Here is a 72089-nt window from a genome sequence, read left to right as displayed (position 1 = left end):
GCAATGCAGTTGTTTGAAATGATTTTTCTAAAATCATAGATGGAGGTCTGCAGCAGGTGTGAGAACTTAATGACATCAAACCCAGCGTCACAAAACCCCTCTGCCACCACAGACACAGCGAAGCGCTGCTTCTGAGTGCTGGCTAAGCAGGAGTCAGCCAAGTAGCAGGCTTGGAGTGCTGGGCCATGAGATAAAAATAGTAGCTCTGTAGTAATCAGAGGACAAGGGTCCTAAAAAAGTAAAGCAAGAATGTGAGTGGGATTTCCAGTCAGTGTCCCTTTCAAATGTTTTGACTGTCATCATCGCAGCAATTTGACCTCTCAAGATCTTGAGCAGCAGAAGCAAAACCAACACACTCTGCTCCCTTTTGAACCTTCAGTTGCCACAAGTTATAGTCCATCCTGAAAATGAAGGCCACAAAGCCACATTGGAGACCTTAGAAACAGACAGCATGCTTTATGATAACTGAAAAGTGGGAATGTCAGGTGTTGTTCCTTCCCTACTACCTACTGTAAACCTACAGCTCCCCCTGTTCCCTGCAATCCTTCAGTGGGCTGGACAGGACACCCAGTGACCCTTGAGGACCTTCAGCAATAAACAGTCTGTCCAAACACCCTTATGAGTCAGTGGCAAACCCTGCAGATGTTTATGTTAGGATCCTTTGTTCTTCAGCCTCTAACCATGTTGCCTCAGTGGATGGCATGGATCCTCACCGCTTTTACTGTTTTGGGGAGTGCCAAATCCCCGCTTAATCAGAGGTTTGGAAAATTCCCCCCACCCCCTTCCTTGTTTCCCCCCTCCCTCCCCCTGGCACTGTTCTTTATGAAAAACACTGTGTCCTGAGCAAATGCCAGGAGAGCCTACCTACCTTTAGGTACCACAGCCATGCCAGTTCCCTTTCCAACCTTCCTCTTCTGCACAGTGAATCACAAAGCTTGCTGTCAGATTCTGTCTTGCATACGGCCCCGACAGCAATGGGGAGATGGGGGCTTTCAGCACACTTCAGATGTTTTCCATGCATGAGCTTTCAGGTGATGCTTTGACTTCCTGCTCGGGCTGTGCAATGAGATGTGGCTCTCAGGCTGAGCTACCGCCACTAGAGGGCATTTGAAGGACATCAGATCTGGGGGTAGCAGGTGGGTCACGACTGCGGAGGCCCAGCCTTCAGGATCTGCTGTGCCAAGCTGTAGTGTATGGAACCTGGTCTTGTCCCAGAACTGCTTTCTGCTTTCTGTTGCTCCTGGGTACCCCCGGTCAGTGGCAGGCAGTAGACAAGGTATGGGCTGTGCTCATGGCCTACTGGATCTGCAAAAAGGCAGTAGCTGAAGTAAAGCAGTGCTGCCAAATAAAACAAGTAAATAACAGTTTTGATTGTGCATTTTAAATAGGCATAGATATAAATATCAGAGGTGGCTTTGCTCTTCTTCTGTAATCACTTTCCTGCTACCTGCTCATTCAGTCTTATTTGATTTTGAGGCAGAAGTCCATTCGTTTCTTACCATCCCCACATCTAGTGTTTCTCAGTGGAGAAGTCCATCCTCAAAGAGCAGTGTTTAGCTAGACCACACACCTGTGTTCACCACATTGACTTCTTTTAAGTCTGTTCCAGCAAACAGAAGAATTGAATGTGGTCTCCTGTATTCTGGATGCAGGCCATAGCCTTCAAAATACAGAATATCTGCAGGGACTTCACCACCATGTAATTATCTGCCATTCAAAGGGAACATCTGACACAAACCATATGAATCCTTTCAGTCAAGCCTGAACAGCTCCCCTGGTGGTCCTCTGTTATTTATTTACTTATTTATTTATTTATTGTTAAAGAGAGCAACATCACAAGGCGGTAAATGGGAGTATGTTTTCACATGCACTTGCACAGTGGGTTTCCCTGCAGATGAATCCTCATGAAAGAAGACTGCATTAAAGAGTTCCAGGTTTGTGTAGCATGTAGCTACTCTCTGTGTTTTGGAGAAAAGGAAAAAGCAGGTAAGGAAGCTATTTGGCATGCTGAAGGCCAAGAAATACCAGAAATAAGGGCATAGGTTGTCACTTGCCTGGTGCCAGGCTGAGAATGGCTGAGTATCACTGCAGTTATTTCCAAGTCCAGTGACCTGTCAGTATTACAGATTCTCAGGAGTGTCCCTCTAAAGGGACTCATGAGGGATTGCTGCTGGAAAACCAAGATCTTTCCAAAAATGTAAGAACTCCTTTTATGGGAAGAATGGATATCGTGTGGAATATGAGCAAAACAGGTAATACTTTACAAAAGCAGAGAAGGGAACAGATCTGACCCTCAGATGTCATCCAGTTTGGTCAGTTGCTGGGGACAGACACAGCTCAGGACATGTAGCATGCCTGGTAGTGTGAGCACCACTCCTCTCTTGGGACCAGTCCTGCTGGTCATGTGAAGTGTTAACAGTGTGTTTGTGCTTCCAGCTGTGGATGCTGTACCACCATAGCTTTTGAGAGTTTGAGCACATCAAATTTAAAAGTCAAGACAGGCACTGTTTGTAGAAATGTGCTTGTCAAGTCTTTGTAGCAGCTCAAGAGTCAGTACCAGGGTTAATCTCACACTAGAGGTAGAGATGAGAGACTCTCCTTGGGAGCATAGTCATAGAGCTGTAGAAAATCTCTGAAAACCTTGATGTGCTGTTCAGTGTCCAATGTCCAGATTTTCATGTAACAAATCTTTTACAGAGACTGAGTTACCTATCAACATCTGTAGACTAAGGCCTGGCAAACAACAAACTGGGCTAATTAGTATATTGTTCCCTTAATAGATAGATAGATAGATAGATAGATAGATAGATAGATAGATAGATAGATAGATAGATGGATAGATAGATAAAAATTAAGCCCACTTCTACTGGGAAGGGTGTGTGATATGTTCTATGTGGAAAAAAAACAAATTTTCTCTCTTGCAGGTACACTCAAGATTCCCTTTTGCTCCCAAAACAAGTCAGGATGACACTTTCTTGTTTAAAACAGTTGAGGATTTGAGGGTGCTGAATAGCTGAGGGGGGAGAAATGGGAAAATGTCTCTGTCTCTTTTCTTTCAGCTGTCAGACAACAGCTGCTGAGCAGGCTTCTTCAAAATCATTACAGCAAATGCAGATTACGCTTCATACACAACACGCAGTTACTGCTGCTTGTGACAAGTCTGCAACCTTGTGATTTCAGAAAAACCCGAGAAGCCGTTGCAGATCAGTAATACTTTTTTTTTCTTTTTTTCTTTATTTTCTTCTTTTTTTTTGGGGGGGGGAGGCGAGGGGGAAGGGGAGGTGGAGAAAGAGGGTAGCCTTTTTAGTTTTATTTATTTGCCACAGCGTAGAGCATTACTTGGAAGGAGAGATGAATTAAATTTTTTCTTTCCCAGAGTGAACACAGGGCCCTTGAGTTACACAGACTCCCTAATGTTACTTATTTCAGAGTAAATTTATTTGTTTAGGCTGATAAAGTGACACACAGTGGGAAAATAGTAGTACAACCATAATCTTGCAAGATCTCTGCTATTTCCCCTAGGTTACTATCCAAATTCAGATTAATATTTCACAATTCAAACTGGAAAGGACCTTTGGAAGTCATCTGGTCCAGTTTGTGCTCAAAGCAAGGCTGTTGTAAACTCTAACCTGTTGCAAACTAATCTGTTGGCTGAGGTGGCAGTTTATATGCAACAGGTCTCACCTACCAGGAGAGGATCAGAGCCTCACAAATCAGGTATCATCAGTTACTTTACTTTTTGGCAAGGTTTTTGCAGCTGCTGGATTTTAAGATGAACTGAAACAGTATGCTGCATCCCCTGGATAGTGCAACTGCAAATTATTCTTGACTTCTGGTAATATACAGAAGAACCCGCAAACAAAAACAGTGGATTGTACAGAAATTGACTTTCTGCATCAAATTTTGGTATATACTTTATTTTCTGAGCACTCAAGGGAATCTCATGTTTTATTAAATGAGTGCCCTGGGAAAGCAACCTCAGTCCTGAGGAACAGCTTCTTCGTTGGGTTTCCTTCTCACTCCTGTCCTAATTCCATCTCCTACTCAACTATTTGTGGCGGGTAAGCAACTGAATATAGAGATTTCTATGCTCCTCAGGCTGAGAATTATATAAAATACTGTTTTCAGCAGGCTAGTGGGATGGCTGTAGGGACGTCTCAATTGCGCTTTGGCCATTACCACATTTTGTTTCAACATTGGAACCAGAGAGATTTTCCTGGGAAGAGCAAATTGAATGCAGAGTAGCTTACTGAGAAGAACTCTGCTCTCCTTTCTGTCATTTGTAGAAACAACTAATAACTGATACATGGATTGAGCGGAATTCTGGAGTAGCTGGCTGAGGCAAGTATTTATCTTCTGTTGAACACCTTCTGTTGCACTCCACAAACACAAGCTGCTAGAATGACCTCAGCACTTCTTCAGCTTTTATTCAAAGTCACTGAGATGTTTATGATTCAGTTTCCTCCCCCATCTCAGCAGTAAATACCTACACAGAGAAGACCAGTAAATCTGCCATTCAAGTAGCAAAAACAACAACATGCCAATCTAATGAATGACTCCTTCACATTGTTTTTATTATGCAAAGAGGCCTTTTCCTGTACTTCATCCAAGAACACCATCCTGCAGGGGATACTTTATAATAAACCAGGGAGGTCCAGCAGCGATGGGCAACAGATCAGAGGAAAGATAGTGTCACATACAGTAATGTAGGGTGAAAAAAAATAGAAGGTATATTTATCCATGAGCATTTTCTTAAATCTTGACCCAGTGATTCTGCCATGTATTCCTTTAAATGTGTCTTGTATTTTTACGGAAGTGTCCTTTCAGTCATAGTTGTATTTATGAGTTCCTGGATATTTAAACACTGTTTTATATGGTTTAGTCTCCTGTCTTAATTTCTAAGTAAGAAACCAAAGCATTTGAATACACCTTTTGCAGATGACCCACTAGTAAGGGACGATCAGCCTGAAGATAAAGTAAACTCATTGCAAGCAAATTAAGAACATGTAAATGTCCATAAAGGGTATTTACAAACTCACACATAAGAAGCAGTATGTAAGAATGTAAGCCTGTGCATACACCATTTGCAAACTGCAAAGGCTGCTTTCATTGGATAACTTTCTTATTACAATTTGTTCAGCTCTGAAGCACATGAAAAAGTAGACAGGAAAGCAATCCCATAATGAACAAAGGTTCTACCTGCAGAAACAGTAATCTCGCTCTGTTCATTTTTTCATAAGCAGTGGAAAAACAGGGTTAAAATCTAATCTTGTTTCACTAGTTCTGCCTTGTTGTAGAGAGGTAAGGAAGATGTGGCCTATCAGCAATTTTCTTTGCCTATAAAGATAGATTTTTAACATTTCCTTGCCACTTAAGAACAAGGATAAAACACCTGCAGACAATTAAAAAGTAAAATAATAATAATTAAAAAAGCCCAGAATTCAAAAGCTACAATCAGATCATATCACGGTTTATGTCCTTAAGAATCTGATTCTTTTCTGTATCTCAGGGCTCAGTCTATGGCAGAGACATCTACACATTTCCTTCTTCAGAAAAAAAGCCAAATTCCATTGCAGCCCAAAGTTATCTACAGAGATTTTTACTTGCCCCAGTGAAAACTGGATGAGGAGAAAACAACTGGTATGTGTTGGTTTGGCTGGTAGATTTACCTTCATGGATGGTTAGACTTGACTTTAAAATAATAAAAAAATAAAAAAAATAGGCAGTTGCTTGAGTAGGCATATTTTTAAACCTGGTGCCAAGTTTAGGGTTAGAGCTTCTAAGAAGAGCTAAGAAGAGCAAAAAAGAAAGGCAGACACACCCCAAGAGTGGAAATAAGAGTAGTATAAGCAGTGCTTATATTTTTAGTGTCTTTTTTTCTTGCCTTCTACAAAAATATCAACTTTTTAGCAGGATATTGTCCTTCCGCCGCTTTTCCCTGGAGCTCATGCTTTGTCTGTATCTCCTGCCATAAAATATACCACATGATAACGAAGCTGCAGAGTGTTACATGTCAAAGAGATGGCAGCAAGAACTTCACTTTGATGACTCTGCTGCCACTGCAACAGTAGGAACAAAAGCTGTTCAAAAACAGATGGTCTGGCTGCTCCTAATTAAGGTGTTTAGCACATGGTGTCAAGAAACAGTACAAAATCCCAACATAACCCATTGAGCAAAGCACACGGCCTGAGGAACAATGAGAAGTCGGGGCAATTCCTCTTGCTGAGCTCAGAGTACCTTGTCAATCACAGCACTGCAATAACAGCACTTCGCAGACTCCTCCATAACACCATGCAGGAACTTTTGGGGCATTGCCTCCAGGAGGATGGCTGTGCTGCCTGAGGCAAGAACAAAGACCTCTCCATTTTCTTTGCAAGAAAGGTCAACTCTAAGAAAAGGGGAAATGTCAGCTTTTAAAAAGCCAGCATGCTGGCTACTTGAAAATACCCTGATAAAGAAAAGGTAACAGCTTGCTCCTGTCTCTTTTATCTCTACCTATTGTAATCTCAGTACCATGTTATGAAACAGAACTCAGCAAACTATTTCTACAGGCCTGATTCAAGACTCTGGAAAGACTGTCCAAGACATCCTTTTCAGATACTTAGAAATCCATAAGGTATCTTCATGGTAAAAAGCTGAGGTCATCCAGCAATCTGGGAATGCAGTTCAGTTACACATCTACTGCAGAAGTAGAGCCAAAATCACAACAGAGCAGTATAACTTTCTGTATTTTGAAAGCAGACTGGGATCTGCAGTAATCCACAAGGAGCTGTATTTAGCTTGCTACATGTCTGCCTCCTCAGCCTTGCACTATATGGGATGCAAGAGCAAAGGTTCCCTCAGGTACAGTGAAACCATTTGTTTAAATGCGAACTTTGAAAACATGGGTTGAAGACAGGGTAGAATAATTTGAGAGCATTGTTAGTTGCTAGAAATAATGCTTCTGACTACGAAATATGAAGGTCTGCATAGACTAGTGCAGGACAAGCATGAGCGTAATCTCTTGGAGAAGGGAGCAGCCCAGGATCTCCTGGCTGGCCCAGAGCTGCACCCACAGCTGTAAAGCACATCCACAGAACAAGTCCCTGAGCCTGGAAAGATCATGGAGCACATCCTTCTGGAAGAGCACATGTGAGATGTGCTGGCTACCTCTGCCAGGGCAGATCATGCCTTACAAATCCGATGGCAGCCTGTGAGTGAGTGGCAGCACTGGCGGACAAAGGAAGGGCAACTGATGTAATCTGCCTGAACTTGTGCAAGGACTTTGACATGGTCCCACACCACATCCTTATCTCTGAATTGGAGAGAGAAGGATTTGAAGGCTGGCCTACTAGGTGAATAAAGAATTGTTTGGATGGTCATAGCCAGAGGGCTGTTGTTAAGGGCTCTTTGTTCAAATGGAGGCCAGTAAGGAATGGTGTCCCCCAGGTCCATCTTTGGAACCTATGCTCTTCATCTTAATCAACAACTTAGACAGTGGGATTGAGTATATCCTCTTTAAGTTTGCTAATGACATCAGGCAGAGTGGAGGAATACCATCCCGAGGGACCTGGACATTCTCAGAAAGAGGGCACACGAGAACATATAGAGGATCAAGGCCAAGCGCAAGGTGCTGCACTTGGGTCAAGGCAATCCCAGATACAAATACAGACCAGGAGAACTCACTGAAAGCAGCCCTGCCAAGAAGGACTTGGTTGTCCTGGTAGATGAAAATCATGAGCCATCAGTGTGTTGGCCAACAGTATCCTGGGCTGCATCAGGAGAGGGATGTCCAGTAGGGAGAAGGGAGGTTATCAGCTGCCTCTAGTCTACTGCCATGAGGCCACATCTGTGCCCAGGCGTGGTACCCCCTGTACAGGAGGGATGTGGAGCTGCTGGACGGGGTCCAGAGAGAGGTCAAAGATGGTCAAAGGGCTTGAGCTTTTCTCCTATGAAGAAAGGTTGAGGGAGCTTATGTTGTTGGGCTCAGAGAAGAGAAGACTGTGAAGAAACCTCACTGTGGCCTTCCAGTACTTGAAAGGAGCTTACAGGCAGAAAGGAGACACACTTTTTATGTGGTCTGATAGTGATAGGACAAAAGGAAATGGCTTTAAACTAAAAGAGGAGAGATTTAGATTAGATGATAGGAAGAAATTTTTTACTCAGAAGGTGATGTGACACTGGCACAGGCTGCTAAGGGAAGCTGTGAATGCCCCATCCCTGGAGGTTGCCTGGCCCCTGGACAGCCTGAGCTGGTGGATGGCAACCCTGGCCATAAAGGAGGCTGGAATTAGATGATCTTTAAGTTCCCTTCCAACATTAGCCGTGCTATGATTCTATGATTCTGTAAGTTTCTTCTTCAGCTCCCGTTTCCAGGGCACTGTAGGCCTGCTGCCTGCCCAGTGAAGGTTGTTCAGCCTTCAGGACTCAGCTCTCAGTCCTTCTGCTGCAGCTTGCTGTGTTCACATCATAATTGGTCACCTCATCCTAACAGTTGTGTCATAGATTTTCCCCACATTTAACACACATATCTTCCTGCACTTAATTTCACATGATGATTTTTTTCCAGAGCATTTAGAAAGCCTGCCTTTAGTCAGCATTTATCCTCACTGCTGTGACAGTTTCAGAGACTTGCTGGTTTAAACTGTAACTTTGATCACCAGCAATACCCATAGTGCCTGAGATACAACGCAGCAGGAAAGCATAAGGCATAAACTCACCCACTGAGCTGCATCCACCTTCCTGAAGGGAGCAGGCCTATGGATCACATTCAGCTTGATTCCCCACACTGATGACTGTGAAGCCCTGTGATAAAGAGCTTCAGACCTCTTCTGTGGGGCTTTGTGTCCACAAACACACAAATGCCATCAGTCACACAGCCTGCTGCTTCCAGGCATGTCCTTTGCTGTACCTTGGCCTCACCTGGTATTTGCGGGCTCTCAAATGAGGCATCAGGAGAGGGAATCCCCACCAGGGCTGCCTGCCCCAGCACTGACCAGCACACTTTCTCAGCTGTCGTGCTTAGTGGAGTTGGCTGCAGCAGGTTCAGGGCAGCAGGGCTTTGCCTGGGTGGGCTTTAGGTCAGCATCAAGATTGTAGGCAGTCCTGCTCACTGCAGAATTATAGCACTCTCCTCAGACCGAGTCAGAAGCCTCCACCTCACCTCAGCTAACCTTGACAAGCAGTCACAGTCATGTGTTCATGCGTAAATTGCTGCTGTTGACTTTAGTTCTTGGAACTGAATGAATTAGATAGAGATATACTTGAAAGGAATTAAAAAACAAATTATCCTGTTTCTTCTGCAAACAGCTGAAACTTCTGCATCAGCAAACAGCACAGCAAGCAGAGAACAGATGTTAGAAATAAAACCTCTTAGATAGACTAAAAACAAAGCTGTAGCCCCATAGCTCCCCTAGAGCTTGTGTTTTCTCCCATATTATGAAACAACCCTGTTACAAATTTTACTCCTCATATATCAATAGTGAAAATGCTTCTAGGTCTTGAAGTACACATTCAAGACTTGATGGCTAAAGGTGGCCCAAATGTTTGAAGAGAAAACAAAAATTTCTTAGTCAGAAGGAGGCAGATGCTACAAAGGTCTGCTGTTTCCTTCAAGAAATAAAACATAGTCCTTCTCTCATTCTCCTTTTCCTTTTTCTCCCAGATTAAGGTCAGGACTCCAATTTTACCAGCCGCTAAGTTTTTTCTTCTGTGGAGAAGATCTCCAGAAAAAAATTCATACTGGGCAATTATCGTTTCATTCCTTGGGAACTGAAACAGCTGGAGAATGCTTTGAGAAAGGACATCCCAAGGTCAAAGTGACAGAAATGGTCCTTCCCAAGTCATGTAACCTGCTGCCAAGCCAAATATCTTTCCTGTGATTGAATGGGTACTATCAGCCAAAGCAAGTCTCCACTCCTCTCTGTGACTGCTTCCATCTGTGCTGTTGTGCTGGGTCACTTCTCTAAAATCTGCAGCTGTCCCCAAGCTTTGTCTCACATATTTGTTTGTCACACCAGTATTTTTCTACCTGATGGGCCAATTGGCAGAGGGAGTGTATTTGTGAGTGAGTCTTTGCACCTACCCTAAAGCAGGTATTCCTAAATCTGGTTGGCGAAAAGCCACTGGTGATAAAGCACAGATGGGGACTCCCTATACTCAATATGTATTTCTCAAAGCATTAGTTTGCATATAATATCACAAGCATCTTTATCAAACTCCTGGTCTGAGCAGCCCTTGAGATAAAGATCTGCCTTGGAATCCTGTTCTCCTGACTGCAGTGTAACCCAGTAACCATGACTATTAACCTCTACTACAACTTGCTCTGGGACATCTGGTCTGTCATCTCACCAGTCACAGTGGGCTGGCGAGGGAGCTGACAGCCTCTAGCACTGGGTTCTAGCAGTGAGGATCCCTTTGATTTGATGAGTGCTATTGTAAGTGTTGAGTCATTGTAGTTACAAAGGCAGATACAGAAAGGCTGCATTACTGAAAAGGATATACTCGTTGAAAAAAAAATAATAGTAAAATAATGGAAAATGGAAAAAGCCAAATCTGCTGTACTTACCCAAAAGAAATAGCCTATCTCCCAAGCAGGTTGCCTGGACAAGGGTCTGATTTTGGGACTGTGTAGTACTGTTAGAAGAACCTGTGCTTATATTATTTCCTCCAGTGAAAATCCCATCATGAATTCCTTCATATGCCTTTCTGCTAGGAAATGCTCACATTGCCTTTCTTTCTCATTTCTCTGCTTTCTATCAGCATCCCTTGTATTTGATCCCTTAACTGTGCTTCAGAGATCATTCCTCTAAGAAATACCATTCCAGCACCCAGACTCTATGTTGGCTGGGGATCTCGCTGGCAGCCTGCTGTGTCAGGTGGGAGAGAGAGTCTATAGCATCATTGCGCTGTGTCATAGAGTCAAGAGGAGGATTTGTGTCTTTCCAGCCCTGTATGAGTGTGCCCATTGCTATGATGTCCTGCAGCTGCTGTTGGTGGCCTGAGGCTGATTCTGGAACGATTCCACACACAAACAATTCATAACATTGAGCTGTGGCTTTCCACAAAACATAACCCAGATGGTAAAGCTTCTCTTTGTTGCCTGTCCTTTAACAAGCTGAGTAAGCAAGCACCAGGAAGCATCCCATCCTCTACTGATGATAACAGAACAGATAACAGAACATGAACAGAAAAAATAACTACAATTTACAAAGCAAGCTCAAATGGAAACAAGTGATTTCTCCTTCATCCTTAATACCTATTTGCTTGGGTTTTTGGCTTTGCTGCTACTGTAGACACAAAGTCTTTGTAGAACATGGGCTGTAAATTCGAGTAACGCTAGCTAAGAGAAGTATTAACTATTTTGTTTGTCACATTTGAATTAATGAATGAGTCATTTTTTTTCTCCAAGAAGTGTTCAATATGGAAATGTGACTTCTGGAAATGCAAAAAGCTGAAACAATGTATTAGGCAATCATATACAAATTAAGATTTGCTCAGGTACAATTAAGAACAGAAGAGACAAACCTGTGTGCAGAACTGATTTACAGTCAAATTCACCTGCCTGGAAAGCCCAGATTAGGTTGCATGCTGATTATTAAACCGGTGTTTCAGTGCTGATGGATTACCAGGTCAGCAGAGTGGTGCAAATAAGCTGATAATGTGGAAAGAACTTCTTAAAGTGGAATAGATTAACAGTGCCAATGTAGGGTCAGGGTGGGGTGAGATGAGTTGCAGCAGATGGCAAGAAATGAAGACATGTTTTGTATGTTCATACATGCAGAAAAGCAAGCCATATACACTACTGGAAGTAGAAGGTAGTGTCTAGCTTTTACAGTACTGCAAAAATAGATAAAGAATCACAGAATCACAGAATCACAGAATCACAGAATTACCCGGGTTGGAAGGGACCTCAAGGATCATGTAGTTCCAACCCCCCTGCCTAGCAGGGCCACCAAACATACGCCTTTACTAGATCAGGTGCCCAGGGGCCCCGTCCAACCTGGTCTTGAACACCTCCAAGGATGGGGCATCCACAACCTCACTGGGGCAGCCTGTCCAGGACCTAACCACTCTTCTAGTAAAGAACTTTCCCTTAACATCCAACCTAAATCTTCCCTTCCTTCAACTTAAAACCATTTCCCCTAGTCCTGCTATTATCAGCCCTTTCGAAGAGTTTACTCCCCTCCTGGGAGTAAGTTCCCTTCAGGTACTGAAAGGCTGCAATTAGGTCACCCCGCAACCTTCTCTTCTCCAGGCTGAACAAACCCAACTCCCTCAGCCTGGGAGCTGAATATTACTTGCAGTGAGGAAGTAAAACCAGAAGGCTATTTGGATGTACAAAAGATACTGGGAAGTTGCGTGTAGGATGTGGGAGTCAGCATAAACTTCTAAATGTACCTGACTCTAAATGAGAGTTACAGTTCAAACTAGATTTCCTGACACTCAAAAACTTTAATAAATACCACTACAGAAACAGACTAGTTCAAATCTTTACACCACCACTGCACCAACAAATCAAACTTTATTTCAACAAACTTCAAGAAATATAAAAAAGAGTAAGGAATCTAAATGTGATTTGAGGAATTTTCTGTCTTCCTTACAATTAATTAATACTCAAAGCATATAACAACCAGCAGATGTCTCTGCAGCCATCAGATCAGTGGTACACACAAGAGGAAAAGCAGGGAGGGAGAAATTGACAAGTGGGCATTTTTTCTTGGAGAAATCTTCCAGAAGTGTCAAACCTACAAAGAAGATTCTGAAGAACATTGGCAACAGTATGATAGCACTCCCTAGGATGAAAACAGCACCTTGCTTGGATTTACAATTTGGACAACAAATGCCTGAGTGTACTATCATATGGGTTATCTGAAATGGAATTTTTTATCTTTGTCATCTTTGCCCATATTTTTTAGGCTATTTTCATTATCAGATGTTCCGTGAAGGCAGGCTTGCCTTTGACATCCTGGGAACTGGCCTGTGACTGTGGAATAGACTTCTGCAGCAGAGGAAAGCTGTCACAAGCATCCCCTGCTGTGCTCCAATGCAAGGCATGCAGCTTCAGTCATTCTTTCACTGAAATAGACACCACAACACATCCAAAAATAGTATATACTGTAGCAAAACAAGACACTCTGCTGTACCTAGAATTCCCTCCACAGGGATGAGCGGAGCAGAAAAATGAGCAAGATGATCGCCATGAGTCATGCTATTTAATGCACTACGGTAAGACACTTAAATGTTATGACTATCAAAGTGGGAGAAGCAGCTACTATCTGATAATAAAGCATGTTTTCTACCACAGTGAACTGATTTGTAAAACTAGTGAGTTGCTGACTTGCAGTTGAGTGTCTACTGGTAGTATCATTTTTATTAACCCCCGCAGAACCCCTGCCAGTAGTACATGGGTGGTATTTGTTCCTTTGTACAGAAGCTGTACCCCTTGCCATAAGGCTATGCCTAGAAGCTTAGCTTATGAATTAGGACAGCCAAAAAGAACAGGGAGCACACTGGGAAGGCAGAAATGATTTGAAGCTATTCTTACTCCTCTTGATCCAAGAGCAATCAATTTCAACGCAGCCTATCAATAGCACCTCTTCCTTCCTCTCATCCAAGAGGCTGTCAGGTGTGAATACAGGAGCCACATCTCCTATTCTGGAGCAATGCTCTGGGCAGTGAGAAGCACAGGATGGGGTTTCATGCTGAGGAGGGACTCCTTGTTCCACCTCGTGTCAAGGAGGTGAATTCTGCTGAATCCCCTGACCATAAGACCACATGTGGAGTAAAGTTCCATATTTAGAAACTGTTTGTATCTGTTACTCCAATCATGCATACAGGCATTGCTTTATGAGAGGAAAATATTAACATTCAAATCACTACCCTTGCTTCTGCTTGCAAAATATAGTGTGTGCATATGATCACAGTTTATCTGACCTTCTAGTTCTTAAAATTACAGAGCCCCACTTCATTCAAGCAGTGAAAAGAGGAAATCCCAATGGCCTAACAGTTCTAGGCTGAAAGGCTTTAAAAATGTGACCTTTCTTTCCCTTTCTTTTCTGAAAATGGAGGCAGGTCATTCAGTTTGCAAAGGAAAAAAGCCAGATGGTGCTAGGTATCTTTCCTTTATGGCATGTGTTTGTACACAGTGTTTTCATTCTCCCCTTTCTTTAATTTCCATGAATTGCTTTTTATTCCTGCTCTTTATTCCCACCCCCCTCCACCCCCCAACAAATTTGCTTACATATTCTACAACTGTTTTATGAAAAGGCCGCACTTGATACCTGTGATGCATGATATATAACGCTGCACAGGACAAGTAACTGGTGTTGTTACGGATCTTCATCTTAATTATGAAAATTTTTTAATTTAAATGTAGGGCTGAGCATACAAAATACAGTACTGGGCCATCTGTTAGTTTTCCATCTGGGCTCATTTGCAGAATACATTCTGTTTCCCCCCTAAACACTATTTATAATCTTCCTTGGAAAACAAATATGACTAATCTGCGGCATGCTAAAGATAGCTATTTGCATGCAGCTTTTAATAGAAGTGGCTATATGGTTCAAAGTAGTAACAAAACACATTTATTTTGTTTTGCATGCAGGTGTAAAAGCTCACATGGCTTCTGCACACAAAGAAGCTCTCCGTAACACGCTGCTTTTAACTAGAGGAAAATGAAAATCCACAGGATATTTGATCACAAAGGAATATTTATAAATGATGGTGAGCACTGAGCATTTCCAAGGATTTTTGCAGTGATTCTGGAGTGTCTTGTGCATTTGGATTTCTCAGTCTGAAATGTCAGGCCTACAGGCCTGGTTTCTGACAAGGAGCACTCAGGTCATTCTGAAGTGTCTTGAGCTGGGTCTCTCCAGCAACCATCACAAGCCATCACAACCCTTATCCTCCACTTACCACTACAGAGAAATGAAGGCCTCATTCCCATATTACTTCACTATACCTTTGAGCCAGGTACCATGAGTCATTTTCTCAGGTCAGCCTTGCTTACACTAGCACGTTATCTCTGGCCAGACTCTGAGAGTTTCCAAAATGAAAAGCAAAGGTGGTCCTGTTTCAAAGGCTCCCTGATTTGAAGGGCAACCTTTTAGTAATACCTTATTCTACTCTTTCCCTGTTCTTGCTTTACCCCTGCTTTGTTTTAAATCTTCCTTAAAAGGCAAAAGCTGATTTCTTCTGGCGTAGAAACAGTTTTGAGTAAGCTGAGTTGTCCTGGAGTATTCTGGAGGGAAACAAAACTAGAAGAATAGTGTTCTAGAAAATGCACTAAAAGGTCTGGATTGCTTTTCTTTACTCCCTCTGGGTGTGTCATATATGATCTCATGCTCTTGCCCACCTGCCTTCCTTTGCCTGCTTTAACTTCTCTTCAAGAGATTTATATTCCTGCCTTGTTTTCTGTAATACCTGGCTAAACAGCACTGTTACGAGGTGTAACTTTCAGGTGCCAGTACAGTACAGCTCACCTCTATTCCCACAAAGATACAGTCCCTGGATATTAACTTTACAATGGGCTGCAGTTGGAAAGGTACAACATCCATGTGCAGAAGAATACTTACTGTAGCACCTGCAAGAGCTGAAAAGTCTGTGTAGCAAGACAACTTTTATTGTATGCTAACAGCAACAAAATTATAGTCCAAAATGCCTCCTGTCTTTTTAATTTCTCCCTGTCAAAGATGAACAAGAAGCCTTTTCTTAGAGTGCTGTATGCATTTACAATGAAACAGAAAATCAGAACAGATGCAGGAGATACAAAAGAGAGACAGCACACTGAGTTTAAATGCCTACAATGCAAATATTAGTAGCTATTTACTAACAATTTAATTAACTTCTTCCCCCCCCCCACCCATGCAACCTCAATTTCAGATCTTTTGAATGCCATATGGCAATTGAGAGTGCATTTTGAAAACTTTCCCCCTAGGTGATTTCATCTTTAGGGCTGATTGTGGCTTTAGGACACAAAGCATATTCTTGCTGCTTGTGGTAGGCAAGGGTGCCCAGCTGCTTAGGTAAAAATGAGCAGTGTGACACTGATATTAACTTTGGTCAAACTTTGCACTACATAGTATCTTCCTTCAAAGTGCTTTATATCTCTCTGTGTGCAGAAGCTTCAGTTCCTGCAACCAAGTGTGTTGTTGGCTTTTGCCCTACACTTATCTCAGGCATNTTCTGCTTGTGTCAGCTGTGTTTACACCCACTGAATTGTACCATGGCTGTTCTTTCCATGGGTTGAAGGAGAAAGTACATGTTTTCTGGTGTTTGTTTGTTTGTTTTTGTTTTGAAAAGGCAAAGCTGAAATCTTTACATGTGTTTGAAGCAGAGACACAGAATTAAAGCTGCACCATAGAATAATAGAATCACAGAATGGCTCAGGTTGGAAGAGACCTCAAAGATCATGAAACTCTAATCTCCCTGTCAAAGGCAAGGCTGCCAACCTCCACATTTAATACTAGACCAGGCTGCCCAGGGCCCCATCCAACCTGGCCTTGAACACTTCCAGGGACAGGACACCCACAACCTCTCTGGGCAGCCTGTTCCAGCTCCTCACCACTCTCTTAGGGAAGAACATCCCCCTGATAGCCAGCCCAAGTCTTCCCTCCTTCAACTTAAAACCATTTCCCCTTGTTCTGCTATTATCTACCCTTTCAAAGAGTTGGCTCCCCTCCTGTTTATATGCTCCCTTTAGGAACTGGGAGGCTGCGATGAGGTCACCCCACAGCCTTCTCTTCTCCAAGCTGAACAAGACCAGTTCCCTCAGCCTGCCTTTGTAGGGATGGTGCTCCAGCCTTCTGATCTCCTTTGTGGCCCTCCTCTGTGCCCTCTCCAACATCTCTCTGTCTTTCTTATACTGGGGCTGCAGACCTGGACTTGGGACTCCAGGTAGGGCTTCACAAGGGCAGAGTAGAGAGGGACAATCACCTCCCTCTCCCACCTGTTGGATCTCAGGATACCACTTGCTTTCCAAGCTGTAGGAGCGCACTGCTGGCTCATGTTCAGTTTTTTATCCACCAGGTCCACCAGGTCCTTCTCTGCAGGGCTACATTCACGGACTGCTCCCTCCAATCTGTATAAATGCCTGGCATTCCTCCAGCCTAAGTGCAAAACCTTGCACTTTGCTGTGCCGAATCTCGTAAGTTTCACCCAGGCCCACCTTTTGAGTCTATTGGGGATTTCTGAATGGCATCCCTTTCTTCCTTTGTGTCAACCGCACCACTCAGCTTGGTGTCTTGCTGAGTGTGCTCAATTCCATCATTAATTTCATCAGTAAAAATGTTAAAGAGCACTGGTCCCAAGACAGCCCCCTTGGGGACACTGCTCGTTACTGGCCTCCTCCTGAATATAGGACCATTGATCTACCATCCTTTGCCTTACAACCAGTTCCTTATTCACCAGGTTGTCCACCCATCAAATCCACATCTCCCCAATTTGGAGACAAGGATGTGGTCAGGGGCCATGTCAAAGACCATGAATAAGTCCAGGTAAATGACATTGGTTGCCTTCCCTTTGTCCACCAGTGCCGTCACCCCATCATAGAAGGTCACCAGATTGGTTAGGCATGACCTTCCCTTGGTGAAGCCATGCTGGCTGTCTTGGATCATGTGCTCATTTTCATGTGATCAAGCACGTCATCCAGAAGAATCTGCTTCATGATCTTCCCAGACATGGAGGTGAGACTCCCTGGCCTTTAGTTCCCTGGGTCCTCCTTGCTCTCTTTCTTATAAATGGAAGTGACCCTTCCTCCAGTCATCCAAGATCTCACCTGAAAGTATGACTTTTCAAATATGATGGAGAGCGGCTCAGCAGCCACATCAGCCAGCTCCTTCAGAACACTGGGATGCACACCATCTGGCCCCATAGACTTGTATACATTCAGTCTCATGAGGCAGTCTTGGGCTTGGCTCTGTCCTTATACAGTGGGAGAGGGGGGGGGGGGGGGTTAATCTCCCAGTCCCCACCTAGAGGTTGAGGGATGCAGGGCTCAGGGACGTGAAAAATATTAGAATCCTGGCTGCCAGTAAAGACCAAGAGAAAGAAATCATTTAGTACCTCAGTCTTCTCCTAATCTGTTGAAGCCAGCTCTCCTTTTACATTTACCAAAGGAGGTACACTTGCTTTGACCTGTCATTTCTGGCCAATGTACCCGTAGAATGTTTTCATATTGTTTTTAACATCCCTATCCAAGTTAAGTTCTGCCTGTGCCTTGGCTTTCCTGATCCCACATCTGAAAGTCTGGATGGCATCCCTGTATTCTTCCTAGGTGAACATACTGGGACCAGAGTGTTTTGTTTTTTTCCAGGTAGTGCTGATCTTTGAAGCAGGACAGAGAATGGCTTGAGAGCTTTTCTTGTAACAGCAACTGGGGTAACTTAACACATATTTTAGTGTTCCTTCTTCAAGACTGGGTGACAGAAGGAAGAATGACAGAGGAATTGCTCTTTATCTTCATCCACAAATAGTCTAGGAGAGAAATAACTTTGTGTTTCCTTTTTATGGTGCAAGAGAACACATGTTCTAGTAAGTTCAGTAGCCTCTGTGTTGTAGTTTGCAATACCCCAGGGTCATGCAATGAGAGCTGCTGTGACATTGCATTTCTGCAATCAGCTTTGGATGGTGCCCCACAAGAAGTCCCACATCACTTGGGGAGTACTTCTCCAGCACAGATAGTTCACCTTCTTGCCCTGAGTTTTCAGAGAAAACTTAGAAGAACATGAATAAATCTTTCTAGAAGTTCACTGGAGTAGCTGAGCCCTCTCTTGACCCTTCGACATTCTCTCTTCCTAAGCCAGCCCCAAGACCCGTCCTTCCCCATCAAGTCCAAGGAGCCAGTCAGTCTGAAAGCCAGTCACTCTTCCCTGTTGCATATGTGTTCATAGAATCATAGAATTGTTTGTGTAGGAAGGGCTTTAAAGGTCAGTGAGGCTGCTGTGAGCAGAGACACCTTCAGCTCGACCAGGTTGCTCAGGGCCCCATCCAGCCTGACCATGAATGTCTCTGGGTAAAGGACATTCACCACCTCTCTATTCAGTCTCTTCCAGGTTCCTGTTCTGCAGGTGAGAAGCAAGCGGGTAAAGGAATCTCTCTTACCTAACACTAGACTCAGTAGTGGTTTGCCTTTCCAAAACAAAACAAAACAAAGCAGGACAAAACAACCAATGTACCCACACAACCTAATAGAATACAACAGCAGTACCAAAGAAATTACAACTTTTGTGGTGTGGGGGAAGTGACGTGAGCCTTTCAGTGTCCAGGATAGTGTAAAATCACAGGCAAAAACAGTGTAAGATCTTCATCGGTGAGCCAAGAGTGGTGCACAATTTTTGCACTGGATTAAAGGAAGAGGTTTTGAACTATATGTTAAAGTTACAAGGTGTACCTCTGCTTCACAGGAATAAAATTTACGTACCATGAATATACTGGTCAGTCTATTGCATATTAGTGTTTCAGGTTCAGGTAGAACACCTCAGGATAGAGTGGTTGCACAGTGGTTGCAGTTAAGTAGAAATGAGCCAGTTTTCAGAAAGACTAAACACCTCCACTTGTCATTAGCTCTCATGCAGTCTGTGGATATTCCAGACTTTTGAAAACCATGTTACTCATATTAAGACAACTGTGGTAAAACATACCTTCAGATTAATTCTTTGGCAAATAGTATGCTGAGAGGTCTGTCTTCAAGGCCACTGTTAGCTTAACCTCTGTGCTGTCTACTGTCATACAAATAGTTATTCCTTCCAATGGTATTTTGCAGAATCTCTTCTGCAAATTTCTTCATGCTTTAAGTTAAATTCTTAAAGTTATTGAACATGCTTTTTAGAACTACACTTAATGGGAAAAAAAAAAAAAAAAAAGAATAAAAAAGATAGATCACGGATTCATGGAACTCCTTTTCCTTTTTTCCAGCAGTGTTAAAGGAAGAGCTTCCATGGTGACATAGAAGCAATCACCCATTCAGCAACAGAAAGGCCTGTAGTAAGTTTAATTTCATTTCATTTATCAATATCTCTATTTCACATAATTTACTACTTAACACTTTTTTGTTTGTTTGTTTGTTTGTTTGTTATTTTTTGTTATTTTTAATAATCTAGGATGCTTGTAAGTAAATGTTCATTAACGTCAAGTGAACCAGCAGCCCATTCTTATCTTTATACAGCCTAAAATGTAGTCTCTCACCTTCTGGGATGTGTGCATGCTCAGTAATCCCTGAATATCTCTGAATTCCTGACTAGTGAATTAAAAACTATCTGCTTTTATTTATTTTTTTTTTAACTTTTGCTAAGTAGAAGCACTTTGTAAATGAGGAGAGCCATTTCTGGAAGAGCATTATGCAGATGAGGATCATGCATTTTAATGCTTCTCCATTTGGAATTTAATCTTGAAATAATTTTAATGGTGTTTTAAATAACAATTCTCTGAACCTATTACAGGAGATCTGATGGCATCTAAGCTTAGCTGGTGGAGACCACATGCGCTTCACATGCTTTTCCTTGGAAATTAAAGAAAGCAGATATTTGACAGGGACTTTTTAATAGACAGGTCAAAGTTATGAGTCCCTGAAATTAAAAATGATGATCAGAGAGGGTCAGTCCTGTCCAAACAGGTAAGAGTCTTTCAGAAAAGGTTTGCACAAACAGGTAACAACTCCTCATGTGAAAACCAAGGTCTAGTTCTGAAGGGGGTTGCCTGCCTTATCCTTTAGGATTTATTTATTTCCACTTTAGCCATTTTCTAATATTTCAATATGTGAAACCACATAGGTTTCACATATTGGTTTGATTGCAGGTCAGCTGTCAGATGTTTCAGTTGTAGATCTTGCACTTAGAGAGATCCATTAGTGGACAGAAAAACAGAATGATTTCATTCATAATGCAAGGGACAACTTTGAGATCTGTCTATAGCCATTGCCAACACCCTTGATAATGAAAAAGTACCACACAGTAGTCATTACCACTGAACAGCACCTCTTCATCATCGAGAGGCAGTACCAAAGAAAACAACAGATAGAACAACTTGAAATCATAATGCAGTTTTCCTTCTTACGTTAAGGGGAAGTAAAATCAAATAGTGGTATCCTTTTCACTCTGATGCCTCTGGGTGTGGTCTTACAAAGACCAGTAGCATGTGTTCAACTGTATCAGTTGAGACAATGCATCTTGAAGATCAAGGAGATAGGTGTTCTACTCCAGCTTGTTTCCATCTAAGCTTCACCAAAATAGTTGTGTGGATAAACCCTACCTAAAAGAAGAACCAGACAAAGAAATGAGAAAGATTGGAAGGGCACACTCTTTTTAAATGTCATTTTGGACACTTCCTCATCAGTGTCCTAAAACTCAGAACATTCTCTTGGGAGGTTGGCTACAATTGAATTCAGCCTCCTTTCAGCTCTGTGAATCTGGTTTCCACAGGGCTTTTCATTAAACAGTCCTCAGAGAAAAAAAAGGACTGAATACATTAAACCTTGGGCCATTGGGAGAAAAGAATAAAAGCAATATGTAAAAAATACCAGTGCATTCAACCAGTTTCTCTCTGTTCTTCCCTCCAGTCTAATTATGATAGGTATCAAGTCATGTTCCCTCATGTGCTCTGCCAAGTACATCATTTTACTGATGTAGGGAGGAGAGGGGTGGGGGGACTTAAATTTGCCTCCCATATGTGCTTCTTGGTAAGGAGTTAGCAGAGCAGACTGCCATGAGGAGTTTAGTGATGAGTGGTTACCTGAGGAAAAAAAAAACTTCAGTCTCACTGTCTGCTTTGTCAGTGCTGGACTCACTCCCTTGGAAAGATGGGCCTCAGGACTCTTCATGGGAGGAACTGAAAAGACTTTGACCTTCAGCTGCATACAAGAATCTTCTAAAGGCCATGGTAAGCATATTCTCTATAGCACAATTAAGCTGCAAACTGTCACCTGTTTTGTTGATGCATTTCCTTTAGAAAGTTCTCTTCCGTTTTGTTAAGTGCCTGACATGAACAGCTAAAATACTGGAGCCATTTAAAAGCCTCATATGCAAGACAGAAAAACACATCTAGGGCAATCACCACAACCAGTCCAAATGAAGAATCAATCAAGTAATGGTCCTGGAGCTCATCACTGCAATGAGCAGATGCTCTCTACAGCTATCTGAATGGAGGTTGTGATGAGGTGGGGGTTGGCCTCTTCTCCCATGTAACTAATGATAGAACTAGAGGGAATGGCCTCATGTTGCACTAGGAGAGATTCAGGTTGGATGTCAGGAAATACTTCTTCTCTGAGAGAGTGGTCAGGTGCTGGAATGGGCTGCCCAAGGAGGTGGTGGGGTCACTGTTCCTGGAGGTATTCAAGAAGCTATTAGATGCTGTACTGGGGAACATGGTTTAGGTGGAAATACTAGTGATAGGTAGGCAGTTGTACTGGATGATCTTAGAGCTCTTTTCCTACTTTGGTGATTCAGTGATTCCATGATTCAATATGAAATAACCTCACAGTCAAGGAGATATATACAATTACCACCACATCATCTCTCAAATACAAAGAAGGTGATACAGATTTGTTTGGCAACCTCATGGTTTTGAGGATACAAGGAGAGAAATAATTGTAACTACCTCTAGGAGGAGGAAGAAGTAATGTTATCAGGACTCAAAGGACCAAGTATTTATTGCACTACTGCAGATTTATACCTACATGTCTCTATTTAGAGCTATGGATTTACAGCTTAATGCCAGTGGAGTTAACACAGTGGTCAGTCAGTTCCTATGTATTTGGCAATAAACAGGAAAAATATACAGAAAAGAACTCACAAATCCAAGTTAATCAGTACAGAGTACAGTTTTAAGACATTTTGCAGCCCTGAAGTTTCAGTTCCCAATGGAGGGGTATTGGTGTCACCCTGGTTATGATGTTTCTTCAAAGAATGACTCATTTGTATGATTGGCATTCAGAACTCTCTATTCCTGAAAGAGACAAATATGTCCTACCCTGCCTCTCAGTAAAGTTATTCCATGAGCAGGCATCCTCACAATCATGGCATAAGCATATCTCTCCAGGAATGGCTGCGCAGAACTTCTGCCTTTCTCCTCTGTAGCTGTACCTTTTCAAGAACCACCTAATTAGAGAGTAAGCCATGAAAATCAGTCTCGGCATCCTGTCATCTATTCAGTCAGCTTACTGCTCAGTACAGACGTCTCTGATCTCCAGAGCCTGTGGTGGATTTTGTTTTCAATAGTGGCTAGAGTAAATCAAGGCATCCTACTGAAGCCACCTGGAGCTATGCCAGTGAGGTAAAATCATAGACAGACTGCATTCATCCTAGTGAAATCAGCCAATCTGAAGAAGGAATGGGGTAGGTTTCATAGAGCTGTGTGCAGGGATAGCGTCTTAGATAGTCATGTTTTGATTGCTGCAGAAATGCTACCCTCCCTTGTCTGACTACCTGGCTACATTTAAGCTTGTTATTGCAACTTCACTTTCCTTCCCATTGTCATTGGGCATAACTGTATGCTCAGAAATCATAGATGACTCCAGCAGGACTGACTGATAGAGGTGCGGGAACTGTAAAAGCCTCTTGGAAAAAGAGGTCTGCTCTGTCATCTCCTATCACCCATTCCTGAACCCACCTTTCATCCCAAACCCTTTCTGTCCTGTGGCTGAAGCAAAAACAGAAACTAGAAAATACTCTTTCGATCAGCTGTTAATTCTGCTTTCAGCTTTGCAGAGTTGTTTTGTTTTGTTTTGTTTTACCCAGACTCTTCCCTGTTCCCAACCAAGGCCAGGGGGCAGTTGCACCCAGAGGACCCCAGGCAGTATGACTGATGTCAGCTGTAAACCAGCAAAGGAGAAGACCTATTAAGAGCTATTGCTGAGCCACAGGGTCTACTTAAAAGGTCAGGGGTAGGTCATTGCTCACTTGGTAATGCAAGTAGCTGCAGACCCTTCAGAGAAAGTAAGAAGGGATTTATCTAAGAGATTTGCAGCTTAATCACTGTGGGGTTGGGTGGTTTTTTGTTGTCATTTTGTTTTGTTTTGTTTTTTTAAATGGAGATTGCCCTCACCTGCCCTCTGATTCAGAACTGTACAGATGGGAACCAGAGCCAGGAAAGTTCCTGCCTTTTGTGTGCATAAGATAAGCATTATGTGACTTCAGAAGCATAGCAGGAGATGAAGAGACTTCACTGGTCCTTATTGACACCTGCAGAAGATACACAGCAAAAGCACCCTCCACCCCCCTTGTGATGCTGTGGTGCTCACCTCCACCCTATTGACAAAGCAGTGGGCAGAAAACTCTGAACAGCAGCACATCTCCCCACCCTAGCACCTCCCTGTACAATTTAACTCCCATTGGAAATATATGTACTTCCTTTCTCCTCTACCCCTTCTTTACCAAGTTGTTTGTTTGTTTGTTTTCATTTAATCTCTCACAGTTTCTCTTGGCTGTTACTGGAAAATTACTTTTCTCCCAGTCAGAATCTTAAGCCTGTGTTTAAGAACTGTTGCACATTAACGTGCTTATGTGAATACATTCTCTGTTGCAGCATTCTGATTTATCTATGGATCTTTTTTCTTTCTTTTTTTTTTTTTTTTTTTTTTTTGGATACTACTGCTTTTTACAGCTTTCTATTTTATATACCCATTTGTTTTGGCTGTCAAAACATTTTTAATTTTAATTACTGAGTATCATGCTTCTGGGTATAAAACTGTCAGATAAATCTGAGTATCTGCATAAACATGTGGGGAACTGCATGTGTTATCACTCAGCAATTGCTGGTGGGCAGTTTGCAAGCTCTTGTCTGATCTGCGTTCAGCTGCTGTGGAACAGCATTGGTGTGATGAACTGTTGATTAGTTGTCAAACTGCATGCAGTTATGTCCTTGGCTCTGCCTAACACTGTGGGCTATTCAGACTGCACAAACCTTCAGCACAGGAGTGTCCACAACCATCTTTAACCTAGTCATTCAAATCCAAAGTGCTCATTTGTCAGGGCATCCCCAAAATGATTTTTTTCCCTATTTGTGAGAGAAAATTTAGCCTTGTTTTCTTCATGCAGTGGCCAGCAGACAAATGACTCCTTTTTAGGACTTAGGAGCCAAAACATGTGCTTGTGTTTTTCCTTTACAATAAAGATAAGCCTGTGACTGTGTGCAGTAAGTAGAAACCCTTTCTGTCCAGGAAGAGAATAGGAGCTCTTCTGCAGGGTATCCAGAGTACCCTGACTGTTTTTTTGCATTTCTGCAAAGTGGCCTCTCTTTCCCTGCTGAGACATTGTTTTATTGGTGCTGGGGCTAGACCCAGCCAGGCAGAGGACCCATTGCAATGGGACACAGCAAAGCCCATAGCAGTGAGAATCCCAAAACTGTCACTAGTGGCAGACAGCACTGGGCCGCAGCTGCTGTAGGTTTGTTACAACCTATAAGGTTTCTCTCCTCATCTTTCCCCAGTACCTCACAGTGGCTTTCTGCTCTTGTGAATATCTGGTGATGCATGATTATCTTGTCAAACTCACTGCTGGAGAGACACAGGGGAACAGCCCTTACAAGTTTCATATGTTGCCTACCCATCCTGTCTTAGGTTGCTATCTCTGCCTCTTATGTTTGTAACAGAAGCTCTATGAAGATGGGGCTGCACGTGCCTGCCTGTGTGCACAGTGCCTGGCACAGTGCAGGAAGCTCTGCACACCTGCACTACATATTGAAATTGCTATATAATAAAATGCTACCAAGGGTAGGTAGGGAAAAATGTCAGGGACAAAAAGGCAGCAGATACACCAACATCAGCATCCCATGTCAGCTGCCACAGCCAAAGATCTGGTGTCATGCTCCAGTGAAAGTTCTTTCCATTAATCCTGTTGTGAGCTCTCTCCTAAGCAGAGCTGATCTTTTGCCATACTTCTCTTCTGTATGATCCTCACTCGGCTTATGATGGTTTTGCTGCTTTTGCCACTAGAGCAGTTTTGTTTCACTGTCTTGCAAACAGCCTCTTCAAGCCTAAGAGACTTGCACTGACATTTTGATATATTTATCTTTACCTTTTGCTTTTTTCTGCTTCAGGTGATCAAATTGGATGAACTTTACTGCCATCTGGGGATGTAATATTTTCGTTTATGTTTGTCATTCTATCTTTTAATCTCATTAAAGAGACTCATTATGGAGTTTAAGGGATAAAAGAAAAAGCATTTCAGTGTTTTCACTTACTGTGAAAGCAAGTGGAGAAAAGACAGTCTTCTTTGTTGTCTCCTGAGAGTTTTTGAGGCTGAACCTAGCAAGTGAACTCGCCAAAGGGCACACTCCTGTCTGTGGATATGCACTACTTTCAGCATCTGTGGAGGACAATGCCAATGCATGGTAGCACTGCTGATCGTCCATGTGAGGCCCAGGGAACAGGTAAGCTCTGCCCTGTGTCTCAAACCCATCAAAATTGGAACTGGAGAAGTGTTAGTAAAGCAGGTGTTGAACATACCTTATTTTCTGCTGCTCTGTTGTAATCTCTTGTGTTCGGTGTAGTGCTGCCATGCACATTTAACACGCAACCATCTAAAAAGCCAATATTTGTGCGCATGTCTGCTTAAAATGGATACATGGTCTTGTACAACAACCAGAAAGTGCCATGCCAGAGATCTGGAAAATAAATCACCAGACTCCCTTGAAACTAAGGACAACATTATTTCAATGCAAAAACTACAGACTGTCAAAGGAGTTAAGTCTAATACAAACAAAAGGAGGTGTTTTTTCACTCAGCAGGTAGCAGGTCTGTGAAGTTCCTTCCCAGAGGAAACTGGATAAAAAAATGTTTGTATCCCACCATAGGAAGATGGGATTAATGTCCAGAAGACAGCATGTTACTCAGAAAACCATACCTGGGTCAGGAAATCCTGACCCTGAAGGATGGAAGATGGGAGAGAGTTCCAGGACATGGCAGGGGAATATGTTTATCATAGAATAATAGAATGGCCTGGGTTGAAAAGGACCACAGTTGGCCTTCCTGACTGCAAGCACACACTTCTGTCTGAAGTCCAGTTTCTCATCCACCAGGACCCACAAATCTTTCTCTGCAGGGCTGTCCTCAGCGAGTTCTTCTCCCAGCCTGTATAAATACCTGGGATTACTCTGACCCAAGTGCAGCACCCTGCACTTGGCCTTGTTGAACCTCACCAGGTCCTCATGGGCTCACTTCTCCAGCTTGTCCAGATCCTTCTGGGTGGCTTTCCTTCCCTCCAGTGTATCAACTGCACCATTTAGTTTGGTGTCATCTGCAAACTTGCTGTGGATGCACACAATTCCATCGTCTACATCAGCAGTAAAAATTCTTAATCCACCAAACAAATCCATACCTCTCCAATTTAGAGAGGAGGATGTGGTGAGGGACCATGTCAAAAGCTTTGTAGAAGTCCAGGTAGATGAAATCTGTCACGCTTCCCCATCTACCAATGCCATCACTCCATCACTGAAGGCCACCAAACTGGTCAGGCAGGATCCATCCTTGGTGAAGCCATGGTGGCTGTCTCGGATCACCTCTTCATCTCATATGTGCCTTAATATGGTAACCAGGAGGACCTGCTCCATGATCTTATGTTGGTCTTATGACTTCCCAGACATCTGTTAATGGCAAGTGGTGAAGCTGGACTTGATGTAACCTTCATTTGGGTCAGGGTGGTTCCTCTTATGTCATACTTTCATGATGACAATATAAATAGCACAGGTAACAGGACTGATGCAAAATAGAGGGAGATGTAAAATCATGGATTATTTTATAAGATTTCTGATTTCACTTTAGAGTTAATTCATAAAATGTTCTGTTTCAAGAAAGTAGCAAATGTATAGCGGTTCTGATACAATTCCACACAAACTTTCTTCTTATTTGCCTTAACAAAAAGAGTGTACCATCAAAGCCAGTAACCCTAACTCAAGCCCTTGCTTGATAATGTTTTCACAGGTGATCGTTTTTACTAAGAAATCTTACATTATTTATATGATCAGCTGGAACATCTGTGATATTTTGTGTTCTTTTTCAGAGGTCTGCATTTATATTTGGATGAGGGAACAGTATTAAATACAGCACTAGAGTGAACTTTATTGTGATAAAAATATTTTGCTTTACACTCAATGAAAAGGAATATTGATAAAGTCAAATAAATTAGTGTCTTGGTTATCCTCTTAATTGTTCTAATGGCCTTGATTCTGAGGTGGGGAGTGGAAGGAGAGTATGCAGGGAAAGTAACAAAAACTGTTTGCCCTTGAGATAGCATGAGGGCCAAGACTTTGACTAAATTGATGTAAGGTATTTTATCACTGTTGCACTTAAAGAGAAGATACCAGCAGCAGGGCAAAAAGCTCTTTGAAACCTATCCCACCTTCCCTCACAAATATTATCTGCTATTTCCTGCCCCAGCAGGGGGATGCAGTTGTAGCACCTGTGGTGTTTCAGATGTGCACTGAGTTGTAACAAACTGAGGATGTAAGGCCCCCACTTCATAAAGGACTTTTTCCAGTCAATTCCCACTGGTGGCATATGACCTTAATACTCTTTCTTCACTTCTGCCTTCTCACATGACCCACTTGTGGTCAGTTATCAAGCAACAAAATCTGTGTCAACCGGGATTCAATGAGAGTAACCATTAGCTTCCAATTACTAGTTGTTCAAGGTTTATCGAGCGTTGTGTCTGTAATTAGGGAACTAAGATGTAAACTGCAGTGTCCTTTACAAAGTCAGTCTTGTGGGAATAATTTCAAGAACCAATTGCTGTTGCTGGATAGTAATTGGGAACCCAGAGGGATTCACATATGAATAACAAATGAAGGAGCACAGTAGTAGCAGGAATTTATACCTGGAACGTTAGAGTTCTTAATGACCCCATTGAAAGGAATAAGGTCATTCGTTATTTGAAGGCTCATGAGACACTGCATTTTCTAAGGATAAAAATCACACACAAGGTTAGGAAGTAAAAATGTGAGACATGAGGGCTTTCTGATGTCTGTCAGTCAGGACTGCCAATGGTGTTGGCATTCTGTGACAGAACATTTCTTACATTTTTGTCACAGTAGCTTGAAGTCCCAGGTGTTGACTGCCTAGAAACAAAGCTTGAAGTTAGGCAAGGCTGTTTCATACATCTCATTTTGTGAGTGTTTTACATGCCTGAGATTCACAGAGCAGTGCAGATAAGTGAGTGGGTAGGGTTTACATTGAGGAGATTAAATGAATTTTAGTGCAAGAAACATTCTGGCTGAAGATCCAGACCAGATAGCACCTTCTAAAACATGTAAAACAAATTCACTTGTCTATTACAGACATGCTGAAGACCAAGAGTTAAATTTTCTAAATTATGCTGTGATAGTGAATATCAAGGCTTGAATAGCCATTGGGGTTGTATAAATATACTCTACACACACACTTTCAGATCACAGATAACAACATTTCCAATAATTTGGTTTGAAAACAAGACTTAATCCTGAGTTTCATCACATCTCGGCTAAGCAGTGTCATTGTAGTTTCTATTCTAGAAGCAACTTCCTTAAAAATATGAAAACTATTTGTATTAATTCTGAGATTTTCTGGCTGTATTCGCATGGCTGTGATAAGTTTGACTGGACCTAAAGAAGTCACCTAAAGGATGTTACTACCAGAAGTTTAAAATCCTGTAAATTAACATAAAAGAGTGCCTGCATTTTCAAATCTATAGCAACTTGCTTGGCAATAATACTGTAATTCATCTCCACTCCCCTCCTCCACTCTCCCAAAAAACATGAAAAACCACAAAAAAGGTAGTGTGTGAAATTCACTTTTGAGAGGAACCAAAACTTGAGCCTGCAAGGTTTCTTTCTCAGTTATTCGTGGTACAAGCTTCTCACACTGTTTCAAAATCTTCTTGGGTGTCCTGTCTTCTCTGAGAGCAGGGGCTGTCTGCAGCGTCTAGAGACTGCAGCTGAGTCTTTCCTCCACAAATGGACCACCAGCTCCTTGTTCTCTGAGTTAAATAAAATGTAGTTATCAGAAGAGGTATCCTATCTTTGACCGCCTATACTAACCTAAACCTTTCACCTGGGTGAGTAAGATATAACTGTGTTGGGTGTTTTTTCTTTGTTTGTTTGTTTGTTTGTTTGTTTTGGGTGTTATTTTTTAATAACTGAAGATGACCAGCTTACAGTAGTATTTTCTCCTTTCCCCAAATCCACATTTTCTAGTCTCGAAGAGGTTAATATTTGGCTGAATAGCACTACAAAGTAGCAATGTAGCTAATGCTCCCATAAAACAGTGTTAGAAAAACTCATGCTAATAAAGTCTAAAATCCACAGGGCTTCCCAGTTAAACAGAGAGAGAAAGCTTTGCAACTAGAGCTCTATCTGATTAACTGTCGCTTTGTGTCTGACACGTACTATTTAACTTTTAAAGAAAGTTCCATGAAACAAGAAAATGAGCCTGGTTTTGTATAGATTAGTGTCCGATGCCTCTGCATTCATGTGTCTGTAGTAAATTGGTTCCTTTGTCTCTCTCCTTTAGCCAGCACTGCCTTCAGATTCCCTATGTATCCCTGGAACAACTCCACACCATAATATCAGTCTAAGAAAGCATAGTTCCAGGTTACTTACAGAGGAGTAGCTGATGAACAGCCAGAAGGGCAGCAGCTGATTTTCATTTTTTATGTCATATTAATGAAGAAACCACGTTGATAGTGTCTCTGTTAGCCAGCCAGCCAACTTTTAATTTCCCATGGGACTTCTGTGCTGTCATATATTTTTGAAGTATCTATCCCAATCAGAGTTTCTTGAATTCATTTGTAAGATTTTAGAGTGCAGGTGACTGAAAAAAAAAAAAAAAAAAAAAAGCTCATTTTCCTGCAGAAACTAAGCTAATTATGTTCTGCTTATTGTTGAAGTGAACATTTCAGTAAGACTACAGATCTTTTCTAAAGCACCATATCGTTAAAATAGTCAATGCTTTTACTACCTCTGCATAGTATCCAGTATATACCAGTTTATTTTTTGACCTAGAGAATGCTTTTTATCATAGAGTATCCCGAGTTAAAAGGAACCCACAAGAATCAAGTCCATCCTATGGCTCCACCAGACCACCAAAATAAACGCTCCTTGAATTCCAGCACTTGGCAGACTGTGCAGACTGTCCTGGGCAGCATGTCCCATGCCCACTGCCCTCTTGTAAAGAACCCTTCCCCTAACCTTCCCTGACATGGCTCTATGCCATTCCCTCAGACCCTGTCTCTGTCACCAGAGAGCATACACTATGCTAACAGAACTATGCCATTATTGGCCCTGAACTTCAGTGACATGGCTCTGATCCCTTGTAGTATTTTAGTAACCACGTCAAAGGAATATCCTACAGTGTGACTGTATGGATGATTGGTTGAAGCTATCTGCTTATATTTGCCAGCTTGTTTACTTCTTTGGGAGAGTAGAGGCAACCTAAAAGGCAGAAGCTGGGAATGAGTGTGAGTTGTATACTTGGGTGCCTACACCAAAGACTTCACAGTTTTTGTTAAGCTAACATGTCATTTTTCCGGTCTTCTGTTTTCCAAGAAGGAAAGCATCCAAAAGTTTTTAAAATCTCCCTTCAAATAAATTGTGACAATCATGCTGAACGTGCCTCCTGGTTTCAGTGTTGCCTTCTGTTTGCTAGTTCTTTCATTTGTATTTCATATGAATGGGACAAGAAACAATTAAACTATCAACTGAGCATGTTGCTTCACTTTTCTAGAAGAACTGTACTTGAACTTAGCTCTTCAAATATTCCCAGAGGCCACTGTCAGCTTCCCTGACTGTGAGAGAGCTCCATGTGGACACAGACAACAACCCAGCAGACTGACATTAGAATAGATAGTGCTCTGACATTGCATCTACCTGCATGAAGTGCTCTAATACAATATGACTGAAAGGTCAAATTCCAGTTTCCTTTTGTGAAATTCTGTTTTCTCTACCACCCCGCAGAGTTTTGACTGCAAGTCTCCCTGCAAGCTCATCAACTTACCTATGACTGACTTCAATTCAAATCAACTGCTCTTTTCTTCACGCAGAGTCTATTAACTACATATTTCTCCTATACTCATACAAATAAATGCAAAAATGCATTACGTTATATCTCCTCCTGGAAATGGCAGGGTTACCTGGGGACTGTGTTGCCCAGAAGTGAAGAAGAACAAGTCAGATGTGAGGGAGACAAGGCTGCTTGTAGATGACAAGGTCAACTGTGGAAAAATTGCAGACATGAGCAGGTTGCTGTAGGCTCTGGGAGGAAACACGTTACTTGTATCAGGGTGGAATGGTAAGCCAGAATTCATGTTTACATCTCTGTACTTCTCTCCTTCACTATTAGGAGACGGTGGCAGTGGAATTTTTTCTGCCTGTTTCCTGTCATTTCAAAAAGGTCCAAACATTTCTCCAAACACTACTGGTTGCCATGGTCCTGGGAATGTCAATTTGAACCATCAGGATAACCACAGCTTTTAGGGAGCTTTGTGCAACACAAGTGAGAAATGGAAATCCAGCTGCCTTAACTGAGGAAATGGGACCAGACTGGGAGTCCTCAGGAGACTAGTTAATGTATGTTTGGTCTAAGAGTCAAATTCATGTTCCCTTACCCAGAGCAAATAGACAGGAGACTAAACCTCTTATTCTTATGTTCTCAACTCTACTACTTTGAGAAATTAATTCTCAAAACTTAAGCTTTGCAAGTAGCCAAATTGAAACACTTGTTTCTAAATCTGGATTTGCCTCAGTAGGTTTCTTAAGATTGCTTTCTCAGGGATACAACTGGAAAATGCTCCATCTAAATCTTTGTACTGTTTTTGTTTCTTTTATTGCTTGCATTTCCCCTTTTCATTATCTCTTAACACGTAACAACAGCAAAAAATAAAAAGAGGGAAAAAAACTTCCTCCTCAAGCAAAACACAGCAACAGTTTAAGTGGGAGCTAGAATGATTACACAGTATTCATTATGGAAAATAAAGTGAAACATATTGCCTTCACTTTCTTCTACAGAAGCCCATTGGCTGAATTCACAATACAGGTGACATCAGTGCAAAGACAACAAGCAACTTAGTATAATTTTGTCAAACTCGTCATTTCCAAAGCTTCTAATCTTCTGTGACAAGAACAAACAAATAAAAACAAAAATACCCAGGAACGCTAAAATGGATTATTTCAGAGTCTCTAGCGAGGGAGGAGGGAGGGAGGAGGGAGAGGCGGAGGAGGAGGGAGGGAGGGAAGGAAGGAAGGAAAGGAAGAAGGAAGGAAGGAAGGAAGAAGAGGAGAAGAAGAAGAAGGAAGGAAGGAAGGAAGGAAGGAAGGAAGGAGGAAGGAAGGAAAAGGAAGGGAAGGAATGGAAGGAAGAAGAAGGAAAGCGAAGAAGAAGGAAGGAAGGAAGGAAGGAAGGAAGGAAGGAAGGAAGGAAGGAAGGAAGGAAGGAAGGAAGGAAGGAAGGAAGGAAAAATACAAGAAGCAGAATGGGACCAACAGCAGGCACTGTTTTTTTCTGTACTAGGAATTCAATCCAGTTCTTAAAGTATTCATGAAACTCTTCTAGTCACAGCCAAATAGTAGTATCGCACACTTACTCACTGTCAACAACATCCTTAATATCCAGATGAGCCGTGATCATTCTCTCTACCCACTTATTTTCTGGTTGCTGCGATCTGCAAACAAACATCAACAGGATTGATTGTATGCCTGTTAAGGATTTTTGTTAAACATTAAAAAGGAGAGCAACTGAACACGACTTTCATTTATCTTTGAAGTGCAGTCTACCAGAGGAATCTTCCTTTCTCTTCCACTGATACTTACGGGATTGCTAGTAGTTTCAGAGGTAACTGAAATCAACCTGCCTGGCTGAGGAAGACGTCAAAGACAACTGCCTCCCCTGTGAAGTTTCCACAGATCTCCTCTGAGCAACATAGCTCAGGATAAATTCAGGCAAGGGGTGTTTGCTTCCTCTTATTTAGGATAACACAGAATTTATGCACTGTTCAGTGCTTAGCATAGAATATCAGAGGGGTGAATCTAATTTACTTCAACACTTATTACCCATGCTTCTTCATTTCACTCATGCTTCTTTATTCAGTGGACGCATCAATAAAAGGAGATTGTAACAACAAAGGGAGTTATATCCTTTTACTCTTGGAGGATAGAAATGATTCAGCAGAGAGAAACAAACAAACAAACAAACAAACAAAATAGACCCACATACTTGTTACTGTTTTTCTATCAGATCTTCAAACATCTCAGAAATGTTCTAAATATTTTGCTAAATCCCTGGTCTTTCTATACAACTCAAGTGGGATAATCAAGTTGATTAGGTCATCCTGTAGTGAAGGTTTGCAAAGTTACAGGGAAAACAAAACCACGGGCAGTTTGTAAGAATAACAAAGTATCTGTATTTAAAGATAATTCTCTACTGCAATGTCCACAAAGTGACCAGGTCTTCTAGCCTGCTTCTTTGCTGTTCTCCTTCAATGTAAGTATAGCAGGAAGGAATTAAGCTGAAGAAAATGTTGGGAGACAACATTTACAATGTTTATGCATACACTTTTTAATACAAATCTCACATTTTTCAGATTCATTCTTCCTGTATTCCTTCTAAATATATTGGTAATAGAAAGCAAAAATAAAAAATAAATAATAATAATAATAATAATAATAATAAAAAAGCAGGCAGTTAATATGAAATAATTGATGAGACTTCTAAGAATGCTAAGTACCAGTACTGTACTCAGTGCCTTGCTTTTTTATAGCAGAAAGTCTTTTCAGCAGTGATGTGATGCTGGGTTTGATGTACACCATTATGTCCCCTTTTATTCATGAAATATTACCTTTTTAGTTTAAGAGATCTGCTACTATTTCAGTGGTTCTCTTTTCTTTGAAAAAAAAAAAAAAAAAGCATTAACAGATGATGTCACAGAGCATCAGTCAATCAGCTGGGTTTTTACTTTAGGAGTTTTAAAATTAATGGCCTCATCATCATGCTGTTTTACTATAAGAGCATTAATCAGGAAGAACACATTTGCTACGAGTAGAGGATATCATAAGCACTTCTCCAAGATTTTTGCTGTAATTCAGCCTTCATTATCTCAATCATTATGGTAAAGTGCAATTTCGGACACCATAGTGTCATTACCAGAAGCACTATAGCACTTTCCAAGGAAGCTGCATTCAGAAGATGTATTAGGAAGGTACGGCTTTGGCTGGTGACTGTGTTTGTATGCATGTCATCCAAGACACATGAAGTATACAGGTAGGTGGACCTGTGAACATACACCTTTCTTTGACTATGACAGCATGATCTAATGCAAAGTTAATCTTGTGATTGTGCATTGTTTTTCAGTATCCTAGCTTGCATTCTTCAGCTAGCTTTCCTTTCATTACAGAATTATCAGAAGGCCAGAATTGTGTAGCATATACTGCCAACAAAGGACAGAAAAGAAAAGAGACATGTAACTGGTCTGCTGCTTTCAGAGGTTATCTCTGTGATCTTTTTGTATTAGCTGTGCCATAGAAGTGAGATGTCCAGCACAGCAAGTTGCAGAGCAGTGTACTCTTCTCTTGTGTTTTAAATCATCACTGAAGAGTGACAATCTGCATTGTTCACTTACGTTATTGACTTACGTCCATAGAAGCCAGATTCACTGGCCATAGAGCAGCTCCTCAGACAAGGTCAAACTCTCTGACCCATTAACAGCTCCAGGAATACACTAACATCTTTTTAATCATCCAGATCTCGAAAAGTGCAAGAGTTTCCTCCAGAATTTACTTTAAGGGGGAAAAAAATGTGCTGTATACACTCACACAATAATCTCTATTTCTCCTAAAATGCTGTCCAGTGCTCTACAAGGGTGATATGGCCACTGCAAAGATAAAAACCAGTGAAATCTTTTCCCCAGAGCAGCATCAGGGATAGAATTTCCATATTCCATATTCTATATTCTCAAGCCCCTACTTCCACAATGGCAGCAATCCAGCCAGAAGAAATTTTTATTGATCTTCCTGCTTAATTATATCTGTGCAGGAATTATCATGCACTCTCATTAGGCACCTGTTCTCTCTCCACTCACAAGGAAAAAAAGTTTCAATTAAAGTAAAAAAAAAATCAAATGATTAAAGCACTATCCATTTCATTCATTCTTTTTTTTTCTTTACACTACATAATTAGAGGAAAATTGGTTTAAGCATTCAGACATTTATCCAGAAGTGCAGTCAGTTTTTATATAATAAAACAACGAGGTGGAATTCTGATCACAGTTAAATTATGCAAGTGCAGAGCTGCACTAAGTCCTGCAGCAGAACCAATGTTCACTACTTGCAGTACTGGAGTCTCTTGCTTGGTCCTTTTGTGCTCATAGATCTGGGGAAGCAACACTACTCCTTACTTTCCATAAACACCTCAACACAGATTTGAAAGGGAAAAATTCACTTTTCAGAGGCCAATACTTGTGAGCCACACTGAATACTGCAAGTGATGTAGGTACAAAGCTGGGAGGTGATAAGCTGCAATTCTTCTGCAGAAAGGTCAAATATTTTCTCTGTTTTACAAAGGTTAGCCCCAAACTATGGAGTTCATGGATGCACATCATTACTGTGTTGAACCATCCCTCACATGATGTGTATAAAAGATAAAAATATTTTTAATAAGCACGACTAAATATTTTCATCTGTATGAGTTACATGTTGAGGATATGTGAGAGGGCCAAAGCTTGAGGTGAAGCAACAGCCTCCAGCCCTACAGAGACAGACAAAGGCTTGGGGAAACTTCTCTGAAATCATGAGATTTGCCCCACCAGTGCTAAGATTCTGTTGCTGGAGGACTATGCTTTTGAAAGGTAGGAATGAAGAATTTTGTGGGAAATGCTTTTGACATTTTTGGTAATAAAAAGAGAAAATCTCACCTTTCAGTAAATTGCTGTTTCCTGAAGACCACATCTCACCAAGGCTCACCAGCTCAGCAAGACATGGTAGTGGGAGTGACAATATAAGAAACAGGGCCCATGAAATGGTGTCCTCTCTGAGCACATCACTGACTGCTGTATGGAGGGCTGCAAGGTAGTATGGAAAGGTTTGTGGGACTGCTGTGGCAGTGAGAACTGCCTGCCTTGCAAGGAGGAGAGGAAAAAAGAATCTGAATTAGAATTCAGCCAGCTCTAGTTGGAACTTGCTTACTGTTTCCTTTCCTCCTGGCCAGTTCCTTTGAGGCAGAGCTATGGTTAGTCCCAGCCAGTTGTTTAAATGGACTGTGTCGGACTGTAACACTAGCTTTGTAATACCTATTTGCAATTTCATAGAGCCTAATGTAGGAAGCAAATGTTATTTTAAATCAGCACACATGGTGTTATCTCAGGTTGCTTCCTTTCTAGGGTTAGGGTAGGAAGCTCTCAGATGCTTTTTGTATGGTTTCTTTGCACATGGAGGTCTATCCTTTCATTCTCATCTATTACCATCACAGTCTATGTCAGGTTCATAAGGGAAAAACTTTCCAAAGGACTGCATTACTAATATTTCCATGTCAGAAAATAGGAGATATTATTGGTCATGGAGCTACTAACAGGGAGTTTTTGAGAAAGATAGGTGTTCTGTTGTCTGTGGCTGCACACAGAAATATGGTAAGGCATGTCCTTTGCTTCAAGGAACTTGTCAGTTGGGCAGAAGGTAAAAATTCTTTGAGGCACAAAGCAGCACTTTCACACATCCTAAGTGCTACACAGTTAAGTAGACATGCAGTTCTCCCAGTTCCCTGAATCATACCACGTCTCAGTCTAGGAACCCAGGGGTTTTAGTTTATTCTTTATGTTTTTATACTATTTCAACTCCTAGGGTTTGAACTTTTAATAGGTTGCAGTGTAACTGTATGACGCTGAACATAGATGACAATCATTGGGGGTTTTTTTCCAGGTCAATTCATGCACAACCTTTAAGAGCTTAAGAAGATCACAGTAAAATGGATCCTCTATGGACTAATTTTGTGTACAAGAAAAAGCTAGAATATGTTGGATAGAGGCAAAAACCTGTGTAAGCATGCTCTTAAACCAGCTTCAGGATTCAGTCAACATCAGCTCCCCTCCAGGTTCAAAATTACCTCTGAACCACAGAGGAAAATCTCATTGGGGTTCCAGGGGGAAGATGCTGCCTGCTGGGCAGACTCGTGGGCTCAGCTGGCTGAGCTGTGGCTTCTGGGCTGCTCCAAAAGGAAGAAAGTGAACGAATACCCCATGGCAGCAAAACCCCATGACCCACACAGAGAGCACACAGTGCTGTCACTCAGAAGAAACCATCAGTCACATTGCTCATGCATACCTGTTTTTCTTTCCCCTCTGCACACTCCCCTGGAGAGGACAATTTTTCTCCCAGGCTAAACCCTGACCTTCTGTTTTCATGCTGGAGGTGAAGACAAGGAGTGCTGCTCTTCTGTGGGTAGAAAAGTCCCAAAACTGATTTTCTCCCCAAAATGGAAATTGCATTGCTCTTCAAATGCACCTTTTTCCAGCTTTACATACATGTGCACTTTCTAGATTACACCGAGAGAAACAAAGCAAAGACCTTGCTCATGTGAGATCTCAGAGCTTGTTTCCAGACCAAAGATTTGAATATATTTGCATAAGCAAGCCAAGTTGGCTTGTCACAGAGTAGTGATATTGCATGTAATGAACGAGATTATAGAATCATTAACTGGTAGAGCAATAGGAAAAAAAAGAATCCGTCTGCAACAACTCTAAATATTGATCTGATAGAAAGTTTCCTAATTGCTTTAACTGCTGATAATGTACTAAAGATCTCTCATAAAACACACACATATAGAAGATTCTAACAGCAGAGGACTCATATAAATTATATCACAGTCCATGTAGCCATCTGGCAAATCTCTGAAAATGTGGCACCGTCCTACATTATCTACATTATGTTTTAAATTAGTAAGGGCTGCAAAAATTCTATTTCGATGCAGAGATTCTTCCTGCTTCATCAATTAAACTAGAGCAGCAAGTAATTAATTGTAGGGAAAATGTATTCTTTTATTAAACTGAAAAATCACTTAGAGTGCTAGGAAAGGTCAGGGTGGTCATCTGATAATACATATGAAGTGGGAAACAATTCTAGAAAAGTAAACAAGGACTTTTTTTCTTGCCCTGGAATACAGATGGTGTCATGCAGAGTCAGATAATGTATTAATGCCAAAATAAGAGAGCCCCAGTAAATTTCCAAGTAGATAAAAATAGATAATTGTTCAAATAAAAAACAAAAAGCACAATACCAAAAATCGTTGGAAGCAGCATTAGTTCGATGTCAACTCAGTGGAAAGTGAGCAGACCTCAATATTAAGCATTTTCATTAGACTTGGATACTGGCCAAATTAAAAAGCAGTGTAAAGTTAACTCATTAAAGGCGAACCATGAATGGTGCGTTTTGCTCAGTCACACTCGTAGTAAAACAAAGTGGATTTGTGAATTCTAACAGTAAAGTATTCAGAATAATACTGAAAAAAGATTGAAAACTGAAGTCCAGATGAAGTGATTTGTTTCTGCTGGAGAGCCTGTAGTGTAGCATACCCTGGTGTGACACAAAACCAGAAAGGAAATTTCCGTTTCTGGCAAGGAAACTTCTTCTTAATCAAAACAAATATATACAAGTACAGAACAATAAAGGTCTCTACAGCCATGCTTGCATATTTCAGGTGCTAGATATCTGTCTAGATATTGTCACTCAACCTCTGCACCTTAACAGCACTGTGCTGCATTGGAACCTGGTGCAACACACACTTCTCCCACGACCAAAATCTGTGTTGAGCTCCTGGCAAAGAAGGAATAGCTCATCTCTTCTGGAAGCACAGTCTCAGGGAAGGCGGGGAGGCTGCAGGACTGCAGGCAGCATCAGCCTTTCCCTTTTCTCTGTGGTCACTCCCATGATTTTCCCGGAGGCTTCATGATGGCTGCAAGTTCCTGATGGCATTTACCTACTCCTCCTGCTGCTAAGAATCATCCTACATGAAACAAGGTCACCCTGAAACCATGCAGCCCTATTCAATTTGTACGTCCCACCACTTTATGCCCATTAGTATAAGTAGAGCCAACAGCAGTTAACTAATATCTTGTTCTTCCAAATGCAACAGTTGGGAGCCTTGGGGTCACACCTTTCACAATGTGAAAACCCCGGGTGGTGCCACACACCTATTGAAATGACAAATCTGTGCACTTTTTGTAACATTCTATCCATGCTTAATCTTAAAAGAGAACAGTAATTAGTCGGGAACTAAAGTCATACCATTTTTATTTCAAGGTACCTAGTCTCTGTGCTGTGACAGCTTTTGCTGGAATGGCTCCAGCAGAGCAAGTCTGAAGTAAGATTATCCACAGATTAGAGGAGATCCAGACCTACCCAGCTCACTGGGTCACTGACACAGTGACTGAGCCTTGAAGATGAGAAATTTGCTTCATGATGTAATGTCAAGCGATGCAGGCTGAAGAAATAATTACTCTAGCTACCAGAAGCGCCTCTAGAAATGAAGATCTGCCTTCTTATGTCACTGTCAGGGGAAGACACAGCCTCACTGCTGGAATTTGTAATGATTTCATTATCTTTCCTTGGATAGCAACATTTCCTTCCTGAGACCTTGTTTGGATGAACCAAAATGTCAGTCATGTTTTACCACTGTTCTGGCAGGAACTTTGGAGAACGGCTTCTGGGAGACAGTGCCTTTTGGAGTGAAGGGGCTGTTAGGTGGAGTCAACAAAACCAGCAGTAAATTGGCGATACTGGCTACTCACTGTAACCCTTGATGGTAAGACTCGCAAGCAGTAAAATACTGGCAGCTAAAGGAAATTAACAAAAAACAAAAACAGCTCATGAAACACAGCAGATGCTTGCCTGCTGTCCCAATCAAGACCATCAAATGGCAGCTCCTGAGCTTTCAAGTGTAGCTCCTAGTTTCACCCCTGAAGATCCAGCTAAGCAATAAGGCTAGACACAATCTGATGCTCCTTTGAAAGGCTGAGTAGCAATAATCAAGGTTGGCGTTTACACAGTATTTCCACCTTTGGGTGTTTTATAGACCTTAATCATTTCTTGTGCTTCCTTGGGGAGGGAAAATCTAAAACATCCCTTCTAAGGAAAGAAGAAATTGTGAAAGAGCAGCTAAATGCCTTCACCATGGCTTACGGAAATTCATTCTTAATAAGGGCTATTGAATTCAGGAGACTTCAGCAGAGTACCCACTCTGCTAACTCATGCCTTCCCCTTGTAGTGCAACTGCACCAGGAATGCTTCCTCCTCTGTGTGTACTTGCTGGAGCCCAGGACAGCAGCATCATATTCTCAGATATGTTAGCAAATGTAGTCATGCCACTGCCAAGATTATTTACAATAGGTACAAAAGCTTGCTCTTAGAGTGCTGATAAGATATATGGACATAGTGAGGTCTTATCAAAGACCCAGTCACACTAATAAAATGCAAAGGTTGTCATTTAGAATGGAAAATCCTATGATTTAAAAGCAGTGGCCAAATATTGGATCATCTTATATATTGTTAATAAATCAGAACAAGCAAGGCACAGAATATCTGGTGTAAAATTTAGAGCTCTTAACTAATAGCTCCCTCAGGTAGGGACTCCAGGCTTTCTGTGCTGGGTTCATGTGAGCTGGTTGCTTCTACTGCAGCTTGCTGTAATAGCTCAGAGGTGAAGTTTCGTGGAGGAGGTTCTGTTTGCTCAGGTATCAGTACCTGCAAAAAGGCTCTGAAAACAGGACATACACAGCTTTATAAGTGTATGGCAAGTGTTTACTGACTGCCTTGAACACAGGCAGCTTGCATTTTGTGAGCTGTGAAACAGAGCTCTGTTTTCCACCTCTGTTGATCCAGCAGGAGACACCTCTGGGGAGAGCACCCTGTAGCAAATCCTGGGCATTACATATCCAACATCTTCCATCAGCTCCACCAACACCAAGGAGACTCAATCATCCAGGGGCCATCCTTCCCATTTCTTTCCATTAGTAGTATATTCCTCTTCATGTCAGTATCTTTGCTTACAAATTCTTACTAACTTTGAACCCCTCTCCATAATTTTCTTTCTTATTTTTCATTCTTACTACCTTCTACCAACATTTGCACTGTTTTCTGTCAGCAGCTTTGCCAGCAGTCTGAGCTGAGGCTATGAACCCAATGGGAGCAGAGCTGGGGATTCAAGTCCCCAGAGCACGAGCAGCTGAGACTTGGAGGGCAAAAGGTTTCTGCAGGGGGTAGCATAGAGAGGAACATAGTGCCCTTTGTGGCATTGTCATACTTAAAAATCTTATTCTGTACCTTTCTGGAAAATATTCAGCCCCAGACATTAGCCATGCTCAAAGACTTCATGTTAGGGTGTGCACTGATCTGATCCCAGGGCAGTTTAGTTGAAGTCTGGGATTATGAGATAGTTAAGAAGCCAAAAAATTAATAGAAATTTACAACAGCTGAGCAACTGAGAAGAAAATGTTCCTATACAGGCTATAGTCTTTTGACAGCTCAAGGGAAGGAGAGAGAAAAAAAAAAAGAATAGTTGTTTCTTGGGGCATGGGACATGTATCGGTGCCTGTCAGTGCCTTCTGTAGAAGCAGTACTGAATTCTGTGTGACTATTTATGTGAGAAAATCATGGTAAGTATGCTTGCATGATTGCAACTGTTAGTATTACACCTGTTGTAGGCTGGTTCCTGAGGCACTGGCATTTAATCCACAATCTTGAGTCACGTCATCTTCTGGCAATCAGCAGGAAAAAAAAGCTCTGTATGCTCTGAAGCTGTGAATACCTTCATGCAGGTGCATCTTTTGGCCCTGGTACAGCTGGCTTGTACTGGTAACTATGACAATAATTTCTAACTAGGGTTTAAAGACAGCCATCCCCCTGGGAATGGTATGCCTTGTGTCAGATCATCCTGTCATTCTTGCTACTATTTGAGTTTTGCAATGAAAGAACACTTTAAAGCTACATATTCACAATAGTGGAAGGAGCTTACTGAAAGATCAAATAGCAATGCATTGTTAAGACTGTATTTAATGAAGAAGATTTTCCTTGGCTACTGCAGTGCTGCTGGTTGTCTACGTTTCTGACTAATCTGTCCCTGTAGCGTCCTTTAAGGCAGACATGACCTGGAGAGTTTTAGATCTGTATCTGTTCTGCTTTTATTGCTAATGATGACTACAGGAGCCACCTCTGACAATTCCTTTTGGCAATCTGTGGGTTTCATTTCCCACCACAGGCAGAAATATGGCCTTCTTTCTCATCTTGTCTTCTGGTTTTCCTGACCCTCATCTCCAAAAACCAGCTGTTGATGTGTTACACATTAAAAATGTTTTTGGCTCTTTCATTCTCTTCATTACGGCCTCTTAAGTAATATTTCTATTACATACTTGAATTAGAGCATTGTTAGCTTCAAGCATAAACACTATTTTCAATTTAACAAGTCTTTTAAGACACAGTGGTATGGCTTTATGGGTCATATATTCAAGAAGTCATTAATCAAACAGCGATCATGTTTTTCTAACCTGGAAATCACTTTGCTCTTAACATCACAGAAAGTCTCAACATGATCTGTTGATCTAAATGAATGACAAAATTGGAAAGTAAATTACCATGATTGATTAAAACTTCTTTGCCCCTCAGTAGTCTCAGGCACCCACAGCAGCTTGGCAACAGCAATAGCACTTAATACTCATTCATTTGAATATCGTACTATGAATATTCACTGTTTCCAACTACAGTGCCACTGTCTGCTTGATAGGACATGTTCTCCTAATGCAGTATTTCAACAGATATTTTAGAAGCTGGTGCTTCCTGTGGAGTCCCCATTCAGTGGCCTCAACCAACAAAATAAACTGTTCAATATTTCTGCTTCATGATTTATCTTACTCCTTCACAAATCCCTGATGCCTTCCAGCCAGTTCATAAATGAGAGAACTTACTTGTATCCTTTCAGCAAATTAGGCTAGGGAAATTGTAAAGAAGCACAGGAGAGTGAGCCACCAGTTCACAACTAGTCACACTGCTCAAGAGGAGCTTGTTACATTGATCAGTTTATGCCTCCAATTTATTTCTGTGTAAACTACAATAAGTACAAAGCACAAAAACATAGAGCATAATAAGACAGGAAGCATTACTTTCAGAGTTGCCCACATATTTTACATCCATGGGAATTCCTCACTAGGTTTGTAAGTACTTATTGCTTACATTATGCTGGTTGTGTACAAAGCTTGTGACTTTGATACAGAGCCAACCAAACCAATCTAAAGAACTAGGAAAGGGATTGCCTCAGCAGGGCAAACAACTGCTATGCTTCAAAAGACAGGAGAGGTGTGGGGGTGCTGGGTGCTAGCATCAAGTTCGCTGTGTGAGACTCCATTATCTCCCTGTATCTCAAAGTATTTCACCAGAGTGAGTGTAATTGAATTGTTTGCATTCTTAGCACAGCTCCAAGGAGGAGAGCTCACCCTGTGTTAACTGGCAGAGAAGAGTAACACATAGGTACCCAGGCCTAACTCTCCTGACAAGCTGTTGTACTGCCAGCTTGAAAGTCTCCTTCAGGTTTTGTTTTCTAGTTGCCTGTCTGACCGGTTTTCCTCTGAAAGACAAAGCAACGTCAGTTATGCATTGAACGAAATCTCATCTTAAGCTCTGTTACCCAGTGCAAGTCCCCTCTAGTGGCTAGACATGGATCTGAACTAATGGAGCTGGTTCAGGCGAAATCACTTCAGGACTGTCAATGCCAGTTCCAGTTCCAGCTGGCAAATGATAGCAGGGAGCAGTGAATATGAAGGCCCAAGCAAATTTGTGTTAACTCCTAAAAGGTGAAGAACCTATTTCTAGAAGTGCAAGGCTTGAAGCAAACCTACTGCTGAAAGTGAAGGCTTGAAAGTGGATGAGCAAGCTAAGTCAAGTGGAGCAGTACAGTGTTAAGGAGATGGCTTTTGCATTGCTTTGAACAGACTTCAGGGAATTAAGCAATTCTAATATGTTTAATTACATCCTTTTAGAACTGCAGCCTGGACAAGTGGTGGAGGAAACAGCCTGCAAGAGAGTGTCACTTCTGCCAAGCTTTTCAACTTTAAACTTTAAACCCTGTGTGTTTGACAAACTCCCAGAGTTACAGTATAATAGCATTCTTCTTTCTTTTTCTCTTTCTTTTTCTTTTTCTTTTTCTTTTTCTTTTTCTTTTTCTTTTTCTTTTTCTTTTTCTTTTTCTTTTTCTTTTTCTTTTTCTTTTTCTCTTTCTTTTTCTTTTTCTTTTTCTTTTTCTTTTTCTTTTTCTTTTTCTTTTTCTTTTTCTTTTTCTTTTTAACTAAAAATAAAGATTCTTTCTCCTCCTGCCTTTTTAGCTGTCTGCTCTCAGTTGATTATCTCAGATTTTCCAGTCAGTTCTTATTTCCTTATTAAAAAGAAGCTGCTTACTGACAAATGACCAGGTAGTAGCAAATGAGCAGAGATCTGGGAGTAGGGGAGCATCATGCGCAGCAGCAGATGACCACATTAACAGGGAAGCAAATAAACTGTGAAGAGTCTGTGGTTATATTAAACAGTATTGGTAAAACACAAATGAATTGTGCCCCGGTGGCGCAGTGGTTAAAGACGCCGCCTTGCAACACTGGGCCCGGAGTTCGAATCCCCCCTGTGGCGCAAGTGGTAGAGTGCGCTCTGCTACAACAGAGGCTCGAATCCCGGGGGCTGGACTCGATGATCTCTAAGGTCCCTTCCAACCCGCACGAAACTATGAAACTATGAAACTATGAATAAAATAATTTTAAATGTAAATAAATAGGAATACAATATTCATAATGTATGTGTTAGAATTTTTATACACAAAATTATGCGAACGTATTTGTTTATGCAGCCTGGATTGCTTGGAAAGTTGGAACTGTTTGTGCAAAATAACCTATAGTGTGACTATTTAATACGTGGTCATGGTCAGAAAAAGAAAGCCTGCAGTTTATGCCAATATACAGAAAGGCTGTTCCATGGCTAGCAGTGTGAAAAGTAGAGAACCTCCAGCAGAAAACATGGTATGGATGGAGTTCCTTTTCCAGGTAACAGCTGGGAAAGTTCTGTGTTTTGTATTTGTAGTCAAAATAATGTTGGGATCACACAGATGTTTTACCTATTCACAGATCAGTGTTTTAGTTACTGCTGAAAAGTGCTTGCACAACACAAAGGATTTCTGCTTCTTATCCTGTCCACCTGGGACAGCTGACTTGAATTGGCTAAAGTGATATTCAACACCATGCAAAATCATGCTCCCACCTCTAGACAAGGTACCCATATCCTGAAAGTGTAAGACACATGAAGCTATATTCCTACAGCCTTACGAGAATGAGAACAATAATACCTGTGGCAAATCCTATCAGAAATGTGGATAGTGCTGGTGGTAACTATGGAGAACTTTTCTTCAGCTTATATAATGAACTAATACAGATGTATCCTTTATTTATTATTTTCTGATAGTAAAGTCTTAGCAAACTAGCTTCCTGAAGGATAGCTCTAATTCAGATAGCAGAAAGTGAGGTTATGCCAAGCCCACCTTGAGTACTAATTGATGGAGGAACCAGACTCTTTGTTGTTGACCAGTGACAGGACAAGAGGTAATTTGCACAAACCAAAACCCAAGAGATTCTATGTGAACATCAAGAAACACTCTGGAAGCAACTCTTTACCATACAAACAACAGAACAGTGACAGGCTGCCCAGAGAGGTTGTGGAGTCTCCCTATGGGAGTTCTTCAAAAGCTGCCTGGACGTGGTCCTGGGCACCCTGCTTGAGCAGGGGTTGGGCTAGGCGTTCTCCAGAGGTTCCTGCCAACCTTCACCACTTGGTGGCTCTGCTATCTTCAACAGCAGCAAGTGCTGAATGTCCCAGCTGTGTGTGTAACCAATAATTATCTACACTGTACCTCGAGTGCCCTTAGGGTGATGGCAGATAGAGCTATAACCTAGGAAGGGAAATAATACATGGTTATTTTCACTGGGCCTTGGCTTAACTGGAAATTAAATAGCCATATCACTTTGAATCATACCCTGTCTTTTCGTGTATTTAGGTAGCTTCTCCTCCCTTTAGCCCCGCTAACAAGTTTCTTGTCTGCAGGAGAAACTCCATACAGATTGTTGAGTGACTGCCAATGAGCACTTGCTAGAAATTCAACTTAACATTGTGCAAGAATAAGACACCTGAACACAAAGTAATGCAAGGAAGGAAAGCAACATCTCAGTGCCTCTCCCAGAATCTGCCATCACCACTCTCAGACAGTCCTGTTGTGAAGAGTGTCATTCACAATGGGCTCTTTAGAGACACTTGATAAATGGCACAGATTAAAAAAGGTCTTGCTCTTACTCAGAATTTCTAATATGTTTACAAAATACGAAGTCACAAGTGCTTGTTAATCTCTTCAGTAGCATGAACTTTTTGAACATTGCAATTGTATTTATACACAAAATGAAATAATGTATTGAAATAAAAGGTCATCAGAAAAACACAGTCTCTTCCAAGCCATCTGTATTTGAGTGAGTTGCTTATTCTCTTTACTGTAGGACTAACAATGATTACATTTCTTGGAAGACTGCAGCATATTATCCATCTCACTCCTTTATGCCCCAAGAGAGGTTATTTCAGGTTTCATGGATTCCTAAGCCAGAAGAAAACAGTACTATCAAGACCAAAAGATCTGCATGTACAAGCATGCTCCAAATGGAATAAGCTAAAGCCAGAACAATCTGATATCTCAGAGAAGAAATTCTGTGCTCTGGGGCACAATCTTGTTGCTTCTCACAACCCTAAACACACAAATACACAAGGGAAGCAAATCTGCATATCTGTGACTTCCTCTGAAGATGTGATTTGTGAGGTAGTTGCTACATGCATTCACACTGGCATTTCTACTCTGTCTCAGATCTCTTTTATTTTTCTGCTCCTGGAACAGGGCTAGAACATGCTAAGAACTGTGTCTTGATTTGTGTATGAATACTGTCAGATCCACGTCTGGCAGAGTAAGGCTCACATTCTGCAGCTGAGGTGGGGCAGCCCTGGCTATACATGCAAACTGGGGGATGTGATGCTGGAAGGCAGCCCAGCTGAAAGAGATTTGGAGATCCTGCTTGATGGCAAAGTGAACATGAAGCAGTAGTGTGTCCAGGCAACCCAAAGGGCCAGCTGTACCCTGGGGTGCACCAGGCCCAGCACTGCCAGCAGGTGAGGGGAGGGGTTGTCCCACTCTGCTCTGTGCTGTGCAGCCTCACCTCCTTCAGTGGATGCAACTCTGGGAGGGTGTCATGGTTTCATCTTGATCTGGCCCAAGGTACCCATGCATTGCAGCAGTTTATATCACTTGTGATCTGGTTGTCCTCTTCTTTCTTCCCTAGTCTAAAAAGCTATGACACATGTTGTGCTCCTTCCCAGCAGTATCAGATCTGAAGCTTGCCTAAATGAGCTTAAAACTTGGTGTGTGAAGCCAGTTTCAGTGTTACTTAGAAAAACAGCATCGATGGAGGAGCAAAGTGATGTGCAGACTTTTACTTTTTGGAAGCATTCTTTTTGTCAGTGACAGTCAATCAACAAATAGTAAGAAGCCTCACACTGTGATGCCACAGCATCCAGTAAAAGTACAAAAAGCAGTAAAAATACAGACGAGTCTGGATTCACAAAATACATTGAATGAGTTTCTAAGCAACTCCACAAAACAATCATTTTTATTTCAATGCTCAAGGTGACAAATTATTGTTACTGAATACCTCCCAAGAGGGTTTAAAAGTGTTTTGTCATGGATGAAGGTGGAATGTCCCCAAATATAAGGCTATATCAGTACTTGAGATTCTAGGTAGTTATTCAGACTTCTTGGGCCTGTTTCTATTTCCTTACCTCCCAGTACATGTTTATTTATTCTCCTGATTCACCCAAGAGAAATATGCAACATGGAGCCTTTATATTTCAACATGTAATCTTGCAATGAAAGCATTTTTCCAAAATGTACTGAGGATTTCCTGCTTTCAAATGGTCTAGTAACAAGAATTACTAAGGTATGTGGAACTGAAAAGGAGGGAGCCATAAAGCAGCAGTAAATGAAAAAGCTCTTACCCTTGAACAGATTTTATTCAAGCAAATCATGAAAAGATTAAGCTTCTGGGAGAAAGATAACTATGGTCGTTACTTCAGTAAAAGGTTACCAGATATGTTTGTGAAACAAAATGTGCAGTAAGAACAACAGGCTGTTCTGAGGAAAGCAAGGGCTTTTGGTGCTTTTCTGATCTGCTCTTCCTTCCTTTGATATCCCTCCTGCCCCCTTGATCTTATCTGTAGAATTGACTTCGGTGTTATTTCTGACCACTTGCTCTTGGCAACCAGCAGTTTAAATTTTGCATCCTTCTCAGTGAAGTTTGCACCACACTTTGACATCCTCCACACAAAGATGAGAGCCCATAAGTGCTGAGGAGTGATTACCTGACTGTCCAGCACTTGACCATAGCCAACAAGGATGCCCAGACATTTTAAGTAGGCAGGAAGAAGCCCTGTACCATTGCACTGCTGTTTCCCTTCCCTCCTTAAGTTCCCAGAGATTTCCCAGCCCGCCCTAGGCATGAAAGGGGAGAAATCCCAAAGATACTTTCAAAGCCAAGTCTCCAGCATGATTAGACATGTTTAAAATGAATGGGTGGAGACAGGGGGGTGAAGATTTGAAACTGTTCTGAAGTAATAGCAGCCTCAGCTGCCCCAACAGGGTGCAGAGATATGTGATCTACTGTGATCATTGGAGTTCAGAGGTGTCCTCTTCAGACCACATTTTTCACTCTTTTCGGAAACAGTATTACATTACAGGTGCTATAACTTTTCTTCAGAATCAGAATGGCCAGGGAACTGTAAATCTAAATCATGGCTGCCCTCAGGAAACCTGCCAGCCTGTAAACACAATGAAATGAATGAGATGAAAGCATCTGAGTGAGAAAATGAATTTTAGGCGTTCCACTGAAGTCTATTTAGTTTTTACAGTCTGGCCAAGCATCTAGAAGCAACAGCTGGGAAGGACATATTAATTCCCAGTGACTAATGCTGGGAAGCTTACCTTAAGCTTGAAATCTTTGCATAGAGGATCAAGAGGGAAGAAAGATCTGATTGCCTCAATATACCTCATATTCCTTCCTTGCTGTAAAGGGACATTATGGTGCCTTAAATAGTAAGCTTTTCCAGTTCTTGATTAAATTGATGACATCTAGAATGAGGAATTTGTAATGAAAGGTAGTCAAAAGTGTAGACTGACTGCAAGAGAAGGTGTTCAGGCCGCTGTTCATTTTGCAGCAGCAAAGTTTTCCTACCTGCCATAATCAGAAGATTCTATTTTTAAAGGGGTCTCTGAGAGATTTTTGCTCACAGATCAAGGCTGGCAGGGGCAGATGAACTCTCTATGTGTGAACAATTCAGATTTTTTTTTCATGTTAGTTCATCTGAAACTGAGCAAAGGTTCATTTTTAGACACCAGAAGTAGAATACAGTCACTCGTTAAAGTGTTTACCTCCACCTCCTTTCTAATGCTTTTCATTTTCACACTTTCCCATGTGTCATCTGAACACTAAGGATGAAGCCAAAGCCCTGCAAGAACACTTCCTCTCCAGACTGTAACAGACTATGAGTTTCATGTTAGCTCATTCTCACAAGACTTGTAGAACTCTTGCATAGGTTTCGGACAATATTTGTATCTCAGATGCTACCTACACCCAACTCACACATACATACACACTTCTCATGGTCCAAAGAATGTTCCCGGATACTTTCTATGTACAATTTCTTCCTACCTCCCTTAAAAAAAAAAAAGAAGGCTGAGGGGGCACTGTAAATAAGTAGCTAACTGGCAACTGCAAAATTAGAGGGATACAGCTACACCACTGTGATTACCTTTTTATCTCCCCAGATACAAGGTCCTTAACTTCATTGCCCTTCATTGTCCTTAACTTCATACAGCTCCCATCAGTTTAAAACAATGCTCGCTGTACAGCAGAGGCAAGACTAACAATTTGTCCAACAACCTGCTTCTTTGTTTAGCTCTGTCAGGATTATTTTGCCATGACTGTGCTTAGGCAGAGTTAGATTCCAGCACCTCACAGAGCTACGGCATCTGAAAGTTGGGCTGGTAATGTTCACTCGAAATATGAGTGGCAACCCTCCCTTTTTGATGGGCTGGCAGCTAGCTAGTGTCTATACTTTAGACAGGCTATATGTAGAACATGTAATGGGAACCTGAATGTGGGGAACCTGTGTGGGGAACCAGAGACAGATTCCCTCTGCTAGGAGATTATGCTGAAGAAATAACCCAGGGGAAGTGTTTGGAACTTGAGGCCAATCACTTTCCAGAAGGGCAAAGTAGGAGCTGCCAGAGGTATGAATGTGATAAAGAAACACAAACTATCCATTGATTGTCCTAGAAACAGACTTCCTCAATGCACAGCTGTGCTTTGCTGTCTAAGCAGATATTGATTGGGCTGGCAAACCAGGTAGTTAAGACAGTAGGTTCCTCTTCTGCCATCTAGGATTTTGCTCTAGATACAAGGCTGCAGCTGCACAGCATGTCAAGATGAGGTGATCCTACAGCAGTGGTTCAGAATGTCTCCTCACAGGCTGCTGGAAGGCAGCACTCTGTGGCACTGTGGTTTTTAGACAGCTGTCTATTTCACGCAGCAGATTGCCTGCTCTTAAGCTCAGCAGGTCCTGGAAACATAAGAGCTTAAGAGAGTTTAACCATCTTCATCACTTGCTAAACCAAAATGGGCAGTCAGTGGAGATTTTAGAGTGAAGACTCCCAGAATCACTGCCTTAGTTACTGAATTCAGATGCCCCAGGCATCATGGGAAGAATTCTATCCGTGACTCATAAAGGAGATTTCAAGAGAGAGTAAGGTGTCTGCAAGTAAAACCAGGTAAGAAGCACATATCTATGGTGATCAAGGGTACTTGGAAAAGGAGGAAGGTCAGTCAGACTTAGAAGGAAATGTAGTGTACATGGAAGAATTTGCACATATGATTCCTAGCACATAATCTCATTTGTTAGGATGACCAAATGGCTGCAGAGCCTAAAACCCCAAGCAACGAATGACTGCGAAATGCCGGGCATCCAACATTTTGTATTCATTTTGTTCCTGACATTGATGGAGAAATGAATCCCTTTCTGAACATCTGGGAATTTACTGAGCTTGGTCTACCCAGCTGCCTCTTGAATAATGTACTCCTTGTGTTAGGGGAGATAAAAGGCTCCTAAGCCTTTCCTAACAAGGTCAGCAAGTGGCAGCAGGTGTAAATGTCCAGAGGGTCATTCATCTTTCTCTTTGGATGGTGGTTTCCATTTTTCTAAAGGGAGAAGCTGGAATTTAGGTATCTGATCTATTCATTCATTCATTCATTCTAGAAAGAAATTGCCCTTTGCTGTCTTTCCTAGTATTCTTGTTTTCAGATATACAAATGTATTTACTGTGCAGAAAAACTAAGTTAGTATTCAGTTTGCACTGATATTGGGGTTGTGGCTTCAGAGCATCTATTTATTTTAGATGAAGGATTCTAATTACATAGGTAATGATGCATTACTCTGAAATTTATACAATCTCAACAGTTTAAAAGACAATTAAAACCTAACAAAATGTATATGAATACATACAGATGTGCATACACAACTTTAAAGTATTTCTGTATTCTGAAATTGATGTCATTGGTTGGCTCTAAGTATGTATATAAAAAATACATATGCATATTATATATGATGGAAATAACAGTAGATAGATATAAAGCACTACAGAAATAAAGGAGGAACAAAGTGTCCTGATTAGAATTGTATTACAGATCAGTAACTGTAAATCCATTCACCAGTCCTATAGGTAATGTTGTATTTCTTGGTCATACTATAAGTGGTTATGGTTAAGCTATTACAAACATTTAGGTAAATGCTTCTTTCTTTCTGTACTTTAATGCCTGAAGTATACTGTGCTTATATGAAAGCATATCTTTGTTAGGAATATTTCTGATGTCAATCAATCTTAAATATCTTTTGAACTATTTAAAAGTTTTATAACTCTCGTGCATCTGAGATAGGTAGATTGCAGGTTGAAACTTTGGGATTCTAGATGGTGTCAAATGTTTCCAAGTAATTCTTCTGAACATTTTTTTTTTTATGATAGAAAGAAATACTCTGAAAATTACTGAACACACTATCACACCTTAGGAGCTGGAGATACCGTTGCAGTCACTTCCATGGTGGGGTCCATAGTCTTAAGTTGTTATTAAGCCCTGAGGTTGCAGCTTTGGTGAGTTAAATCCAGACCCACAGCTGTATTTTGGCTCTTACTCCTATCCAGCAATGAGTCTATATGAGCAATTTCACAGTGACAGCTTATACATTCCCACACATGACAGCACAATTATAAAGAATATGCTTCCCAGATAAAACATATTCTTGAATACAGAAAGAATACCAAGCCCCAAGATTATATAGAGACATGGACAATTCAAACCAATCTTCCGCTGGTTTTGAAATGTCTGGGCTTCATAAGGCTATTTATGGCTTCTTATCAGCTTGTGAAAATTTAACTGAACTTCTCTTCAGATAAATCCAGTAAAAGAAAGTTAACATCATGATCAGTTCACATCTGTGGAGAATATCAGTATTTTTGATGAAGTAGAGGGTGAGGTTACCCACCAGAGGTTCCAGTAAAATTCTCACTTGTAGTACAATTTTTAAGCTGCTTAAAAAATGAAGACAGGATAATGAAGTCACTGCTGTGAGACCAAGCTCAGTATTTGTGCATATGACCTAGGACAAATACTTCGAATGCAAAGAAAGAAAAAAGTATATGTGCTTCAAAAATGCTCTCTGCATGGTTCTAGCAAATTGTCTGTTAATCTGCATTCTCTGTTAACTTGGAGTTGTGTGTAATACGGGCCTCTCTCAGAGATAAAAGGTTTCTTTCCCTGTTCTTTGTTGCATGTCTCTGATTTCTAGATAATTGAAACAAGAGAAGTGGAGTGTACTTGGGAATGATACTCTCTGAGCTGCTCTTGGCTTGAAACCCTGATGCAAAGCTGACTATTCTGCTTCTTGAAAAACGTGTAACAAGCTGTTAGACTGATAAACAAGCTGAATGCAGCCTGATCTTTAAAACAAGAAGAAGAAAGAAAACAAGACTAAGGCAAACGGTTCACTAGTATTGAAAAGTCAGAGTGACCTCAGAAATGCTTCAGGGTAAGGAAACTTGCTGCCCCCTCCAGTACTTTGAAGACAGTGTGGTCTTCAAATGTGCTACTTAAGAGTTCACTTTTCATTTTCTGTCTGTCTGTTCTGATGAGCACAACCTGGTTACTCAACTCAGGAGAATAAGGTTAATGCGCCTGTTCTATTGCAGAGCTCTTCTTAGTGTCCCTGAGCATGTAGCTTACAGCTCTTGAAGAATACTTTCCAGTCTCCTCAGTGAAAAATAATGTCTAACTTTCAGCATTTTCTAGAAACTGATTTCTTGCTATATTTACTTGTTTAGCGTCTGTGCTGAAAGTTACAAACCAAGATTTGTCCCACGTTCTGTTCCTGCAGGTCACTACAGAATCACAGAATCACAGAACTGTAGGGGTTGGAAGGGACCTCTAGAGATCATCGAGTCCAACCCCCCTGCCAAGGCAGGCTCCCTACACCATGTCACACAGGTAGGCGTCCAGGCGGGTCTTAAATATCTCCAGAGAAGGAGACTCCACCACCTCCCTGGGCAGCCTGTCCCAGTGCTCCATCACCCTCACTGTAAAGAAGTTCTTCCGCACATTCGTGCAGAACTTCTTATGCTGTACTTTCATCCCATTATCCCTAGTCCTATCCCCACACACTACTGAAAAGAGACCAGCCTCACCACTATGGCTCCCACACCTCAGGTATTTATAAACCTGAATCAAGTCCCCTCTCAGCCTTCTTTTTTCAAGGCTAAACAGACCCAGTTCCCTAAGTCTCTCCTCATAGTGGAGATGCTCCAGGCCTTCACCATCTTAGTGGCCCTCCGCTGGACTCTTTCCAAGAGATCCCTGTCTTTTTTGTACTGGGGAGCCCAGAAGTGGACACAATATTCCAGATGAGGCCTCACCAGGGCAGAGTAGAGGGGGAGGATCACCTCATTCGACCTGCTGGACACGCTGTTTTTAATACACCGCAGTATGCCATTGGCTTTTTTGGCTACAAGGGCTCACTGCTGGCTCATGGTCAATCTGTCATCCACCAGGACGCCCAGGTCCCTCTCAGCAGAGCTCCTCTCCAGCAGCTCTTCCCCCAGCCTGTACTGGTGGAAAGACTACAGGTGATAGTCTCTATTTGAACAACAACAAAAAAAACCCCACAGTGTGCCAGGCAAAACTAATAAGCTCGAAACTGTTGTGGGCAGCAGAGCATAAGCACTCAGCGAGTTTTAACAAGAGAGTATAGCCTGTTTTATATCGATCGTGTGAAAATATCAAAGAAACTTCTTTTAGCAGCTCTTCCGTGTTGCATCACATCAGGGAAAGAGGAGATGAAAATAAATACCAGCAACCAAAACCTTATCAGACGGCAGAAGGTGCCCAGTACGGACGCTGGGCAGGGAACGCATCTGGGCCGCTCGTTGTATTGCTCAAACCGGTCGGAGGCAGCAAAGCATCGTGCGCTGAGCTGGGGTCCGAGCCCAGGCTGTTCGATCTCCTCTGGAGCCAGCAGATGGCAATGCGCGCTGTGAGACTGCTCTCTCATCTCCCCTCTGCCTAAGCAAAGGAGAACGAAGCCCTACTTTGCCTTCTATCTCTGCTGGCGTAAAGCTTAATTCTGCCTGTGTCATCGCGGATGTATTAGTGACAGTACGGTGTTAGCCCAAAACTGAGCTCCGCATAGTCTGTCCTGCCAGACTGTCATGAAAGAATAGTTAAGACTAAAAGGGCTCCGGTGAAATAGAAGCAGCCTCACTTTGGAACCAATGGGTATCTAGAATAACAAAAAACTGCCTGAATTGCAATGACTTATCTGATGTGTAAAGCCATTAATTTCTATCACAATCACATAAAGACCGCCACCTGAAAGTCCATGCTTTCTTGTGACACACTTTAGTTTTCTTGTCATCAGTTACATAGGGTCTCAGAGGTCATTTCCATGCATAAGAATGTAGTTCAAGTCAGTGTAAATGAAATTAAACTCAGTATAAGGAAAAAAAAAAAAAAAAAAAAAAAAAGAAAAATTGAGAAAGAAAAAAGAAAAAAAGGGGAAAAAAAAAGTTACCAAATATTACAAATTTGTACTGACCTCTACATGGATCTACTCTTCATTAAGTGCCCTAACAGTATATTTAGCTTCCTCATGACCAGCAGTTGTCCTAATAGAGCAATTCTGTCTTTGAAAGACAGTGCTATGCATTACAATTTCTGATGGCACACCATGAAGATTTCTGTCTTCAGTGGAAAATTGTTAATATTATTTTGTGGAACATCATGTGCACATTTTTCTGCTAAAATATTGCTTTCAAGGCAAATTAGAATTCATTTCAGATTGGGCAGATTTCTTAGAACTTCTAAGACTTTTTAACGGAGGGATGAAGTCCCAGCCCCTCACTGTGAGAAGTGGCTGGAACAATCAATTGTAATGGCTGTGCCCTTCCCATCCCAACTCTCCTGGGCACCCAGCTCCCAGGCCCAGACTGTATGCCATCCTTTGTTTTGACACCATGCTTTAAAGTGCAGTGGAGTACACTTTAAAAGTGCCCTCTGTTTCTTTGGGTTACCATGCTTTCCAAGTGCCTCAAAAGGTTCCGTTTAGCACTGAAGGGTGTCACCTTATTTCAGCTTGTAGATGTGTTGCTCATTCTCATTTTTGTGGAGGTTTGAAGAGAACAGATACATGTGAAAATTCACAGTCTAGCCTGACTGCATGCTCCCCACACATCCCCTTATGTAGATATGGTTACTCTTAGCAGGGGACACTGCTAGCTCAGCTCTCACAGTCTGGAGAGGTGATACAACTGCACCAACTGGAAAACTACTGCTTAAGTATACAGTATCTGTGTAAACACAGCTTAAGCTAACTAATGTTTGCTGGCTGCATTATGGCTGCAAAGAGCCTGCAGTGTAAAAGAGGCCACTACTGTCTTAGATGAAAGCAAGGGAAATAGTATTTATTTTCTAAACACTGTCCAGTGGTACAGTCATCTGTTAAAACAGCCAGTGTTTTGGGAAGCACATCCTGTTAACAAAAGCACAACACTGACTTATTGACAGTGTTTACCTATAGAAAAACAATCCTTACTTGAGAGGAATTCACATTAACTGGTGGGGTTTTCAGGTTTTGATGGTGCTAACCACAATTAATTTCATTTTACTTCCCTCGTTTGCATGCTCACGTGCCTATGCTCACTCTTTGAACAAGAGTTAAGAACATGGTTGTTCAACTGAACTGAGTTTCATTTTCTTGATGATGATTTTCATTGTCCATTTTTGTCTCCTGCTGTTGACTGTGAAAGAGCAGCCAGGCACTGGAATCTCACATAGTGTAGGAGTCAAGACGCTCCTAATAGGAACGCAAAGAAGGAATTAAAGCCTTTCACACCCAAGCTGTCAGAACAAGTCTTAGAAACTTCTCAAGAGGCCTTACTCCTCTTCGCCCCCCCTCCTCCTCCCCCCTCCATCCCACTGACCCCAGTGCCTGCCCTCCAATAGAAAATAAGCATTGCTGTTGTTCCTCTGATAGAAACTGTGGTAGATGTCCTGCCAGCTGACAGCATCATCAGCAACCCAGTGTGGATACTGTGTTAAAACATATAGAAACTGCTATGTAGGCAGGACTAGTGACACCTTCCTCTGTGATGATGGAGGTTTGTTAACAGAATGCGTCTGAAAGCTGCTTAAAATGTCATATCCTGCAAAACGTGGATCTACTTTTCTTTAAAACCCAGAGTGTGAATAAAATTGGATAATCTGGCTGTCATGGGCCAAACAAAAGTCAACCAACTCCGTGGTCTGTCTCTGGCAGTGCTCAACAGCAGATGTGCAAGGAACAGTGTAAGTACAAGGAAAGAAAATTACATGACTATGTTCTTCCAGTCTCTAATCATTAAACTGCTCTGCCAGCATGGCCCCAATTCATATCTTTTTATTCCAGCCTTCCTTTGTTGCTTTATCTCATTAATTCATTCAGTAACTTTCTGAAACCAGGTTTGGTCCTTTACAAGTATCTGACACGAAATACCAGAGGGTGTTTTGTTTCAACCTTTTTTTATATATATTCAAGAATACACAGGTAGGGTGACAAGGAGACACATGCAGGCATTTGTGCAAGATGCACAGTAATATGGTGACCACCCTATTCCAGCAGATGAATAAAAAGCTGTCAACTTTCTACACAGCATGTGGACCATATGATATGGAGGCTTCTTGACTATAGTCTTAAACTGCACTGTTTGTTTCCCCTGAGTCACCCAGCTCTTGTCCTGCACAGAGGAATCAGCAGATGTTTGCAGATTCTGCACAAGGGTGCTCTGTATGAATCATTTCCCACAATTCTGAGATATAATGTCTCAGTTGTGCCCAGACTCTCTGCAGCAGTAAGGACTAGAGCTGCCTTTGATGGAGGTTTATGTACTGTACATACTGTACATTTTTTTGTGAGAAGAAATATACTTCAGTTTTGCTTTGATGGTGGATTGCGGGTATTTGTGCATTTGCAAAGTGTGTTTTCAAGGCATTTCCGTTTCAATTCCCTATGCAACAGAGACCAAGAGCGTGAAATAGAATTAACACCAATATTAGCTGCATGATTGCTTTCATTAGGGCTGGTTTTTGACCTGTAAGCAGCTGTTGCCAGTACATGTAAATCAAAACCAGGAAACTGAATTATATTATACAAAAGGAATAAGTCTCCTTTTTCCACTCTTTTTATACAAAATATTTTTCTTTTTCTCAAAATAGTCCAACCAGATTATTACACTGTTATGGTCACACTTCTCACTTTCCTTTTCTGTACTTTTTTCCCCCCTTAATGGTTTTGCTTTATTAGCCAGACACTTTTATTCCTGCAACTAAATATTTTTGGGTATTGATGACAATGACATAGTAAAGAGGCTAAGCTGTGCTGAAATAAATGAGATCTGTTACACTCATTCTGATTTATCTGGCTCCTTTGCTGATTTGCCAGCCTGAAATCTTTGGCACGGTGTCAGACCATGTCTCTGTCAGAGCCAGGATGATTTTTGTCACTGTTGTTGAAAATTCCTGCTTCTTTTTCTTTCTTTTCTCTTTTTTTTTTTTTTCTTTTAAACGGATGATGTGATTGAAACTTAAAGTCCCTCAAACCAAAGCCTATGTCTTAAGCCCAACAATTTTTCTGTTTTTCCTTAATGCCATAAAAAAGTAAGCAAAGCAACTTAAGGAGGGAAGGTAGTTCATTTCAGTTCCTTGACCTGCACAGACGCAAACCACCACCTGTTTGCACACAGAGGAACCTTAAAGCTAACTTTCATTCCTTGTATTTTGATGCAGCCATAGCTTATGGCCATGTCCCATACAGATATTGCTGTAACTGCAGTCACAGGGATGTTCTGAGCATCCTGGACGCCCTGTACACCAGCAGGTCCTTGCTGTTCAACCTGGGGCTGTGAGTACAGATGCACTGACACAAGGGCTCAGCAATCTCACTGAAGGCTGTCCTCTCTCCTAGTCTGTTCTGCATGGGCAAGTACCATTCAAACAGACAGACCTCCTTACTCTTGGAATAAAAAGGGTTTTTTTCTGTCTGGTCAATGATTTGCTAGATAGATTTATATTTATTCCCCCGTTTGAGGTGAAGATTGTCTACTACACAAAATGTTTGGTGAAAAAAAGTGTTAGAAATAAATGCTTGTTTTAATAGGAATACATAGTTTTTCTTCTGGGCTGGGACTCAAGAATGATAGTGTTCAAATGTTCCAGCATCCTTGATAGACTCTTGCTGTGCTTATCATGCTCCTTATTGGAGCTGGAGGAGCAGGTCAAGGCACTAATTCAGGACAGGAGCATTAGGGATCCAAAGGCATTCAGATGTCTTTACGGATACAGCTGTCATTAGAAAAGAATACCTAGAAATTTTGCAAACCTAAGCATTCCAAACTGAATTTAGGAGAACTGCATACCTGGTGTTTGTAAGCATTAGCAGGGCTTTTTGATCAGCCTGTGGTCACTTTTGAAATGCTTTGTGGTCAATTTTGAAATGCTTGTGCCTATGGAGTTTTTCTGACAAAAAAAAAAAAAAAAAAAAAAAAAAGAAAGAAAGAAAAAAGAAAAAACAGAAAAAGAAAAAGAATATTTTCTTAGCTCTGCAAACTGAGTAATAATTACAACTTGATAGTCTTCACCGATGTTCAGCTGGCTTCAGCACATTCTCTGTTTTCAAGGGGTTTTCTGTTTGAAGTATTATCCCAGCATGTATGAGTATTCATTCATTTTTTTATACGTTGTTTCAGCACATATATGTCAGTTTACAGTCAAGTAAAGGTCCTACAAATCACTGTAGACTCATCAATAAAGATAGAATCAAAACTCAGTAGCTAAGGAAGTACATAATCAGCACAGTCCAAATTTATCAGAGGGTGATAAACTGAATTACAAAGCAACTTCAGAAGAAGGATTAGGATGGCTTTTTAGGTCAACTTCTGTTCTTACAGGATGATATGAAAGGAAGCTGCACATACAAACACTTGTTATATGAGCCATTCCTGAGTCTTGCCATTTTATCCAATGGCTCACATAACTTTTAGGAGCCACGCATCTGGTGAGAAAGCCCTGAATTTTCTCCACTTTGTGGTAACTGCAATGCATAAAGCTAATAGTAAAGGATATTCCTCTGCACCCTTCATAATCCAGCATATATTTTGCTGGATTTTAATATATTTGCTGCTGTTACTGCTTCTGTTTGATACCTTTCCATCCTGGTGGTGAAAATTAATAAATACAAATTAATAGTGAAATTAAAAGCAGTCCAAATGAATCCTATTTAAAGGCAATACAGCCTGCACTAAAAACTGTATCTTCTCTGTTTTAAGGTATTTTGAAAGCATACTGGATAGAAACTATTAATATGATGTTCTTCCTAAGAGAAAAAGTAAGAAATGTTGATGAATCTGTAACTGCTTCATCCTGAAAAATGCCTTATGCCATGCTATGCTAATAAATGACTCTCCAGAGTCCATGTTCCCACGCAGAATTATTGTTCCCCTATCAAATGTATTTGATCTGGCAAAATTATTTCTAAACTTGTTTTAGAAAAGTGCTTAATGCATGAGAAAATCTCACAACATAAATACTTCGGCCAGCTAGAGGAATTAAATTAGTAAGACTGCTGATAGACCATAAAGATCAAAATCAGATAAATGCCAGACCTCATTCAAATAAGACTGAAACCTCTAATGTATTTAGAGAAGGTTCTGGAGTCTTTTTTGAGCTGCAGGGACTCAGAGTACACCCCAATGTCCTGAGAATTTAACATTAATTTTGGCTGGGCTATAGGTGGAAAAAGTGCCTGTATCATTTGGCAGTGCTCAGATCATTAGTATTTTGAGTGTTGTCTATGACATGGAAAGGATGAGAGTTTTCCTTTAACAAAAAACAAAAATGAATAGCCCTTCCCTAGTGAATCATTTTTGTCTTTGGCAACAGTTTAATACTTCATACAAAAATACATAGGACAGAAAGTCAGAGATTTTTTTACCACAAGAAAATCTGGATTTACATTTGAAGAAAACAAGCACACTGACCACAGGTAGTAAAGAGCAGAGGCATTACTTGAAATTCAGATTAATCCCTTTTTCTCTTTTAAAGTGTTAAGGAAAACTATATTTTGAACCTTGCAATGCCTCAACTATTATGAAGTTCAGGAGCTGCTTATGTCACTCATGTCAACTTTGGCACAAAAATTTGGCCTTGAAACAACTGGCTGGACAATTTGTAAAGGAAATCTGCTTATAAATAATGTTATTTGTGATCTTTAATGTAGGCAGCACTTACTGCAAACCTCTCTCGGTCCTTGAGGTTGAAACATACCAGTTACATAGCAATAAAACATAAATGGCACATTTACAAAGAATTATCTTAAAAGTCCTGAGTGTATAGATGTATTTTCAGACTTTCTTCTGAAACATTTTTGTATGAAGTTGATTGTTCCTTTCAGAGACAGTGAAGACTGTTCATAAAAATAAGAAATTGTCCTTCTGAAGACATTTTAGAACAATATTACTGTGATGAAGCCCTGCATGATTTCTCTATTAATTCATGAAAGTCACATCTAGTGCTACTATGCACAAGATATATGGTGTATTTTCAGATACACAGTGCATAGATTATTACAAAATTATCTGATAGTGGCTATGCTGTCCTGTGGTCTGACACTATATTTTTCTGAAGTATATTGTTCTAATTTTGAGATATACGACAGCAGAAAACTTAAGTGAAACTTGTTTAATGCAAATAGGCTTTTGTTGCTATCTCTTAGCACAGTTTTGGTTTTTCCTCCTACTTCAAGTGATTACTGGAATCTGAGGATTGATCTCACTTAAAAGTCATGATTTATGGTTGTTTCTTTTTTGGTGTTTTTTTTTGTTTTTTTTTTTTCCCACCTGTTTTTTGAAATTACACTAACATGAACAAACAGCCATTTTCTTAATGGCTCTATGTCCAGGTGGAGGCCAGTCATAAAGGGTATTCCCAAAGGGTCCATCTCGGTACCAGTACTCTTCAATATCTTTGATGACAACATAGACAGAGCATACCCTCCACAAACTTGCTGATAACACCAAGCTGAGAGGTAAAGTTGATACAGTAGAAGGGAGGGACACCATCCAGTGTGACCTGGACAGGCTTGAAAAGTGTGCCCTTGTGAAGCTAATGGAGTTTAACAAGGCCAAGTGCGAGTGCAAGGTGTTGTACAATTGTTGAGACAATCTCAGATAAGATTACAAACTGGGAAAAGAACTCATTGAGAGCAGCCCTGCTGAGAATCACTAAATCATAGAATTGCTCAGGTTGGAAAAGACCTTAAAGATCATCAAGTCCAACCACAACCTAACCATACTATCCTAACTAACAAGCCTCAGCTAAGTAATATCCCTGAGCACCACATCCAAATGGTTTTTAAACACATCCAGGGATGTCTACCTGGGGAGCCTATTTCAGTTCTTAACAACCCTTTCTTTAAAGAAGTTTTCTTTGTTCTGTCACCTGTCACCAGTGAGAAGAGACCAACCCTGCTCTCGCTGTAAGCACCTTTCAGATACTGGAAGAGAGCAATAAGGTCTCCCTTCAGCCACTTTTTCCTCAGACTAAACAGCTTGAATTCCCTCAGTTGCCGAGTACAGGGGCAGGATGACTTCCCTAGTCCTGCTCACCACACTATTCCTGATACAAGCCAGAATGCCATTGGCCTTCTTGGCCACCTGGGCATACTGCTGGCTCATAATCAGTTGACTGTCCATCAGCACACCAAGCTCCTTTTCCATCAGGCAGCTTTCCAGCCACTCCTCCCCAAACCTGTAGGGTTGCCTGGGGTTGTTGTGACCAAAATGCAGGACCCGACACTTGGCCCTGTTGAAATTCATACAGTTAACCTTGGCCCATCAATACAGTCTATCCAGGTCCCTCTGTAGTGCCCTTCTCCCCTCAGGCAGATCAACACTCCCTCCCAACTTGGCGTTGTCTGCAAACTTAATGAGTGTGCACTCAAACCCTTCATCAAGATCATCGATAAAGATGTTAAATAGAAGCAGCCCCAGTACCGAGCCCTGGAGGACTCTGCTCATGACTGGCCACTAACTGGATTTAACTCCAATGACCACAACCCTTTGGGTCCAGCAGTCCAGCTCTGCTTCACCCAGAAAAGCATACACCCATCCAGACTGTGAGCAGCCAGCTTCCCCACGAGGATATTGTGGGGGACAGTGTCAAAGGCTTCACTGAAGTCCAGGTAGACCACATCGACAGCCTTACCTTAATCTACTAAATGGGTCACCTTGTCATAGAATGAAATCAGGTTTGTCAAACAAGATCTACCATTTGTAAACCTATGCTGACTGGACCTGATTCCACTGTTGACCTTTAACTGGTCCGTGATGGCTCCTGAGATTACCCAGTTCCATAACCTTCCCAGGCACCAAGGTGAGACTGATATGTCTGTAGCTACCAGGATCATCCTTCTGGCCCTTTTTGAAGATAGGCATCACATTTGCCAGTCTCCAGTCTGCCGAAATATTCCCTTTCAGTATTTGAAGGGAGCTTACAAGCAGAAAGGGATCCGATTTTTATATGGTTTGGTAGTGATAGGTCAAGAGGTAATGGCTTTTAACTAGAAGAAGGGAGACTGAGGTTAAATATTGGGAAGAAATATTATACTCAAAGGGTGGTGCAGAGCTGGAACAGGTTGCCCAGAGAGGTTGTGGCTATCCTGTCCCTGGAGGTGCTCATTGCCAGGTTGGATGGAATCCTGGGCAGCCTGATCTAGTGGCTTACAACCCTGCCCAAAGCAGGGGATTGGCATTAGATGATCTTGTTTAGCAGCCCAAATAATACTGTGAAAAGTTGTTTCATCAGCTCATTCAATTCTTAATTTAGAGGGTTAATGTACAACGAGAACACTGTTTGTCAAGGAAGTGGTCTAATAAAGTCAAACAAGGAAAATCTGTTTCCCAAAAATGCTTTGAGTATGAGAAGTGAAATGTTTGGTCTATTTTTGACATGGAGCTGACCTTTTCACTAAATAAGTCCCCTTCCCAGTAGGGAGAATATAATATTTTAACACTGGAGAAATAATTCTACATGACATTACACATTATTGCTACACACATTATTGCTAATGTGCTAATGCCTTCACTTGAAGCAGGCCCACATAATATCTCATCTTCCAGAAGCAGGAGATGGAATATACAGAAGCCTAAGCCAAAGACATATCAGCTGTCACTGGCAAAGCCACATCCAGTTGAGTGTACATTTTGCTCTGGAGGTACTGTGGGAACTTGACAGTACTCATTTTTATGCATTAATTAGTGTAGTCCATCTGCCTACAGGGAACTTGACTTCAAACTTGTGTCGGTTTGTATTACAGGAATGGAACAGGATTAGGACTATCTTCTTAGCTGGTTGTCACTGCTAGTCATTGCTAGAAGCAGAATGTTAGGTATGTAGGCAGCTTCGCATCTTTGAGTTTAGGGAGAGAGCAAATGTTGGTTGAAGGTGTCTGAATGGCAAAAGGCTCACCATCATTATTTTGGGGAACTCAGATTATGTCCTGTTATAGATCTTGTCTTCAACTCAGAGAATTTGTCCAGAGTAAACTCTAAGAAGTCCTTCAGTACTTCATTTCTGTATAGCATTCTCTTCTTTATTGTCTTTCAGAGAACACTTTGTCAGAACAGCAGCAGTCATTTGTTCCAGTAGACTAAATGGCATCAGTACTCCACTTGAGGCAAAATCTACTGATTCTGTCTGAAGTTTGTATTTGAAAATGATGGGATGCATTTCTCCTGATGGTAAGGGAACACCAGAATATTCTTAAATGCAAAGACTGTATCTGTTCAAAAATTCAGTGTTATGAGAGTGGAAATGAAACACCAAGGATGTCTAACTCTCTCTTCCCACCTCTTTTATACTCATCAGTTGTATGATGTGAGAATGAATTGAGAATTAGTCCACTAACAAGATGATACCTTTTCATGAAGGACCTGTTTTATAGGTCCTTGCACTATATTCAGACAAGCAGCCTGTACTCAGCAGTAACAACAAAACAGAGGCACATCAATGCTGGGGATGTTCTTTGGGAAGTGGGCTGCTTGCCAAGGAAGGACAGGTGAGGGTAGCAGAGATTCAAAGCAGTGCAAGGGAGAAAAGACAGGGACATAAGGGAGAGGAAACAGGAGATCAGAAAGGGAGGAGACCAGGTTGAAAGCAGCCTTCACACTTAATTAGCCAATCTGTTTTAGGAGGAACAGAAATATTTGTTCCTCCTCTCCCAGTCCTTTGGAACTGCAACATCAGAAGCTCCAGAACCCAGGGAAGAAAATAGAAAAAAGAGAAAGGAAAAAAAAAAAGAAAGAAAAGAAAAGAAAAGAAAAGAAAAGAAAAGAAAAGAAAAGAAAAGAAAAGAAAAGAAAAGAAAAGAAAAGAAAAGAAAAGAAAAGAANAAGAAAAGAAAAGAAAAGAAAAGAAAAGAAAAGAAAAGAAAAGAAAAGAAAAGAAAAGAAAAGAAAAGAAAAGAAAAGAAAAGAAAAATCTGAAATCTGATGTTTTAAACATTTGTTGTTTAAAAAAACAAAACATGGGAGGGGAGGGGATTGTCAAATGGCTTTCTGAACACGATGCAGTGTACAAGTCAGGAAGGAGATCAGACAACACCAGTCCAGATCTCAGGTCTTTGTCTGGCATTTCTCTGCCACACTGTAGTGCAGCCTAGAATTATTTATAACAATAGCTAAGGAGGATTTGCAATGATAGGCATTTCATACTTGGGAAGAAGCAGCTCTGAATCTTCCTGAACACGTCACAGAAAACAATCCTTTTTTCCAGGCCTCCTATCTCAAACTGAAAAAATATATAATAGTTATCTTCAATACTTTCTCATAGGTTACTTGAAACAGGCTTTGTGTATGTTTTTTTCATGATTCTTTTTTGATGATTGCACCTATTAAGCAGAAAAGGAAAATGATAACCCCCTTAATCTGTGTAGAAAGACAAATAAAATAATATCTGTTGAATAAAAATTGCTTGTAAAAATCCAAAAACTTTTTTTCTTTGGGATAATTCCTTAGAAAACCAATCTCAAAATGTTATGCTTTAGACACAGTGTCAGACATATCATATCATTACTGCAAGAGCCATTGTTAGCAAGTTGAAGTTGTATATCACTTTTCAGTTTAAAATAGAGGAATATCAAATGAACAGCCAGAAACAAAACTTGTCAGTTTTGCCCAGAAAGCCATTATTCTACACTCACTAAATAAAACTATGTGATTAGCACTCAAAGAGATGGGCTCTTGCGATAGAGAAAAAAAATATCAAATGCTATCTGTTTCCCTCCACCCCATAAAACCACTGTGAGGACTGAAAATTGTGGTCTGCTGTAACACTTCTTTCTGTCACAAGTTAATAATATTCTTTCTACTTCAAGGACTAGGAATGCAAAGGAACTTTAGCTGTTTCTTCCTCCAGCATGTGCCCCATCCTAGTGCATCTGGGTTTGCAGAAATGTTGGTTTTATTGCTTTTGTGACATCTTGTTGCTTTTATCAAGCAAGATGTTCATGACTCTGTAGATCACTTGCATTCAAACAACAGTTACTACAGCCAGATGGTGGAAGGTTTATGAGTAGCATTTCAACCAGGACTATTGCATCTGTTTTACAGGAGAGAACCTGAGCAGATGGTACCTCTTACATTATCCCATATATCCCCTCCTTCAAAAGGGACTTTTTATATGACATTCCTCAAAAGGATAATTTCATAATTAACTGTGTGTGAATTAATTTACTTTGAAAAGACAGCCCTTTGTGGGCATCATGTTAGATGCACACAGTGGTCAGGATACTATAACACTCAGCAGATGTTTTTCTCCAGTCACTTAGAAATAGTAACTTCTGAAAAGACCACCACTTCTATTACATAGCAGTCTCAACATCACTGCTGGAGAAGAAAAGAGCATCATCAGCCCAGATGAGCTTCTTATTTTGAGTCTACCTTTGTCATTATGGGTTCATGCCTCCATCATGCGATGGAGGTACAGCATCTGAGGAAGGAGGAAACTGAGAGTGAGAAGGTTAGTGAGGAACAAGAGCAGCAGTGCTGGAAACTGCTTAATGTAGGGATATCAAAATGCTTTCCTCTGTGTCAGCAGGGCTTTACACCAGTCAGTTCCAGTTACTGATATATTAGATGTCTTCTAATCACTTTCATAACTGTGAGTCCAACAAATGTGACCTAACTGAAGACACTGATGTAACTCTGCCACACCTTCATCAGAGGTGCATCTTCGTGCTCAACAGCAAGAGAAGCAAACAAGATGAGAAACAAGACATTGCTGTCAATAATCAGAGGCAAACTGATAAGCAGTGGCAAAGATGTTACCATTGTGTAGCATTTGCAAGAAGATGACTGAAGTTAAGAATCTGACAAAAAGAACCTCTAAGTTCTGTCAGATACCTGTAGAACCTGAGGGTGTGCAAAGAGCTGCTGCTCTTGTCTCTAATATAGAAAACAGTTTTATACATGCTGCAGAGGCTTCTGTGTGCAGAGGCACTGCAGAATCTCTAGGTCTCTGCAATTAAGAGCACAACTTTATAGTCAAAATATACTGCTTCAATGATAAGATGGTGCAAAAGGAACAGAGAATAGTTTTGTGGTCTTCATCATTCCTGATATCATGCCAAATGGTGCTTGTCTATGCAAAAAGACACCTTCCATGGAGTGTTATTTCAGTAACTCTATGGCTAAGGGCAAAAACAGAAAAAAATGCCTCTGCAATTTCTTCCAGAAATTTTAATACATAGCAGGAATTTAAACTTATCAGGTTCAGAGCTAACATTAACAGTGGGATCCATTTTTTTGTTATGTTTTCAGTAATAGATATCTCCAAGTCATTCAGCCTTAGACAAAAACTGCAGCCTATACATTACTGGGCTGGGATTCCTCTGATTGCATGTGGAGGTAAGCACAGTTTGAATGGGAATGGAGCTTATATCACTGTAACAGACTAGGAAGTGCCATTGTGTTTATAGTCAGTGGAATCATTTTCTAAGTTCACTTCTGAACTACATTTTTCACACTGTTTATTTGACGCCTGGAACAAGAGCTTTGATAAAAGTATTTGTTTTATTCAGCACCTGCACTGAAACATTAGTAATGCTGCACTGAAGCTTTCCACATGTTTCTCTTACCTCAGAGTGCTTGAGCAAGAGCATTCACACATTTCCTTAATCCCAAGCATCATAAATCCTTTACAAGTTCCCTGTTTCATTTTTCTTCTCTCAGGGGCTTAGCAAAACACTCAGTGTGCACAATCCTTCTCCCCCAGAGCCCACATAGTTTACAATAAACTTCATAATTGTCTTGTTCTGCAGGGTTTAGCCGCACTGGAGAAGAGAAAGTCAGGGAGCAGCCGCAGAGAAGAGATGAAGCACTCTTCCAAACAGGAACAGTTCTATGATGAAATATTATCGTGACATCAGTAGCTTCTGCATTTTTGAAGGTTGGAACTAAGCTACAGCAGTAGAAAATATTGTCACAGAAGGAGTTTAAATTAGTTTTATACCAAAAACTGATACTTCTTGTTGAAAATTTTAACAGTATTTCTCAAATGGTATGAAAACTCCGGCAAAAGTTAAATTCATAGAGTCACTGAATCCTTAAAGTTGGAAGGCCATCTAGTCCAGCTCCCCTACAATGAGTGGAGACATCCACAGGTAGGTCAGGCTGCTCAGAGCCACATCCAGCCTGACCTTCAGTGTCCCCTGGGACAGGGCATCCACCACCTCTCTGGATAAACTTCTCCACTACCTCACCACGCTCACTGTAAAAGACTTCTTCCTTCTACCCAACCTAAGTCTACCATCTTTAGGTTTGAAAACATTTCCCCTTATCCTATAAATTCATTATTTCTCATGTGAGTAGATTTTCAGGAACATCTCTGTGTACTTATGGAGAGTCTCACCAGCCTACCATGACTTGAACACTCTTGTACTCTGGTTTTATGAGTGAAATAAGCCAACAGGAAAACACAACATTGGAACTGGTTAGTCAGCTAAGCTTCTCTTCTGTAGTTTACTTCTATCTGTAAGAAAATATGTTAAGAAGGAACTCCACCAGGAGGAGAATTGTCCCAGTGCATTTTCACCATGCCAACACAGAACACGGTCTTCTGTCCCTTCTCCAATCACCTGTAGTATTATATCTCTAAAAATGTGTGTGCATTGGCATCTGTAGAACTTTCTGACCCAGAGACACATTACATGGTCCAGAAAAAAATGTCTTAGACTTTCATAGAGTCCTTGTTACTGAGACCTGCACATAAATAACAGACATTAAGTATTCACCAGGATTTCCCTAAAGTTAGCCTCCCTAGCCTCCTTTTAGGTCTAGCAAATAGCTTCAAACTGAAAACCAGTCAATAATATGTGAGCCTTGATGAAGCCTGTGAAATGTTTTAGTAATTTTATCATAGTCAGGTTTGTGATTGGGGAGTCCAGACAGCCATACAGACACATTCAGGCTCAGACATCCTGCCCATATTAATCATGTTGTGGGTCAAACAGTAAAAGGTAAACCTTGTTAGTAGAAGAGCCCATTCTGCTTGAAGATATTCTACTTTCAGAGAAAGCGTTCAGGAAGCAGTTATAGAAATGAAAGTCCAGCTCTGTCTAAGAGCCCAAAACATCTTTTACTTCTGCCGTCACCAGTGTGTTCCTGAAGCTGATCTTCCACTGTTTCACTCTGCTGGTTGGTGATGCTTTGCCCTACACCTGCTTTGATGTGACCATTTAGAAGTGCAGTTTATTTCATGGTTAAAGGAGCTGCGTTATCCTTCACTTCATTGAAAAATCTCCTGAGTGTCATCTTAGAGTAGCCTTGTTTTTTCTTTATTCAGCAAATGTAAACAAATTGTAGGATGGGAAAATAAAGAAATATATATATATATTTCATAGAAAAAGAAAAGACAGTCGGTGCTTTTAGTCTAAAGGCTAGGGTAACATAAAAATAAAGGGGAAAAAGGGTAACATAAAAATAAAGAAGAAAAAAGTCTTTCCTGTTATTTAATTTAGATAGTTTACAGTCTGAAGTTACATGTGCACCTAACAGTAGGGGAATCACTTAGCAACAGTGTTCAGTTCTCACTGGCTTCGTGTGTAAAAGATACTCAGGACAAAAATTTTGGTTTAAATCCAGTTCTGTATTTTTCCACAAACCTGATTTGAATGCCTGAAAATGCTCCTCTAAAACATCAAAAATCTTTAAAACAGAAAGTAATTTATGAATTTTTGAATGATTTTCTTTTTTCTACTTTTCCCCAAGAAGACTGGACACTGTAAAAGCCAGCAGAAGCTTTAATTTGTAGATTACACAGCTCTAAAACAAATCAAGATTCATAGACTGCATAAAAGCTAAATATGTGATAAAATATAAACAAATAACACCTCAAACTGCAGTGAAGACAGTAATTATTCTGATTGTCTAATGACTGTATTGAAAGAACAACAACACGTACAGAGAGAAATCTCAGCCATGTGATATCTTTTATATTTTTGGACTTTTTTGCTAAACTAAGGACAGTAGGACAAGTCTCCTGTTGAAAAGAGACACGGCATAACTCATTAATTCTAACTCAAAGGTTCCATGAGGAATAGAAAGTTACATTTTGTGTCAGGCAGAGCTGCTGCTTCAGATCTAGTCTCTCTTGTGCTATCTGTATGCATTGTATGCATCGTAAATACACTAGATTTCAAAGTTCATCTTTATGAGAAGAAATTCATATGATGAGAAAACACTTCACTGTATTTCCTTTACAGTTCACATTCCATTAAGAATTTCCTGTGATGTTTCTAACAGGTGGTGGAAAGGTGGGAGAATACTGCTGGGTGGGTGGTAGTGCCTTCCTGCCCTTTCTGCAGTGACTCACCAATGAGTGTGAGAAGTGCGTGGCAGAGTAATGGCTGGGAGGGAGGGGTCAGATGCCTTCAAGTGTGACACCTAGGTTGTGTATTCTGTTTGTGAGAGTATCACGGGCTAAAAATCCTGGAGGAAATTTCACAATTGAATCAAAACATAATATTTGGAGTTTGCACCACAAACTTCCATGGTTTTCTTTATTTTTTTTCCCCTTTGTTATTTGTTGTAAGGATAAGAGAGAATAAATACTGAAGTATCGAGGGGTAAGATCTCCATTAGAGCTTGTCGTTACTGGAAACCATATAGCACAATGTGCCAAACTCTGTACACAATAACTCTTCTTATCCAGATTTCCAATTAATCACTCCAGTATACGGCCTTTCTTACTGTGCAAAAGTTTACATGGTGCCAGTCAGTGCCACCAATGTTCTTGTTGGCTGTTGCCCATGTGCTGCACTCATGGCTGATGCAGGAGAACTCGGAGAAAAGTGAATAATTTTTGAGTTCTCTTTCCTGCATGAGT

General features: G+C 41.1%; 1 long non-coding RNA gene across 2 annotated transcripts; it reads left to right on the top strand.

Moving 5' to 3' along the window:
- Nucleotides 1-13239: 13239 nt before the first annotated feature.
- Nucleotides 13240-31550, top strand: LOC107306103. 2 transcript variants are annotated; one of them, XR_004305621.1, is made up of 4 exons: nt 13240-14703; nt 19894-19962; nt 20418-21852; nt 26008-31550. It is a non-coding gene; the product is annotated as an uncharacterized LOC107306103 (long non-coding RNA). The 2 variants fall into 2 exon arrangements; XR_004305622.1 differs by having other exon boundaries at nt 13244-14703; nt 21749-21852.
- The last annotated feature ends 40539 nt before the right edge of the window (nt 31551-72089 follow it).

This window comes from Coturnix japonica, chromosome Z (genome assembly GCF_001577835.2).
Source record: "Coturnix japonica isolate 7356 chromosome Z, Coturnix japonica 2.1, whole genome shotgun sequence".
Lineage (NCBI taxonomy): Eukaryota > Metazoa > Chordata > Aves > Galliformes > Phasianidae > Coturnix > Coturnix japonica.
Note: the sequence above shows the minus strand (reverse complement) of the source record. Positions and strands in the feature narration are given on the sequence as shown.